Genomic DNA, 72,089 nt, shown 5'->3' on the forward strand with positions numbered 1-72,089 from the left:
CATGCCCCCAACCATGCAATTAAATCAATGGTAAGTGGGGAATTCCAGCAGACAATGCAATTATTGTATTAATTACAAAAAAAAAAACAGTTTGTAACTACTACAACAGAGAGTCACTAAACAAAGCTGGGGATTTGCCATTCAGCCCTTACTTCCTGTCTTTATATAGGTAGAAGAGCCTATTAGAGAGAGTTTAAAAGTGTGTTGCCAGCCTATTGTTAAACTGATTCATATTATGTATAATTTCTTTACATTAGTGCTCAGTATGGGCCAAATGCTTTCCATATACTCCACGATTATCTGTGTTTCAAGGAGTTCACTGTCTATGGACAGATGTTAGTGGAAAGAAAATAGATATTTTATTTGCAATTCAGTTTGAGTTGCTGTGAGTAGCAGGTTAGAAGTGGGTTGTTAGAGGACATTTAAAACTGCACAGGGTAAGGGTCATGTAGATAAGCTCAGCGAGGTCATACCATGAGGCAGTATGGTACAATGGATAGGACAGTGACATGCCGGTAAGATTCTATTCCTAGCTCTGCACAGGCTGACACTCAAATCCAGGCTCTGGCAAAACAAGCCAGGGAACAAATTACGGTGTTAATCTTTCAGTGTATGCCTTCCCATTTAAGCTGAGTGAAGGGGTGGGGGAAATCTGTTTGCAATGCCCCTCCTGATCCCAGCTAAATAGTATCTCAGGTCAGGGGCGGCTCTAGGTATTTTTCCGCCCCAAGCACAGCAGGCAGGCTGCCTTCGGCGGCTTGCCTGCGGTAGGTCCCCGGTCCCGCGGATTTGGCAGCAGCCTGCGGGAGGTCCGCCGAAGCCGCGGGACCAGTGGACCCTCTGCAGACATGCCGTTGAAGGAAACCTGCCTGCCGCCCTGGCGACGACCAACAGAGCGCCCCCCATGGCCTGCCGCCCCAGGCACGCACTTGGCATGCTGGTGCCTGGAGCCGCCCCTGTCTCAGGTAGCCAAGATCTCAAAACTAGTGAAAGTTTAAGGGTGAAAACCTGTTTTAGTGCCAAGGAGGACAAGATTTCACTTTTAGTATTACTAATTAGAAGAGATGGTACCGATAGTGGAAATATAGTGGATAGGTTTTGAATATCCCACAGTGAGGGGGTGTTCAGAGCAGCCCAATTATAAAGTTGAGGCTGCTGTGACCGTTGGATCACAACCATCTCAAAATCCAAGTTTTTCCCGCAGAGATCTTGGGCTCATTACTGGTTAGTACTATCATTGTGCAGCCATTAGATTTAGGTCAGGGTCCCATCTTGTAAGACAATGAGAAAATTCAATGAAGTGCCAAACACGTCCTCCCTTTGGGAGTTAAGGACTAACTAGTATCAGACTTTAGGACCATGCAAGAGAGGTGTCAGAACTATTCTTTCAACTTCCACCCCAGCATGCAGACCAGGTGGCTTTCTTTGACTCCATCTCAGGGCTACACAATTTGAGTGGCTCTGTGACAAAGGGACAAGTAAAGCTCTTTCTTATTTGTAAGAAAATAAAAGCAAAGCCCAAGATGGTGCAGAGTATGTGGAAAGTACCTTACTGGTGCCTGGGGAAAAGTATGCATCAGCTATCCTCTTAGTTAATGCACATGTGATTGAACTGGGGACCTACAAGTGGAAAGCATGAGCTTTTACAGTTTGAGCTAAAGAGCTCGGAAAGCCGTAACTGACCCATATTTTTCTATGGATTGGGCACACACATTGCTCAGTGGGATACACGGGCATGAGGTTCTTTATTTTCAAGGATGCTCAGGACATTTCAGCATCAATACAATACCTGAATTGGGGAAGCATGAAGACTTGGATAAATATGAACCTTTTGGGGCTGGTCACAACTACTGTGCCTCTTGTACATCTCTCATTCCTAATTAGCAATCACACTCCACATGCTTTTTAAACTAAAAGAACAAATGCTGGAACTCAGAACATTCAGAAGCCATCTTTTCATTAAGACAGATGAAATGAAAGCCATTTCATAAGACGACGACATGGAGTCTAGAAAAAGAACAGAACATTTTTTGATCCACGGTTTGCTAGTTGTATTAGCCTCTCAGGAGATAAGAAACATTAGCCAAGAAATTATTGCCAAGTTAATTCAAGCTCTGTGTTGTAATGCTGATTGAGGTGGAAGGTAACAGAAACAATTGCTAAATATCAATAATTTCATGTACACAACTAAAATGCAGCCAAGAATCCTTTAATATAAATAAAATGAGGTTGTGAGCAAGTAAAAGGATTCCCTGATATTGCTAGGTTAAACCTCCAACTCAATACAATATTTGAAGATTTTTTTTCTTACTCCCAATCCCTTTTAATATTCACAGCTGGTATCTTGGCAAGAAGTTTCAGAACTAGAAACATTTTTTGAGCTGAGTAGCTCAGGATTATCTCAGATAAAGCACTATAATATGGGACAAATCTTTACAGACATGTTTACTACGTGACACTGATACCTCACCAAAAAAAAGTTATTCATTAAAAATTTTTATTATATATATATTTTTTGATGGTAAAGTATCAGTCATGTCTATCATTAAAAGTTAGAGTGCAGTCATTCTCACCATAATTTGCTTGCTTTGATATTAAAATGCTTATGAAAAATTGTGGTAGATGCAGATGATCACAGATCTTTGAACAGTAAAGAGGTTGAATAAAGTAATGAGAAGACAGGCTAAAGAACCCTCTGCCACCTAAGCCAACTGATCTCTCAAGGAGAGAACTCAGGTGTTTACTGAAGGCCTGAGCACCAGGAGAAGATACTGGGGAGGATAAAATGTAACTTAAAAATAAACTGTCTGCTACATAAGGAAGGAAGCTAACAAGTAGAAGGTGTGGATTGATCAGAATAGCCCTGCCTAGCTGAAAGGACTACCGAAACATTTATCATCATTAATCGATAAGCAATCTGCAAGGATCACATGGAATTTTCAAACACTAAGTGAGGACATTGGGTTTCTTGTTTTAAGAAAGTAGATTGAACTAGGGTGAAATTCACCACTGCCTCCTCAAGGCTAAATGAGGTTTGTATAGAGTGCTTCACTGAGAGTGTAGGAAGTGAATTTCATATTCTCAGAATCCTGGGGTAGACACAGCGCTGTCCTGCAAGCCTTCCATGGCTTGCCTCCAGTCTGAGATGGTATAGGGGGACGGAGCATCTGCGCAGCCCATAAGGCCAAACTTGTACACAGCGACCTGCTGACCACACCCCCTCTTGTCCCTTGGGCCTCATGGTGCAGAACCCCAGCTTCACTGAACACAGGTAGTGTGGAACATTGCTTAACACCTGCTCCATGTATTTCCACCCTCATCCATCAGAACAGTAGGAGTTTTGCTACATCTGAGAGCTGCCTATCTGCTCCTTCTCTGCCCTTGAATCACCAAACAGGCTGAACATTTCCAAATTTATAAGCACCAGTGTGTTGTTTACTGGGGCCCATCCAACAGTACAGGAACATACAATTGAACATAAACTTCCCCCTTAGATCACTCTCCAGGGAGGGAGAGGACAAAGCTCTCCTTATCCTAAGATCCAATATCTCTTGGCCTCTGTCAGCCTCTCCCTTTGTGCATCCTTCCTCTCCTTTAGCTGTTCCCAGCTGATGAGTGGACTGCTCTCATTAGCCAGGGAAGGGAATGATCCAACCAGCAGACCACATTCCATGATGACTCCTGGTCATGTGCCACCTGATGCATGTTGCACATAGGCAGAAGGCTGAGCTTCTTAGTGTAATTAAGTCATTGAACGGCCATCCCCCAATTAAATCCACTCCAGTGGGGGGAAAAAAGCTAGTGCAAGTGCTGGGTCAGAGTGCTAGGAAGTGCTAGCTGTCAGTCCCTATAGGGTGATGAATGAATTTCACCATTAGGAGAAAATTCTGAACCTCTATTGACCTCAATGAGAGTGTGTGTCAAAGAGGACTGTGGCCCTCAATAGTCTTCCTCAGTTGCATGGCTGTATTTCATTAGTGGTCCTGCTTTGAAACTTAAGCAATGGGTCCAAGGACAACAATTAGGCTGGAAAGGATTAGATCTGACATCAATTTCACTGTACACAAAAATATTTCCATTGAAAATAGACATCAATAGACAAAGAAAAATGCTACTTGAGAACTTATACAAAGGAAACAGCCTTAAACCAAACTAATATTTTGACATGGGATGTTGACGATTGGCTTGAACAATTATAAAGCTTCAATATTTTGAATCTCAACATCTACTCATTAAATAACTGAGGTTCTCCTCCCCCGTTGTCTGTCTTCCCCATAATTTCCTGCAACTTTAAATATGGATAAAAATGAGAAAAAAATGCTTTAAAACAAACATGGATATTAGCTGTCAAAATCATAAAATAAAAAAACCCTGAACTTTGCCAAACCTAATAATGCAGTTCTGCAGAAGCTGGATTCATGGTCAGCACTGACTTAGTTATGCTACAGTTTGTGCATTCACTCCTAAAATATATCAGCAAAAATTAGGGAAACACAATGAGTTCTATAGTCTTCATATTTTGCTCCCAAAGGGGAGCCAAACAGGGCTCGATAGGCAGATGGTCACTATTAAGCCAGAACAGACATTTGCAGAGTGCAGTGCAACTGGGACTCATTATACTCCTCTCTAAACACTTGCACTGTCTCAGAATTCACCATAATTGGTTCCCATGTACAGCTCCTTCTACTTCTAGAACCAGCTGTGAGCTCCCTGTGGACCAAATTCTGCCTTAAGGGCCTGACTCAATTCCCACTTATGTGGATGCAAGAAATTTGATGAATATTGAATCAGTCCCTAAATCCTATTTGGGCATCTCACTGAAGTCAATGGATTGCACAGATCTAATGGAGGACAAGATTTGTCCTCTTGTGCATTTTCTTCAGTGTCTACTCTTCTCCGTGGATGCACATACACCTCCAGTTAATTCCTAATGACCCTGTGAATTGATAGTGAGTGTACAAGAGAAACCTTGGACTAGTTTCTCTGCGGACAGAACTACATTAAAGTCAACAGAATTATGCCAGAAGCAAATTTATCCCTAACAAGGGAGATAATGTGGTTTAATAGATTGGAGCTCTAGTCCAGTGTTCTGAGAATTGGATTTTTTCCAACTCTACCACTTGCCTGCTGCATAATCTTGGGCAAGTCATTGCCCCTCTGTGACTCAGTTTCCCATTTGTAAAGTGCTTTGAGATCTTTGGATGATAAGAGCTAGCTATTCTTATTAGTGTTTATTTCTCTTTCTTCTAGTGCATAGGAATAAGCCCAGGCAAAGCTGTGGTTAACAAGCTTGAGAAGTCCATCTTTTGCATACATTTCAGATAACTGCAGATTGAAATCATTAGGAACTACTATATGCTCAGCATGTTTGAAAATCAGGCCTCTTACTTTGATGCCTAAATAAGAATTTAGGAGCCTAAATTTGGGCTCCTGTTTTTTTAAAAGCTTTGGCCTAAATCAGCTATTGCAGTGAGATGGAGAAAAATCTCTGTTTTGCTTGGATTCTGCTGACATTTTCAACAGCAAAATAAATTTGATTTGCAGAAGCCATGAAGGAATGGAGAAGATTTTACTTGAGCTATTGAATATGATAAAAGACTGAATATGTCAGTAAACGTAGCAGTTCAGTAACCGTTAAAAAAAAATCAATAGTCATGCAGTAAGAGCTACAGTGCTGGAACAGAAAAATGTAGCAAGCAGCTTGCCTTGGAAAGTCAACCACTGCTACTGGTCAAAGAAATCACATTTATAGTCAATGTGATGCAGTAGGGAGCAGGGTGGATTGACCTGGGAATGTCGTTTAGTTTTACTGGGACTGTCTGCACGGGGGATGGGAGAGCAGGGGATGACTTTAGGTGAGGAATGGTTCCTGAGCCAGGAAGAGGGGTGGGGTGAGTTGGCAGGCTGGACAAAGGGAGAGGGGGAGAGAAGGTGGGATAGATCCTGCCGGAGGGGTTTTTGGTTTCAGTTTTGGGCTGGCTGGGAAGAGGCAGGGAACCCCAAGTCTGGGGTCTAAGATCCTTGCCCCCCAGAGTGACCTGGCTGGGGGATCCCGGTTGTACCTACAAGCCCTGCTTGGAACTGTGTTCCTGTTGTCTAATAAACCTTCTGTTTTACTGGCTGGCTGAGAGTCACGGTGAATCACAAGAAGTGGGGGGTACATGGCCCTCACTCCCCCACACTCTGTGACAAGGAGGCAATGATGGAATGTTTTTACCTGAAAAAGGTAGGATTAGAACACCTGATCCCTGGTTAGAAGAATGAATATGTAAGGAAATGTGCTACCTCTTTTTTTTGAACATAAGAATTGCTGTAATAGATCTGATCAGTTGTTGACCTGGTCCAATATCCTGTCCCCAACAGTGCCCAATAGTCAATGCTTCAGAGGAAGGTGCAGGAATCCCCAAAACAGACAACTAATGAAATATCCTTCTTTCAGGGGAAGTTTTATCCTAAATGTTCAGGGTTAGGATGTTTACACAGTTAACCCACATTCTTATCTGTTTTAGCCAAAAGCTCCCTACTGTCCACACCAAAAACCTCTAACCTGTGTTTGGATGTGTTTTAAGCCCATGCTAGCTGCGCAATTCTGGGTATGGGTTAGGACCCAGACTTTGCTTTAACTTGGGCTAGAAACGCATCCAGTTTGCAGTGAGAATGTAGGCTAATTCATTTAATTGCTGGTAATCCTCCAATAGCTTTCCCACAATTCCCTGCACAGGACAGCCAAGGTCTCCCACTATTAACACATCGGGGCTGGGAAAGAATCCTAAAGTGTCTCAGCACATAGAACCATGGAATACGATGCTAGATACAAATGGGTGAATGCAGAAACACTGAGAATACATTAACACCATTAGGGCTCTGCAGTGGGGATGCTCATACCCAGGCTTTGCATCCTGGTTAGCCTGTCACCCTATTTAATTGTGCACCATATAGACACGCATTAGTGACTGGCAAGAGGGTTTATACCCCTTGTCATTTTGTATCCAATTTTATGGAGCTGTGAAAGATTTCTTCATGCATGTTTGAATCGTATTAAGCTCTTGAATTCATTGATAGAGTGATGTGTAAAAAAAACCGAAACCCAACAATATTCCCCTTCATTCCCACCCCCCCAAAAAATTCTTATGATTAAGGGGTCTAAATTTCATTTTTGACCTGGGTTGTGTGCAGACAACACCCATTATTGAAAAGGGAATTGTATATGTTTTACCAATAGAAAAAAATGGACCATTGGCCTCTTCTTCTTATAGTTGCGTAATTCCCACTACATTTAGTAACACACCTGGGGAAAAATGACCAGCCTCATAATTTGTAGGATTCCCAGCTGCCAGAGGAATGTATAAGTAAGTTAGTTCTCTTCTCCAGAGAGAGAAATATAAAAGATTGCACCTGGTTAGAACTAGGAAATAGAAAGACCTTAAGCTTTACCTTAGATCCAGCTCAATAAAAAACACATTCTTAGGCATGGATACTGGAAAGACATGCATATACGACCACTCAACTGTGCAAAGTTAATTACATGTCTGAGTCTTTGCTGGTTTGGCACCTTAGATTACAAGATCCTCAGGGCAGGAACTGTCTCTTACTATGTGCCTAGCACAATTGGGCCAATGGGCACTATTCCCGCATAACAAATAGATTTATATTAGTCTGTTTGCAAACAAAAATTAAAGCTTATGAAAAATGAAGAGTATTTAACTGGCTATTTCGAGATCTGAGTTATTTGCTTCCACTCTAACTTTTGGCAAATCTTTGCTTCCTTTCATCTCTACTGTAATGTTGGCATTTATTACTATTATTATTTTCTCTTACCTGGACAAGAAATCACCATCTAAAAGATTCTATATGTCAGGAGGCATCCAACAGAATTTATCACGCTGCACTGCGATATGTTAAAACTTTTAACAGCTGATTTGATGACCAGGTAAGGAAAATACACACACACACACACCTTGTCAGATTGTGTCTGACCCCATATCACTGCCGATTTAAAATGACACTGTTGACCTCACTGAACGTGATTGGGCCTCATGAGATGACTTTGGAAGAGAATGAGAAAAGATTTTGTATTCTTTTCTGCAAAGTTGATAAGTGAGAAATAAACTAAAAAAGCAATGCTGTGTTCGCGTTACATGGGATCTTAGGGCTGCCTCACTGCTTTACCTGCCTGATTGCTGGAGAGCTGGTACTAATTCAGTCTGTTACTAGGTGAATAATTCATACTTAAAACTTCATTTGGGGAATGTGTCTTTTTCTGTTCATAAACTACCCATGAAGAGGGTTGTGATTTTTCCTTTTAATTTCTCTTTTAATTTTTCCTCAATTGTTATTCAAAATCATTCACCAAATAATTTGTGAATAATTCTTGGTTAGCAGCTCACATGAGTATTCAATATTCAGAATTCAAGCTTTCAATTAGGCACACCAGTTGCTTTGCTTTGCCTAACTGGATGAGGGTGACACTTACTCTCTGCTAGACTCCTGAGGGTCAGATTTTCAAATTTGATCTTTGCTCTCCTCAGAGACTGGGTAATATTCATTTAGGAGCGGGTTGCCGTATGCCCATGTGCAGCTCTATGACAGGATAAAGGGGCTGAACTATCAAGAAGCTGCTCACTCTTGTATGACCTACATGGAAGCTTTCATAATTGTCATCGGTGCCAGGGGGTGCTCAACCCCCACTCCGCCCCAGGCTCTGCCCCATCTCCACCCCCACCCAGCCCCCACTCCAACCCCCCCATTCCCATCTCTTCCTGCTCTGCCTCCCCTACTCCCACCCCCACTCTGCCTCCACCCCCCAGCACCTCCTGTGCGCCACCAAACAGCTGATTGTGGTGGATGGGAGTCACTGGGGGAAGGAGGAGGTGCTGATCCACAGGGTTGCTGAGCACCCGCTATTTTTCCCTGCGGGGTGTTCCAACCCCAGCGCACTCATGCAATCAGCGCTTAGGATCCTCCTGCTCAGGAGGACTCAAGTCTCTGGTCTCCACTTTTCACACTGCCCCTTCTCTGTGCCTATATTTTGCATTCCCTTTCCTAAGTGGGAAACAAACTCAACTCAGGAGGTGGGATTGAACTTTCAGACTCATAACATCTGCATGGTTTCAACATGAGGCAAATATCCCTTACGAGAGCTAAAATAATAGTAAGTTAGGAGATTAGTATTGTTTACCATTTACTTCATAATATTAAAGCAACTAGAAAGTCATTTGTTTATCTGACTATAGCCCTCTTTGGCATGCAGATTAGAGTGGAATTCCCATGAGGATAGGCTCTCAGAAATTTCTAATCCTAAATCAGGTCAGAAATGCTACTGCAAAAAAAGCTTCTCATTATTTTCAGCCCATCCAACATTTGGCCCTAGAAACAAGTAGCGCTGAGGCACATGGAAGGGGGAAAAAAATCATTGATCCTCAATGAGCCACAGAGGCTAGTGAAGTGTCAGGAGAAAAGAAAACACTGAAAGGAGGAAAAAAACAAATAAAGTAGGTGGAAGGAACGAGAGGTCACTTTCCTGTTTTTCTTCTGTTACGTTATGTTCTTCTGTTCTGTTCATGACTCATGTAAGCAAAAGAGTAACTGGTTTTGGTACAGCTGGTTTTGTTGTTGCTGTCCTTTTCTCTCATTCCCCTCCCTGTGATGAATATGTTCAGATTGTTTGCCAAAAATAAAAATCAGCTCTCAGGCTCCTGTAAGTAGGGATAACATCTGCTTTTCCTATTCTATTTTGCACTTACTAGTATAATAACCATGCAGAGATTTCAGCTGCTTTTGAAATAACTTAAGCAACTCAGAAGCCCAGCCCTGAATTAGTTCATTCTGCTGTAGCTTGTCATTATAGGATGTTGGGATTTTTTGGTGGGTGTTTTTTTTTTCTTTTTCTGCTGCAGCTAGGCAGAATATCCTTGGAATTTAACAGTGGGCTAGATTGTGGCTTGGTCTATGCAAAGCAAATGTCCCCACTACCCCTGCACAGGTTTCCTAGACCTGGGGGCTGGGAATGCAGGAATTAAATGAGTGAGATGTGCCTGCACTCTCGGAGTGGAGTAGAATGGACAGAGCCTTGTCTCTACCCCTCCCAGTGCGTTGGTACAGTTGAGCTGGTGGCAGGGATATTGTAACTTACTGTCCATCTAGGCCAGCATCAAATTATTAGACTCTCCACCCAGAGCAAGGGGATCGTGCCGCAAGAGAATCTGTCTGATGCACAACACCTCCCGGGGCTACTCTTGGGGAGGTGCTTCTTGCATGGTGCCTCTTGTTCAGGGCTGTGCCTAAAGCAGTGTGTCAGCGTGGGTTACGTGCTTACTCTGGCAAGAGAAGCTTGCTCTGAGCTTGAAGGTCCATCGCTGCTGAAATCCTAATACCTGCCACCACTGCTGATGACGTGATGTCTCTGTGTGAGTATCAAGACTCTGCTGCTTGAGCGGTGAGGCCAGGTCTATTAGCTCATAGCCAGTCGCCAACTCATTAACCGACATGCCATCCAGTCACTGGAGGAGAGCAGAGCGCCACACTGGAGGTTACACAAATCTTGCGCAACGTGTGGCACAAAAGCAACATGTGTTCAGCGTATGCTTTGTGGCAGGCACTACGGAAACTATTCTATACAAGTAACCTTGATGGGCAACGAATGAAACAGAGTGAGAATTGCAAACTGTGAGCTTTCTACACATGATTGTAACCTTGATGGGCATCAGTCTAGAAATAGGCGTGAGGAGGTGTGAATAAAATCAGAACTGGGTTGAGTTCAGGCCAGTTCATTGTATGCCTGTCGTCTCTCTGGGGTGCCATGCAGCTCAGGGCTTGTCTACATGACCACGCTCTGCTTAATGACCAAGAGCTGACCAAGTTCTACCTAACTTGTGATATCTGCTGCTAGTGCAGCGCCAGACAGTAATGAATGCAGCTCACCATTGTGAGTCACTGCAAACAGGAATAGCATCTATGTGCACTACAGACAGGTTTGTAAGCAGTGCCTTAGTGGAGACATAACAGGATGCCTCTCAACAGAGAGCGTGGTCATGTAGACAAGCCCTGAGCTGCATGGCACCCCAGAGAGACAGATGGGAGGGAAAACAAACTGCATTATACCAAAGCTGATGCTGAGATTTCTGGTCTTGAGAGCGTAAATGAGATCTAAATGAGGAAAAACGATAGGAGCCAGTACTATAGAGCAAGTAGTACAACCCTTACCGTCTGTTTGTGCCTACCAACTCTACCATACAAACTGCAGCTGGCCTGGAAATGAGTGGGGGGGGAACCACAAACCCAAACAAACAAACATTTTGAAAGAAAAAAACATCATTCCAAATGGGAACAGAGTAAAAACATGATCATATTTAATGGGAAGGGATTTCCAGAAAATGCCTGTTTCATTGTATGCCACAGGGTGCTCTACTCACCATTGGCTGGCACCTCCTCCTAGCTGTTCCAGGGATTAGCTTTGCAAGGTCAAATGCCCGTTTCCTGCAGTTGCATGCCATCTCTCCGCCTCACCCTCTCAGACTGCAGCCCCTCCCTCGCTCCATGAGCTGCTATGGTTTCTCTGCGACTCAGCCCTCCAGGCCAGTCACTATAAGTGTTTTCCCCCTTCTGGGATATCAGCAGTCTTAGGCAGTCTTTACATTCACTACCTCATTGCCATTCACTGCCCCATAGTGTCCTGTCCCCAGTGGGGAACCTGGGCCCACCCTCAACTCCCTGTTCTGGCTCAGGGACCTTCTAGTGCAGGGGTTCTCAAACTGGGGATTGGGACCCCACAGGGGGTCATGAGGTTATTATATGGTGGGTCACGAGCTGTCAGGCTCCACCCCAACTCCTGCTTTGCCTCCAGTATTTATAATGGTGTTAAATATATAAAAAAGTGTTTTTAATGTTTAAGGGGGCTTATCACACTCAGATGCTTGCTATGTGAAAGGGGTCACCAGTACAAAAGTCTGAGAACCCCTGTTCTAGTCAGCAGCTTAAGTCTCTTCTCTTCTAGATCATTCCACCTTTTTCTGAGTCCTTTCCTTACCATCTAGCACACTCCCCCCAGGTTTACCAGCCTCCCGGTTCCCTCCTCCCAGGGAGTAACTGTAGGTGACCTCTCTCTGTAACTACCAAACACTTCTTCCAGTAAATGACTGAAGACTTTCCCAGCAGCCCCTGTGTGTCCAATTCCCAATACATGCAGCCCCTCTCCTTCCTCCTCAGCTGGGCTCCCTCCATGAGTCAAGGGATTGCTTAGCCACCTTAGTCCTCTCAATTATGGGCTCTCAGGCTAATTATCCCCTTCTCTCTCCCCCAAGCAATCTACATTAACCCTCTCATAGCCAGTGTGGAATGAACACCCTATCCCTGGGTAACTGAAAGTGAATGTTTCAGTTTGCTGGCTGCCCGCCTGGTGGTCTTTTTCTCCTGGCAGGTGAAAGTGAAATTGTCAACAGGCTTGTAGACAGGCAGTTGAGGAGCCGTCATGTGATTTTTCCAACAGGAAACCAAACTTTTTTCAACAAAATGGAAATTTTACCTCAGAAAATGTTGGTTTTGCAAAACAGGATTATTCCCATCAGAAAATCATTGCAACAGAAAATTCCCAACTGTCTCTAGTGATAATACAGTTTAATATTAGTATATGGCTGCTCTGGCATTGCCCTCAGGTAGAACAACTCTGGTCCATCCCTTGCAGTGAAAGGGTAACAGTCAGTTCAATAATACACGTGCACTGTCCTTTTTGCTCTTGGAGGCTGAGGCTTTCTTTCTGTGCCTTTCACAATACCAGCACATGACCAGTAATAAACAAATAAGGGCTCAGTTCTACACTGCCTCACTTTGTGTACACAGCATGGGTACTCAAGCTGGACGGTTCACAATCACTTGTCGTTCCCATATTGCTACATGGTTTTCCAGTCACATGGATGTCCTGATAGCCTCAAAGAAGGGCATACGGGTATGAAAAGCTTAATAATCACTGAGGTATCTTGCCTACAGAGCCTGATAGGCGAGGCAAAGTCTAGTCTGAGAATCTTACCAGGACACAGGAGTGAGCTACCATGCTGAGCAGCTCAATGGTGCCAGGTCTTAAGTATCAATGGGCACGTGACAGGCAGAAATTTAGGCACTTAGGTGATTTTACTGGCAGAAATTTGGTCTTTAGAGGCCTACAAGGCGAAGTGGTAGCTGCGTGGGGGTTTTGAGGAGGTCAGTGGTGCTTAAATGTTGGACTTGGGTGCCTAAAGGGGCATTTAGGCATCTACGTGCTGTAGTGAATCTAGATCCTCATGCTTATGAAAATTGCATTAGGTGTCTGCCTCTTTAGATTCCCTTGAAAGTCTGTCCCAAAGCCCTTTGACACTCAGACTCCTCAGACGCTTGAGCATTTATTAACATTTTCCCCATCCTGATAGAAGGGCTTGTTTACACAAACGCTCAGTCTGCAGCAAGCTGGGATGTGAATCTACCCCATGGTTGCTTGCCACACAGTAAGGAACACTGACACAATGAGCTAGGGGTGTGATTCCCAGCTCAGGTAGACACACCCGCACTAGCTCTCATTGATCTAATGTGCTACCAATAGTAGCATAAGGTTAGCCATGCCAAATACATACCCTCCTGAACCCTGTGGGTACATATGCAGCATGGCTATAGCATGTGTCGCTTGCCCAGCTCATGCTACTGCAGCTAAGCTACTATTTTTCAGCACACTAGCTTAGTAAGAGCTAGTGTGAGTATTCCTGCATGAGCTGGGAGTCACCCTTAGCTAATGGTATTGATGTAGCCTAAGTATCCATGCAGACCCTGCTGACATGCACTAACAGTTCTTTGGTGCACTTTGATCTACTCCCATTTCAAAGTGGGGTAGAGAGAAGCACACTAAGGGACTTGCGGTGCATGGCAGCAGAGTTTACATGGCCATTTAATGCATGGCAGGCTGGCATGATTCACTCCCTGGCTTACAGCAAACTCAGTGTTCATGTAGACAAAGCCCTAGGTCCCAAATATCTCAAAATTACCACTTTATTCAACTCACTAAAAAAATAAGTACATGCTGCTATATGCTGTGATTGTATGGAGACCTCACCAGACCAGACCATCACACAGACGCAAACTAAATGGGTGTCAGGGGGCCATAAAATCTGTTCTAAGGGTATTTTTCTGTGTGGGTGAATTTAATAGACCAGTTTAAGAAGAAAACTGAAAAAACAGAAACCTCTATAGCCCTATCACAGGAGTCAAACAAATATCATTCACACCATGTTACAGATCAAGTAGCACAGTGGTTATCAAAGCTCACATCAGAGAGAAGTGGGACAAGAAAGAATGTTTCTAAGATGGTAGAACCGAATCTCTGCACTTAGCCACATGGGCTTTCAGAATGAATCAGGCCAAATCTATGTAGTTGGGTATCTTGTCTGTAACTGTTGCTCTAAATCCTTCCCTCCCAAATCCAAGAGTAGATTTCAGGAGCTCTGATTCCCAGATTCCCAGCATTTCCATCGCTTTCTAACACATAGTTGTGTACAACTATTGTGTTTCATCACTACAGAAGCCATATCATCAGCCTCTCATTTGAAAAAGGGCACAGACAACTACTCCATGAGACGAACAAAACTTCTGGGAACTCCCTCCAGAATAGTTACCTGGATTTATTTGGAAAGTTGTATTAAGGCAAAATTAGAACAACATGTTAACATACTATATCACGCATGATTTATTCCTTATTCAGGGTCAGGTTAATATTCACAGAACCTGGCTAAAGATTCTGGCTTGCTGGCTGGGGCACCCTCCTCCTCCCAGTACATTATAAAGGGAGATCAAGTTTCTAATGACCTACTCTCCTGGGCCTTGCTTCTCTTGTGTGCGTACCTGGTGTGTGGGGAGGACTGGGACAGTAAAAGAGAAGCAACCTGTATTTACAAATAACAGATTTAGATTGTGTAGTGCTGGGTAAGTGGAAGAAAAAACAGACGGGGATCCTTAATGATGGTGCCAAAAAACAGTAAGTAAGTGGGCTGTAAGTCTATGTACATGTCAATCTTCCTGCCAGTTCCAAACTTTAAAAACAAACAAACAAACAACACACCACAGACAAAGAAGGAATGAACCTTTGAATAACAGAGGAGGCATTTACTGATAATGACAAGCTTAATTGTGTGTAGCAATTTTCCAGCCAGTCTCATGCTGACACTTTGGAACTCCTAGCTTTCTTTACACAGTAAACACAGATGTACACTAGCAAGGGTAGCAAAATGGAGATCTTACAAATAAGGGAACCAGGTATCCTTTAAAACATATGTAATTCATGCATACAAGGTGGGGCAAAGGCAGCATTTTATCTGTATAAAGATGTGAGGCTATGTTTTAAAAGAAACCTCTGGCTCATAATATTTGTGTATTCAATTTAATGAGACTTTATTGACATGACAAACTATGCAAGTGTGTAAAAAAGACAGACTCCTGAGGTCTCTGTCAGCAGCAGACATAACCCATGCAGCAGAATTGCACATTGAGTGGGGGATTTGATCCCCTGCAACCATTTGCCATTTCTGTCCATCCCTAATCCAGTGGCAGGTTGCACCATCACACTGTGCCACCTCTTTGCATTCTCCCATGATCAGGCATAGTTCTGCCTTTTTGCTTTTCAATTAGACTTATTTTATGGTTCCTGATAATGTGAGGAAATATGGCTCACTCATCCTTGTATGTGGGACAGTAGTAGGGTGAACAGACAGCAAGTGTGAAAAATCGGGATGGGGTGGAGGGTAATAGGTGCCTATATAAGAAAAAGCTCCAAACATCGGGGCTGGACCTATAAAATTGGGATATCTGGTCACCCTAGACAGTGGAGTAGACAGAGGGTGTTTCTTTGTTTTAAACTCTCCTGTCACATCAGGGGCATAGTTTCCCCTCTTTGGCATTACACTGTGCCGTACCTCAGTGGTAGCTTAGGCAGGATTTAGACTATGCTATGTCAAGGGGAGGCAGTGTCGTCTAGCAGACAGAGCACTAGCTTGGGACTCAGGAGTCCTGGATTCTATTCCTGCTTCTGGCCTAGGAGATAACCTGGGACAGGGCATTTCACCTCTCTATGCCTCAGTTCTCCCTTCTGTAGAATGGGGATAATGTGATTGCCTTCCTCTGTAAATCACTGAGACCTACTGATGAAAAGCACTACATAAGGGATGGGTTTTATTATGCTGTGCCTCCTGATTTCCATCTCCAGTTTGTGATCACTGATTCTGTATTTGGTGAGAATCTGACTTACTTTTGCACATGTCACTGTAGTGAGATATCTGCTAGTGTAGCAGCCCATGGTGTTACTGTTTTGGATTTGCTCCTCCCAGTAGCTTGTCTATTAGTATTTAGGAACTGGTTTAGGATTCAGAACATACCATTCGCAGTTTGGATAGTCTGGCTATTTGATGGGAAGTAATAGGTAAAGAGGGGAATGCAGAATACCTGGGGTTGTGATAACAGCACAGCTATTTGAATTCTAAAACAATTTTTTTTTAATTCAACCATTTTAAAACTAGAGCTGGTAGAAATGCTCCAAAATTAGATAAAGTAGATGGATTTTTTGCATGTTTTCCAACCAACTATCAAACTGAGCAATGTTTCACATTTCAATAAACATTTTTGAAATATGGAATTTTGACAAAAAGAAAAAATGTCAGTGAAGTTTTTTCAATTGCTTTCCACATTCAAGTTGAAACCTTTGATCTTTATTAGCCAAATACTGACAAAAATAAAATTTTAACTCAAATATTTACCCCCCCAAAATTCCAGATTCTACACATGATTGTAAAGCTCACAGTTTGCAATTCTCACTCTGTTTCATTAGCTGCACATGTCACCCAAGCATGGAAAGGAGAGAACCCCATTACTTTTTAACCCACCCAGGACACAGGTGAATTCACACATAGTGAATATTTGCAATAAAAAGGGACAAAGAGTCCTGTGGGACTTTATAGACTAACAGAGTTAGTCTGTTGGTCGATAATGGGGGTCAGCAACCTTTCAGAAGTCATGTGCTGAGTCTTCATTTATTCACTCTAATTTAAAGTTTTGCATGCCAGTAATACATTTTAACATTTTTAGAAGGTCTCTTTCTATAAGCCTATAATATATAACTAAACTATTGTTGTATGTAAAGTAAATAAAGTTTTTAAAATGTGTAAGAAGCTTCATTTAAAATTAAATTAAAATGCAGAGCCCCCAGACCGGTGGCCAGGACCCAGGCAGTGTGAGTGCCACTGAAAATCAGCTCACATGCCGCTGTTGGCACACGTGCCATAGGTTGCCTACCCCTGGTCTATAAGATGCCACAGGACTCTTTGTCACTTTTTACAGATCCAGACTAACATGGCAACTCCTCTGATATTTGTAATAAACTATCCATGAATAATCTGCAGACCAAGTACTATTTTCAAGTGGGAATATATTGGAGAAATGTCCAATATGTTCTTGGACAAATCATAAGCAGTAATAAAACGTGAAATGACTCAGCCTGAATTAGTGGCTCAGCTCTACAAGTCACTCACCAACCTGGGAGCACTTTGATGGGTATTTTCTATTCCAACTCTGAGGCATTTAGAGACAAGTCACAATTACTATTGTAAGAATGAGAAGCACTTAGTAATACCGTCAATTAAAGATTTCAATTGTCTCAAATAAGCTCCCTGATATGCATTTAATAAGATTGCCTCTGTTAATTATATATCAATTTGTTGCTAAAAGAGCACTAAAGATTTAATAAGAGATAAATGTATCTGTCATTTAATTAACTCAAAGCTACATAAAGGAATAAGGCTGAGATTCACCTCTGTGTAGTGGGCAAGCATTAGCCCTATGCTCCACTTCATGTCCTCTCAATCCTTAAAGATTTAAACATGGAATCAGTCTTGTAGTGACCTTTCTGGACAATGGCAAATTTCACCCAAAATGCGTAATGATCTTCTTACCCATTCTAGATACTTGCAAAGAGAATTTTGAATGCATGTAATACTTTACATGAAACTCAGTACCATGATAATTAGATAAAAATGCACATTTAAATATTATGCACTTCAACTGTTGCTACTTTGTTACATGGCAATTAAACAGAAGAAAAACACATTCCTTTAGAATTTGAATGTGCTCATTAGGATCTAAGTGCTATTTGACTCTAAAGCAATAGCCGCCAAGGTTTAGAAGTATATTGCATGAAATACAATGTGTGTGTTTATTTATCAACTGGCATTTCACATGCCACCAGCTGCAAGGCTGGCTTCACCTGAATCCTGGGGCTTGGGGTGAGATTCCTAGCTTGTGTAGATACACTCATGCTAGCTCACAGCTAGCACGCTAAAAACAGTAGTGTAACCACAGGCAGCAGCAACTAGCTGCATGAGCTAACTACCCCAAGGATAAGCCCACCTGGATCCCATGGATGAGTACTCAAGGTGGCTAGCCCATGCCATCGCCCCATGCTGCTACTCACCACTGCCCGTGCTTCCACAGTTATAGTACTATTTATAACATACTAACTTGATGACAGCCAGCACAAGAACATCTACAGGAGCTGGGAATTACTGCCCGAGCTCCAAGTGTAGATGTCACCTTAGGGTAGGAGGAGCAGGGAATGGATGTCGTTTTGGCTCCACTGCTGGGTAGAATAGCTCGGCCAGTATGGGAGCAAGATAGCTATTTAGGCCCTGATTCAGGAATGCACTTAATCATGTCCATCCCTGTTCAGGAAATCACTTTCATGGAACTTAAGCTCAGGCTTAAAGTTCTGTTAAATTCAACCGAATATAAGCACGTGCTTTGCTGAATCAGGCTTGTACCTGTACATTAGTGACCTCTGGAGAAAAGGAGGAGAGCGGGGGGCATTGTCACTCAGAGGGGTGGCACAGTGCCGCCTAGGGCTTCTTCTAGAGTGGCGCAGCTTTCACCTCTCCCTGTGTTACGAGCTGTGTCTGAAGTGAAACTCTAGCCCTATATTTTCCCATTCGCATAGCATCCCACTGCGGAACGAAGAATCAATGCATAATTTTAATTCTCTCTTTCTCTCCTTATAATTAATTGCATCGCTCTGTAACTATCTCAGTGAAGACCGATATGAGTTAGATTATTATAATCACTGCAAACATCCCCCTCATAAATATTATTAATATGCTCAATTGTCCAAGGCAAGAGAATAGCTGTCACTTAACACATGCAGAAACATTTAAAAAAATCATTGATTTGGTGGATCAATTTTTGACAATAACTAATCTTGGTAATTAATCTTAATAAGATTGCTTCAAAAAAAGGAGGAGGAGGAAAGAAAGTGTTTAAGCAGCATTACATGATTATCACTGTCATTTCCATATTCAAGGGTTGCCTGATTGACAGTGACTTTGGGTGGGGGAGATCTGTGAGGAGATGGGCTAGTTGTCTGCCCTAACAGGCTGGCTGTCTAGGATCAGAAGAAAGGCAGAAAAGAGAAGCTTCTCCTAGTATAATTAATTATATGGAACTAGTTATAATAAGGAAGTGTCATGTATTACTTTTGTGATATAAGATGCTTGCCACAGTGATAACGATGGGACATCAATTATCCTTTTAAGTGTCTTTACATCAGATCAGTCCATTTTCTTTGCTCTCTTGCCTCTGTTTCAATTTATTTGCATGAATTTTGTGATCATTGGCAGAGATGAACCTGCTAATTGAGGGGAGGAGGGAGACAGAGTGAGGGTAGCGGCTTCAGCAGATATTACTGAGCATGCTCAGTACAAGACAACCAGTAACTCGGGGGGACAGGGCATGTGATCCCATGAGTCCCCCCCACACACACACACACACATTGCCTCTGCTCATGGGTGGGATTAATGGCCCTGTTGAGCAGGGCCGGCTCCAGCTTTTTTGCCGCCCCAAGCAGCAAAGAGAAAAAACAAACAAGCCGCAATCGGCTGCACTTCAGCGGCTGCTCTGCTGCGCTGCTTCATTCTTCAGCGGCAATTCAGCGGCCGGTCCTTCCCTCTGAGAGGGACTGAGGGACCCAATGCTGAATTGCCACCAAAGATCCGGACATGCCGCCCCTTTCCATTGGCTGCCCCAAGCACCTGCTTCCTGCGCTGGTGCCTGGAGCCGGCCCTGCTGCTGAGCTGTCTGAATCCTCTTGACTAACACACACACACAGTACATACAAGCTTCTCACACTGGCTTGCTCAATCCTCACCTGAAAGGTTAGAGGATGGTTCCATCTCCATGTTGTATTCAGTACTTGGCCTATCAACTGACTTCAATGAGTCTGAGCGTAGTCTAAGGCCACTAACTAGTATTGATCGTTTGAAGATGTTTTCTGCTATGTGGATAATGGCCTAGGTCACCAGCACATTTTATATAGGCCATCAAACAGTCATGTATTGTTGAACTCCTCTATCTATCATACTTATAATACCCCAGATACTATGGTAATAGGTATGCCTCAAGTCTTCACTGTATTTATCCTCAATTGATTCATCCTTCTGTGAGATCAGAAAGTACTATTATACCCATTTTATAGATGGGGAACTGAGGCAGAGAGAGAGTTAGGGCCAGATTTTAAAAGGGATTTAGGTGCCAACTAGACAACTACCTGCATTGTCAAAAGCACCTAGGTGCCCAACTCCCATGGAAATGGATGTTCAATGAGAATTTGACCTCTACATCCCCAAACCACTTTTCTAGATGCTACTTAGGAGTTTTAGTCACTTAGCCCACAAGGAGGGTTGTCCTTTGTCAGTTAAGATTCTGCACTGCCTAAACTTAAGTAGAAAAGGTGAGGCTAGCCCAAATCTAAAACCAGATCAATGCACTGACACCACAGGTGAATAAAGCTGCTTAAGAATTTTTCAACCAATTTTTTTTTCATTGAAAAATGCTGATTTGTCTAAACCAAAATTTTTCGTTGAAAAGAGTTGATTTTGGCAAGTTTCTCAACATCAAATTTTTTTTCTGGGGGAAAGCTTCAAAATTGTCAAAATGTTCTGTTCTGACATTTTTGAAATTTAAAATTATGTTTCAAAATGACTTTTCATTTCAAAAGTTAAGCTGAGGAAAACACTTTAAAATATTTTGTTCCCATTTTAATAATTTATTTTTAAATTATTAAAATGAAACATTTTGACTGACCCAAACCAAAAATATTTGGTGATTTTTTTGGTTTGGAAAAATTGGGGGGGATTTTAACTTTTTATTGCAATTCAAGAAGGAACATATTTTGAAATCTTGAAAATGTTCACCTGATTGGGAAACTGTTTCCTGCCCATCTCTATGTTTAAGTGAAACTCATTCAAGTAATTCCAACCAAGCATGGTCCAGAGAACAGAATTTAGAGTTACATGATTTGAATATCAGAATCATCAAGACACAACAGTACTCTTTAACTAAAATACTACTCAGAATAAAATTAGCCCACATTATTATAAAAGGAACCCACAGAAAAAAATGAAGAAAACCTGGTTAAATCAAACCCAAACATGCCACTGATCATCAGCTCTCTAAATCAAGAAACCTGGCAGATTCTCCAAGCAAGAATCAATCTTTCTGTCTCTGTAGTAAATCCTGCAATACTTCTTTCCAGCTGGGGTTAGAAAATGTAACTGCCATGCTGAAGATTTATTGGAAAATATTCTGCCACATTGTTTAAATGTGATGATTCACAGTGCTTTTAAACAGTAGGTCAAAGCAGCTGAAGCTGTTCTTGGTTTTAGTGGAAGTCCATAGGACTAGTTTGTTCTTCCTACTTATCAGCACAAGTCTCAAGTTAACTTTCTTATTTTTAAATGTTTATATTAAATGACAGCTAAAACCCTTAGTGCCATATAAGACTGTGAAGAAACATCAACCTTGCATTGCATCCATCAGTGATATGCTGTCAATCCAGTGCTATAGCGCCAGCGGCTTATTGGCCCTATGCTAATGTAACTCACCCCGAGATGTGGATCTTTGTCCTCTCTAGTGGCTGATCCACAGAAGAGTCTGATATGGCTTACAGCTAGGTGATTGTGATGGATTTCTCCCGGGGTACCACTTGGAACTGGGGTACCACTGAGCCTGCCTGACCCACCAGCCTGAGCTCCCTTTACATTGTACTGCTATGCAGCCTTTCAAGCCCTTCTGCAGACTGCGCTTTACCAGCACACATACAGGTAGGGATACACTCAGCTGCAGCTATACACACAGATGCTGAGATAAGCTCTGCATGGGAAGGCTCAGCTCAGGAACTGCCCAGTTACTCAAATGCACCCACCACCCCTTGGAGTGTAAACGCAAAATTATACTGTCTTGCACTGCACAGAGAACTGTACAGCATAAGCTCGTGAAATTGACCCCCTCCCTCAATGTGGAGAGGAATATACACAGCTTTCTGCCCCAAGTTATGATTTCCACACACACACTGGTTTTAGACAAAACAAAACCAAGTTTGTTAACTACAAAAGATAGATTTTAAATGATTATAAGGTATAGCAAACAGATCAAAGCTGATTACCTAGCAAATAAAACAAAACACAATCTAAGCTTAATATACTAAAGAAATTGGTTATAAGTAACAAATTCTCGCCCTAACAATTGTTTTAGGCAGTTTGCAGAGATTCTTGAGGGCAAGCTACACTTGCTTGCAGCTTAAAACTCCAGGTATTTCTTTCACAGGCTAGACTTCACTCTAGTCTGGGTTCAAGCCCTTTCTTCCCCTATTCAGTCTTAGGTGTTTATACAGTCATCTTGGGCAGTGAGACAGTGAAGAACGAACCCCGATGATGTCACTCCCCTGCATAGTTTTTGCATATGGAGGGAATCCTTTGTCTCCCAGTTTGATTCCCATGCCTGGTCAGTGGAAAAACACTAGTATTATCATGAAGTCCAGTACCAGGTGACTTGGACACATGTCTCTGTAGGACCATAGCAGCCATGACTCAGAGGCTATTTGTAGCATCCTCAGGAAAGCTCCCTGGTAGGAGATAAACATCTTCAAAGACCAATTGTTCTCTCTAATTGCCCATCCCATTAAGCCATCCAGACTGATTGCATTCTGTCTAGTGGGTGTTCCCCAGGTGCAAACACATTTGTAAGAGATGCATAGACAATATTCCTAACTTCAGATACAAAAATGGTACATGCAAACAAGTAGGATAATCATATTCAGTAAATCAATGTTTCCAATGATATCTTACATGACCGATCTTTTATAAAATACATTATAGTTATGCCATAGTCATATCATAATAATATTACTATGAAGAATATGGAGAGTAATGCCACAGTGATTTAAAACATGATCCAATACCCACACAAGTCACAGGAAAGATTTCATAGGATCGAATCCTGAGACAGCAAAGACTCATGCTTTTAGAGCTAAATATCCCAGGTTCAAAGCCCACTGTTGGCCTGAGCAGTGTTGGTTATACCAACATAACTTAACACAGACAGGTGTCCGGGGTCAGAAGCATCTGCCAGCACTGTATTCATTAAGCTGACTCTGCCCGCATGATTGTACAGAAGGTAGAATGAAAACTAAGAGAAGAGTTAAAGCCTCTGGAGACTTTGTTCTGCTTATTCATGAACCTCAGGAGACTCAGTGGAGTATCTGGGCCATGTTAGTGAGCCATGTTAGCCCACAGAGTGTCTCACCTTACTCCAGTGTGCACAATTCTCTTTCACAGCTCATTTTCTTGTTTCTATAATAGATTAAATTACTCAAAGTAGAATCCCAGAACTTGGTGGTGTTTCTTTCCCTTCTTTCTGACTTATAACTGGCTTACTTTACTAAGACACTAGTTATTCATAGTTCGGTTTCATCTTCACCCTCCAGGTATGTCTACACTGCACATTCCTCGCAGCGGCATGTACACTACGTGTCCCCCAGCATGAGTATAAATAGCAGTGTAGATGGTAGGGCAGTGCTTAGCTGAGTCAAGTAAGGACATGCCTGAACCCTGTGGATATGTATCTGGATATGGACCCTACTCGCCAAGCAAGAGTGTAGATGTGGGAGGCACTATTTTTAGCATTGTAGTGTCCCACTGCCTCCCCTCTGCCGGAGCCTTTCCCGACTGCAGGGAAATGCTTCAGAAGCAGGGAAAGGTTCTGGCAGCTCTCTGCTTCCAAGCCTTTCCCCGCTGCATCTCCCTGCCAGAGCCTTCCACTGACACGTATAGCTACAGTGTGGATGCAGACTGCTTTCCACTTCAATGTGTAGCCACACATATCCTATCCACCACTGCCAGTGGTGTGTAGTGTCAACGTAACCTAAGGCACACATATCTTTCTCCCTGCATTGTCTCAAGAGTTCTTGGTGATATTGTAACGTGTTGCCTACTCTCATAAAGAATCAGAGGGGTAGCCATGTTAGTCTGGATCTGTAAACGCAGCAAAGAGTCCTGTGGCACCTTATAGACTAACAGATGTGCACTGACATGCATCCGACGAAGTGGGTATTCACCCATGAAAGCTCATGCTCCAAAACATCTGTTAGTGTATAAGGTGCCGCAGGACTCTCATAAAGAACAACCTCTTCCAAAGACCAGCACACATGCTTTCATTTCCACATATTAGAGTTGATTAGAAAATGTACTATTTTTCTCAGAACACAGTCTATTTTATTTATTTCATTGACATTTTTCAGGTTCTACCTGAAAAAAAAATGCACTTTTTGGGACTGGGTGGTATTTAGTCTTTGAAAATTGAAAAAATTTGGATGTTAGTAAATTAAACATTTTCAGACTGGAGGGAGAGGGGGTGTCAATTTTTTTAAACAAATTTTCTCATTTTGATGAAAAAATTCTGGCACAGAACAGAAAAACAGTCCCTGCACTTTGTGCACTCAGTTGGACTATAGCAGATTCAAAATGGTTGGTCCCTGGTGCTGGGACTGTCCTTCTGTTCTGTGTTTGTACAGTGCCTGGCACAATGGGGTCCTGACCCATGAGTGGGCCTCATAGGTGCTCTGGTAAAACAAATAATAAGTAAATATTATAATAATGTAAAATGTATTAGTATTACTCATGTTTATTACTGCAGTGCCTAGGGACCAACCAAGAACAGGGCTCTATTCCCAGGCACTGTACAAATAAACCAGTAGAAAGTCCCTGGCCAGAAGAACTTACAGTCTAAATAGACAAGAGAGACAGAAAAGGGGAAAAGTGCACAAAACACAATGAAGACTTTCTGTGCTTTCTATTTCACCTTTCAGTTTGATCAGAGGGCAAATATATAAAGTGACTACGCATACTAATGTTGGCATAGTTGCCTGCTAACAGAACCATCTTGCCAAGTATTTTGGTGCTGATACCATGGGCAGAAGTATACAAGGGTCCCCACTGACAACCATATGCATTAAACAGAAAGCAAGGTGAGAGAGTGAAAGAGAGATTTCCTCAACTAAACAATAAAATAAAATAAAATAATAATAAATGTGCAGTATATTGCTTTAGCATTTACTAAGCTTGTCTCACCCTGGCACCTCCGGGATCTCTGTTCAGAGATAGATATTTTTCTTCTATCACTATAGTTTCCAAAGAGAAAGGAGTAAAACAACAAACAAGAAAAAGGACAGATTTTTCAGTATTCCAGTCCTTTCTCCCCAACCCATCAGAAATGTAATGAAAAAGATTAGACATTAAAGGATAACAAGACTATCCAGAGAATAGTAAACATTTTAAAATATACAACACTTTTGGAAGGGATATAAATCCTCATGTATCAGAGCTATTGAGGGTCAGAAGGAAACTTTCCTTAGGGGCAGTTTATCCCATTATTACCTTCTACCTTTACTACCTTCTACTGGCTTCCATGCACCTTCCTTTGAAGGTTCTTGTGCTGGCTATTAATAGAGACAGGATATTGGACTAGATGGACAACTGATCTGGTCCAATTATAGCTATTCTTATGTTCCTGTGCACACTGATCCACATGGACAGAACCCTGGGTACATGTGAAGTTCCGTTTTTGCAAAATTTGGGGCTTTAAACAGCATTAAAAAAAGGCTCATTCAACCCATTGGATTTATTATATTAGGTGAAATTCTGGCTCCACTGAAGTCAATAGGAGTTTGTCCACTGTTGTGTATGTAAACATAGTGGAAACAGAAATAAAAATATATCTCCCTTTTTATTCTCCTTTCCGATTTGTTTGTTTTTCCTCCATCTCTTCAAGTGCTAAGACTGTGAGCTCTTTTGATAAGAGTTCTTTTTATTACATGTGTGTCCACAGTGCTCAGCATACTGAGGCTCTCTTCAAGTGTGGATTGGGGGCTGGAAGGGTTATTTTATAGAAATATTTTGAAAAGTTGAAAGTTTGATAAAAAGAATTCAAAGCTTTTCATGAAGATTATTTGCCTCTTTTCAAAAAGCTTACAGAGTGGTTGAATTTTTCCAAAAATATGAGAAATTTCTATTAAAATTATTCTAGGTTTACTTATTTTTTAACCTTTAATGGGGTGGAACCCACCTCTCACAAGCACCCCCGGCTTGAGTGCATTTGCGTACACTCTCTAAGTCTACGGTGACCTCCATTCATCGTTGATCAGGCAGGTTTCACTGACTTAGACCTCTGGCCAAGTCTCGCATACAGTCTGTATGCTTGGGCTCAGTTTCAGCAGCCAGCCAGGAGTTCCCTCTTGCTTCTCCAGTGCCGGCCAACAACTGATCTGTCTGTGGTCCTGCTTCTTCTTTAGCCAGCCAGGAACACAGTCCTCACTCCTCCAGCTCCAGGTGACAACTGACAGTATCTAGTACTGCAGCTTCTTTTATATGGCCCTGCAGCCATTCTGGGAAGCTTGGAGGACTTCTCTATGACCCCAAGACCTCCAGCACGGGGCCTCTTGACCTAGCCCATCATATACTCACTGTAGTAGTTTTACACTGCCAAGCACAGTGGATCCCCAAACCTGAATAGGACCTTTTAGTGCCACAATAATAAATAGAGCATTATAAAGTATGTATATCTTTAGTTTTAAGCATTTTGCTCCCATTTCCAGATTTCAGCCCAGGCTGACAAAGCGCTTTACAAACACTAAGCCTCTTTAGACAAACACAACTACCCACTTTAGAGATGGGCAAACAGAGAGGATAAGTGGCTGCTGAATGCCACACAGTAAGTCAATAAAAATGAAGTACACTGAGCATGCTGATAAAACAGAGGAAGAAAAGTCTTGTCATTAAGCCACTGGACTAGGACTCCACCCATCAGGTTTCATTTCCCAGCTCTGTCAGACTCCCTGTGTGACCTTGGACAAGTCACTTAATTTCTCCCTGCCTAAGTCCCCCCATCAGTAACACTTCCCATTCTTTGTCATGTCTATTTCAATTGTAAACTCTTTGGGGCAGGGGCTGTCTCTTACTATATATTGGTATAATGCGTGTCTGAATGAAGCCGTGATCTGAGCTGGGGTATTAAGGTTCCTTCAGTAATACAAATAATTAACAGTAATAATAATTATAACACATTGTTCTCTCTGGTTGTAAGATCCAAAATCCTATTTCTCTTATGTTTTGAGTAGTGTGTTTATGCAAAGATAGGATGTATTTAGGACTGGCGATTTAGTGTGTATGGAAGGACAGGATCTAGTCAGTGTTTATAGAAGGATCAGTTTTATGTAGGATGCCTGCTTGCCTTCAATTCTTTTGCACAGCTCTCAAGCATAGAATATAGTAGACATCACCTTAGGCTCCAAGTGTCAAATGTTCCACATCTCAAACAAGGATAGAGAATTTACTTAAAGGAGCCTGAGAAATTCTGGTTAAGGCAGAGCTACCTGCAACAAAGTCAGAACTTGCAGGGTTTTTTTCCTTCTCATGACCCTTTGACAAATGGAACTTTAATGCTGAAGTAAACTTTGCAACAGCAGCAGTCGGCAGAGTCCTCAAGGAGATGTAAATGGTCATGCACATGTTCACAATAGCAGGTGATGTATGTTTCCAGCACCGGAGGAAATGCACCTGCCAGCTCGTCTGACATCCTGTCACCTCCTAGGGAACTGTAGAGATGCTGCTGAAAGCACAGACAAGGTCAGTTCAGGGAAAAATATTGGAAAGGCGTGTGCAATGAAACAAGCAAGAACCCCAGGCTAAATAACAACCCTTCTTCCCAACCTCTTCCATTAGTTTCAGAGCTGTAAATTGAAAGCCCAAAGCACTGCGAACTTGGATGGGATAAGGAAGTATAACAGCTATAGTAGAGATCATTGGAAGGTTTTCTCAGATTTCATGGGAACATTGTAGTAAATCCATAGCACCAATGTATTCCTACAAGGAACTTCAATGATTTTCCAGAAGTGATCCTGAAGCATTAAAAAGAAAGAGTAGGGATTGGATGGGAATGCACTGCTGTGATTAATAAACTATTGAAAATAAGTAGGGTAAATTGGAACAGTTCTGTCTTGCTGCATTTCTCATTCACTGTCAGATCTCATAAACCAGGCAAGGTCAAGTACTGTATTTTGATGCGGGACCCTCCTAGCTGTAGGAAGTGGCAGTGAATCAGTAACAAGTAATCTTCCCTTTGAAGCCCCAAGTCAGCAAATCCCTTTGCTCATATGCTTAAAATGAAGCATGTCCTTTAATCTCATTCCTAATCAGCAAAATATTTGCATGTTTAATGTCAACGGGAGGGATTTAGGCATGTGCTTAAGATTAAGCAGTGCCTAAGTGGCACCTGAGTCAGTACTGCACCGAGCCCCAGTATTATTCATGCCTTTTAATTAAGAAGTAAAAGTGAGGTTCTCTGTCCACTTGTGGTGATTAAAGAGCTGTTGGAACATTTGAGGTTGACGGTTTGTGTTAATCCTGGTGCCCTGGGCAAACTCCAGGTTGGTAAAATATATTCTAATTTTCTAAAATTGTCCCCTGCATTGTTAGTTCCTGTCTGAAACTGATCTGTCATCTTGCTCTGCACAGCTGAACAGGTGCAGCATGCAATCCCAGGGGCGGCTGCATTTCACTGGTGGGTGAAATGATTGCAATACATCATTTGTATACCCATGAAGATTTTTTTAAGTGCATCCTTCAGAATGAAAGGCAGTATAAATGCAAGATTTATATTGGTAGTCTGTTATACGGAGTAAGAAAGGGGAAGGTGCTAAACATTAATATGAGGAAGAGGCACTATTCAGGGCACGGAACTTAGCCTTGACAATTCTTTTATGCTGAATGAACAATTTAATTTTTGAGCTATTCTGAGCGTTGTGGAGTTCTCTCTCTCTTTCAAGTGAACTTTTTCTCTAGACCTCAGAAGGAGAGAATTGATTTCACTGGCACTTTGAAAAGGTACAGTATGTTTGCTGGGGTGGAGAAGAGGGACCAGGTTGTTTCCTTACTAGTGTAGTTTGAAACTCTATTCCCTATAATCACCTTTCATGAGATTTAGGGTTCAGTCTGGATTTTAATGAGAAATATTGGGTGCTGGCCAGGAAAGCTAAAAACTTGGTTTCTGTTTCAAAAACACACAAATATAGCGACAGTGTCTGCAAAGCTAGAGCACTTCAGCATAACATTATCCCACTGAATCTCGTTGTTTCATGAATGGGCATGGTAATTCTCCTGCCAAAGGGCTGTATCCATTAAAAATTACAGCCATAGCCCCAACAGCTGCTGGCTCAGTGCTTTATCCGTGATAATATGGTAGGGGAGTGAATTATAACTCCTTGCAGCTACTCTGGTTGCATGCATTTAAACCTGGTGAAAAAAAATTCTCTATGGAAAGTTAGGGAACAACAACAACAACAAAAACCCAACCTTTTTCAGATACATTTTTACAGACCTTTTGATTTTTTTTTAGCCAAAAACTAATACATTTCAATTTGGAAATGTTGCTGTGATTCCTCCTGGCAGGGGGGAGGGCTAGCTCGGCAGTTTGAGCATTAGCCTACTAAACCCAGGACTGTGAGTTCAATCCTTGAGGGGGCCCACTTAGGGATCTGGGGCAAAATCAGTACTTGGTCCTGCTAGTGAAGGCAGGGGGCTGGACTAAATGACCTTTTGGGGTCCCTTCCAGTTCTATGAGATAGGTATATCGCCATATATTATATTAAAGATGTAATTCAGGTGCCTCATGACCCCATTCTCCTCTAAAGGCTGGTCTTCCTGATCAGACTACATCTCCTGCGATGCACCAGTCTCCCTTCTTGGACGTGGAAAGAAGTGCATCATGGGAGGTCCTGACCAGGATATATCAAGATGAAGTCTGGAAAGGGAGTTACAGATGAGTGGGTACATAAGCAACCAAAGTACAACTCCCATGAGACACCATGGCAGCATTTCCAAATGAAAATATTTTGATTTTGTGTTGAAATATTTTGGGATTTTTTTATTTAAAAAATGTCAAAATTTTAAGCAGAAACCAGATGCTTTTCACACAAAAAAAATTATGGTAAGCTCAATTTTCTATCAAAAAACAGTTTCAACAGAAACTTTTCACCTAGCCTATCACACACACTATCAGTTAGGGCTAAATCCTCACAAGTACTTACTCAGCCATACAGGTTAAGGAGGGTCCCTTACTCTCCTGCTTGATCCTGCTCAGATTGTGACTCTGGTCAGAGAGAATCTGAGAGAAAGTGGAAGCTACTTGCTTATGATTGCCTGCTGTAAGGAAGCAGGTGCAAGGTGGGAGCACAAAAGGAGAGTGATTGGCTAGTTACACCAGTAAAGATCAACATGAGCTCAGAAATCCACCAATGTAGAGTAGGTTGCAGGACTGGTACCCTAGACTATTAAAACACCTACTGAATCTATTGCATGTGTCTCCTTGGATGAATGGAAAGTAAAGAAGGTGGGATCTGAACTGCTATTAAAAATCAGGGAAAACAATTTCCCTTAAAAATTAATCACTCCTGACAGCTAATATGGTTGTAGCATCCAGACAGCCTCCAACAATTAATGAATCAGCAGTTTTCAAAAAAGGTATCGATTTGTTGTTTCTCATAAGCCCAGCATACTAGATTGAAGATGAGATGGTTACAGAAAGCAAGGCAAGAAAATAGGCTATAATGTATCAGACAGAGAGGAGGCTAGGTTTCTAGCAAAACCCTGGTATGTTCGTGAAGGTCACTGGCACCGGAAAGACACATTTAAAATACACACTGTGAAATGTGTTGAACTAATTAATTCATCTAAAAGAAAAAAAGCAATGAAAAATGCTCCTAAAATTGTCATCTCTGCAATATGTCTCTCTCTGATGCTTACATCACCCCCATGACTGCAGTATCTGAGTGCTTCATAGTCTTTTAAGTATTTTCCTCCCAACACCCCTGTGAGTTAGGCAAGTGCTGTTATCACCATTTTAAAGATGGGAAACTGAGAGATTTGCCTAAGGTCAGGCAGGAAGTCTGTGTCAGAGCAGTGACGTGAGTCCTGGGGTCACAAATCCCCCGCTAAAACCCTAACACTTGGACTATCTTTCCGCTCACTCCTCAATGTACTGTGATTACATTGCTATGAAGTATCAAACTCATGGAAGTAAGGGCTAGGTTCTGCCACCCTGACCCACACTGATTAGTAACTTAGAATAAAGTACCTTGTATGTAGTAGTTACTCAGGCTATACGGTGCTAGTCAACATGAGTCACGGTGGCAGAATCTGTCTCTTAGAACCCAAATAGAGGATTTATGGTATGGTCATTGATGGGAGAAAGGAATTGGAGTGCATGCAGGCTACTGTAAAATAATAGCTTACAAATGTTCAATGCACCACCCATGGGCAAATACAAGTCAATACATTTGGGTTGGGATTTTTAAAGGTTCCCAAGTGGCTTATTAATTATTAGGAGCACAAGTGTTAAATGAAAGTAAATTTGATGCTTCTGAAAGTTTAAACCCATTGATATATTGGCACTGCTGAGTTACATTTTTATGTTGCAGTTTTTTTGGGAGGTAGGGGGCAGAGAAGAGGGCTGTTAATTTTTCAATAGGGGTATAGGTAGGATGAGGCCTGGCAGGAGTGGAGGAGTCAGAGTAAGGGCATAGGAAAAGGAAGATGAACAGTGACAGCTCAATATGTCTCTGGTCATTATCTGAAGATAGGGTTTTGTAAGCTTTTTGGCACAGGTGAGTCTTAAGGAGGCATCTGAAATTGGATAAGGAAGTGGGGCAGATTATATCTCTTGAATAAAAAACAGTATGGGAGAAAATACTAAGGCCAAAGATATTTTGGCTCCTACCTTCTGGGCCTAAGATGTTTAAAGAAAAGCTACCAGTGGGTGACAAAGGCTGGGGACATGGTCAGGGGACTGTATCAGCTCATCAGCAGAGAGGTAGATGGAGTGAGTGAGTCAGTCATCAGCAGCTAAATAGTAGTCAAAGCCTGTGGATTAAAGTTTAAAACTTGAAGTAGAGTCCAAAGTTACTCCCTACCAAATTATAATAAGGCTGGTCAGATATCAGGCCTAAGTCATTTAACAGAATCCCTTTAAAAGATGAGAAGTAGCCAAGCCATTCAACCCAACCAAAGCATCCCATTACCTGAGGATTCCTTTAGGTGAGGTGCTTTAAGCCAGCTCTAGTTCTTTTTATAGGTGCAGAAAGCCTTGCTCTTTTTTGTTCTTATCTTTATCAGAAGTCTTGTTCTGAGGACGAAAGAAGAATGGCTTTGGGGAGAGGGAGCTAAGAGGGGGTCATGTTGTTGACCTTTTCTTCTTCTAAGTGGAAATTCACCAGCTCTGGCTTTTATCATCTAAGCTGTTTCAGCAAAATACCTTGTGGTGACTCAAGTGGCGATAGATACAGCACAAGCTGAAGTAATGCACTACCCATGTCCATGAGAGCAGCATGGTTTTTGCCTTTAGCACGGATGGCCACAATGGCAGCTTTTGACAAAGGCGAGAGGCCCCAGTGGGAAGCAGCACTGCCAGCTTTCTTAATCTTTTTCATTCCTAGCTAATCCAGCATTGTGCAACAGAAGGGGGAGCAGGGTGGGGAGGAATTTAACCTAGACAGCAAACGAAGGTCAACATCACAGAGCTTGCGGAAAACAAATATGAAGTCTGAAAGGTTTTTCTAGGATGTCCTTTACCTTGCTGTGCAAATTACATTTTATCTTGCTTCATGGCTTGTGTTGGTACCAATTAAAAGAAAGACTGCTTGATTTAAATCTCGAGATAGATTTTTCTCTCTGCATTGTTCATTTTCTTTTCCAAATAACCTCATGTACCCAGCATCACCAATGCATGACCCTGTGAATGGAATTACTGAGATGTGGTGGGTCCAGAACATGCCATAGATGGAAAGACTTAATCAGAACAAAAGTTTATAGGTAAAGCAGCAGATCCTCAGCTGATGTAAATTGTCATGGCTCCATTGACTGAAATGGAGCGATGACAATTAACATGTGCTACAGCAGCCTGAAAATGTCTCCTGTGGAGTGAGTAGGAACTGGTGGCATATTAACTGTATGGGCTAGATTGAGCCTTTAGACTCAGTCCTGAGTAAGAGTTGACACATGGGGCAATCCTAGAATATGCAGCTGAGAAGGAAACATGGGTCTATGTCACATTTCCTCCTTAGCATCCCTCTTGCTTTGTGGGAGGAATAAGTCATCCTTGAGAGAGTGCAATTTACCTGCCTCTTCATCTCTGGCCAGTGATTAAGGAGGGTGGAACCAAGGCACGTGTGGCCCATGTGTTCATGAGAACAAGAGTCCATAGGCTGCACCAGTCTCAAACCCAAGATAGACTGAGTAAAGGGGGCGGGCTTACTCCCACACTCAGCTGAGTAAGACAACAGGTGTGGTGCAGGGCTATTTGGAAGCTGATATACTGTGGGTATTTTGCTGACCATGCTCTTTGCAAATAGAATCCTACACACACTAGGTACTTTACATCCCTCATATCCCCTTCAACCCAGTACTTCTTGTGATAATAGTGCAATCTTGGAAAGGCTGATTGGCTGATTCCAGGCTATCCTTTGTGAAATTCAGACTTACTCATGGCAATGCATCTAGAGATAACATCAGCATTATTTATGCATTACGGCAGATGTGCATCTCTCTTTACAGGTGCATAAAAGACCCAGTCCTCGCCTTGAGGAGTGAACAAAGATGCTATAAAAGCAGCGACAGACTATAATGGTGGGGGAAGGAAGGGGAGTGTGGGCAGACAGAAGGAAAAGGATAATGGTCCTGAGGAACATATTTTCCCAAGGGAAGCAGATAACATCTGTATTTAGCACACCACAAAGACTGATCGTTGTAAATATATTGTTAGGATTTTTTATAAAGCTTTATTTTAAAGTTGTAGATGAAATTTCTAGATAAAAAGAATCATCTTACATGGGGAAGGAGGGTCATTTTGCAAAATCTTCCACCAACTTTAAGGCCAGAAAGGGTCATTAGATCATCAAATCTGACCTCCTCTATGACACATGCTATAGAATTTCAACCAGTTACCCCTGTATTGAGCCCAATAACTTGTGCTTGTCTAAAGAACATATCCCAGAAAGGCATCTAGTCTTGAAAGCAGTGCATTTTAAAAGAGGGGTTGGAGCTTTGCAGGGGAGCTCTTTGTAATTTCCAAGGAATTCTTGAAGCTTAATACTATCCTAGATAGGTTCTTCTACCATGCTCATCACCACACTGAGGGCCTTCCAGCAATACATTATGCAGTATGGCTATACATTTGTCACACATTGTGTGTTTGCTCATCCTCACACCAGAGGGAGAAGTATGTGCAGTGGGGTTTCTTGTTCTATTAGAGTTTGAGGGAGCTTTTTTTAAATGTATTTGTTGCTATGTACTCACGTTACAGAAGGCAGGTTAAAGAAATGAGCTTTGCACTTGAAGTGGAGGGTGATGGTCCCTAGTTCCTGAGGGAGTTCGTTCCACAGCCTTGGACCAGCCCCAGAGAAAATTTTGTCTCCCCCATGGACATGCTTAACCCTTCCTGGAGAGAGTTCCATTGTGGCGGGTGATCCAAGGGGTACAACTATGAGGAATGAGAAGGACACTAGCAAAGAAAAATACATGCTGGATAATGGAAATAATTTGTTATGCTGAAGCTTGAATCTCTTTGATGGTGGAATTATCTCTCAAGGAAAGGCGTGAAGGTGGTACCAACTTTGGTTGGATGAATTCCTGGAGATATCACCACATGATAATCTTTAAAGAAGAATCTTTAATTCCTGGAGACTAATGGACAATCCTGGAGGGTTGGCAACCTTAACCATGCTGGATGGATTGAAAATGACACTGGAGGAAAATACAGGAACAAATCTAATACTGGCAGAGAATTAGAATAAGTGACCTGATAGTCTTTTGCATCTATGACTGTGACATATATGGGGTGTACCTGTCCTATAGCTACTGCCTTTTCAACATAGCTCGCTATCACTTTCCTCTGCAGTCACACAGACACTGTTAGAGTTCAGTTGTCAGCACCTCCTCTACGAATTTCTACTGAATCTCAGCTCACTATAAAACAATCAGTTTGGGGATATACGTAGAGAAAGATTCACAATATGTCAAGTGAGCTGCATCCTAAAGTAGGAATGGAGAAGGACAGAAATAAGTCCAGAGAGTGTGGAGAACAAAAACTGGGATTTTCAAAAGCACCTAAGATTTAGGAACCTGAGTTCATTGCCAATTGTGGAAATTTGTCCTTCTAAGTCACTTAGGTGCTTTGGAAAATCTCACCCAAAATTATTGTAAACCTGATCCAAAGCCTACAGAAGTCAGTGAAAAAACTCCCTCTGCTTTATTAGGCAATGGATCAGGCCCTACCTAAAAAGGTCTACTCCTAACTGGTTGTAACAGTTTAAAGTTATTCATAATTAAGTTCTCAATGAAGCCCAAGTGAGGTTTTGTGCAGCCAAAGGTAATGCTTCCTGTAGCTAAAGAAGCTCCCTGAAATAGAAATATCTACCCAAAAGGACAAGAGCATCACAGAGAAGGTGCTTTGTCATCTTGCCAGTAGACCCAGGAATAATTTACTCTCTAAGGGAAAAAAACACTCTAAACTCAACTATTATACAGCTCATCTAGTAAGCACCTTTTATAGCAGACTGAGAAATCAGGCAACTTCTTTCATCTGGCTTCCCTGGCAATCACTGCCTTGAAGATATGCAACTGTGGTGCTTTATCTGCTTAGCCTTCTTCTTGCCAAACAATGGGTGAGTGAAATTAGTATAATTTAAAGGGAAACAAAGGTCAGAAGCTTTTTGACCATTTAAAAAGCATTTGATTCCCAATAGGAACTTTGAAAATGTGATCAAATCCCCAAGTCAAATGCTGAGATCATGAGGGCTGTCAACATTTTGAAAAGGACCCAGGTATTCAAATTGTGCATATTCAGTGTGATATTATGCATGTGGTTTTGTGCAGCTTTTTTACTGGTAGGGGCAAACACAAGCAAATAACATGGTAGATTGGAATGACGTCTATTGTGTGCACCTGAAGTGCAAGACGTGCTTTAAATTTCCTAATTGTGTAGGTCTGGTCTATCATAATAATCTCTCTCTGTTTCTCTTGCATGTGCTTTCAAGCGGAATGGCTAATTATATGCAAGTATCTGATTATTACTTTTTGCCTTGTGGAGCAGAGGGGTCATAGACCAGGACTGTCCTGTGCTAGGCACAGTACAAACCCAGAACAAAAGGCTGCCTTGGTGGTTTTGCTCTCTCACAGAAATTATAAGCATTTGGCTAGGATTTTCAAATGAGCCAAAGGGATTTAGGTGCCATAACAGACAGTGGATTTTAAATAAAACGTGCTTGCGTCTGAATGATAAAAATATATAACTAAACATTATGAGCCAATTAAGGTGTAGTAGCTAGATTATAATATTTTAAAAGATTGTCCATTCAGTTGCCATAGAAATACCAGATGGGATTTTCAAAAGCATCTAAATGACTTAGGAGCAGAGGTCCCCATTGATTTTCAGTGGAGTTTGTGCTCAAAAGCCCAGAGCCTTAAAGGTATATAAGCTCCTAACTTCCACTGAAATCAATGACCATGGAATAAAAACTTATATAATGGAGAAGAACAGAAATATCTTTGAGGATTTGGGCCAGAATCACCAGGGGGCTTTTTACAAAGCTCATCCTGTTGCTGGGGGAAGCTGTGGGTTTTATTTCTGACTCTACCATATTTTCACTTGGGTGCCCTGAAGGCATGTAGGGTGACCAGATAGCAAGTGTGAAAAATCAGGACAAGGGGTGGGGGGGTAATAGGAGCCTATATAGGAAAAAGCCCAAAATATCAGGACTGTCCCTATAAAATCAGGACATCTGGTCACCCTAGAGGCATGTCACTTCACCAGTCTGTGCTTCGGTTTCCCATCTGTCAAGTGAAGATGATGATCCTTTTGTGAGCTTGGTAGAGACCTTGGGGGGGTTTCACCTTCCTCTGCAGCATGGGGCATGGGTCACTTGCTGGTTTTAAACTAGAATAAATGGTGGATTCTCTGTAACATGGAGACTTTAAAATCATGATTTAAGGATGTCAGTAACTCAGCCAGAGGTCATGTGTCTATTACAGGAGGGGATGAGTGAGGTTCTGTGGCATGTGATAGGCAGGAGGTCAGACTAGATGATCACGATGGTCCCTTTTGGATTTAAAAATCTGAATTTAAGTGCTCTGAGACTGATGGCTGAAAAATGTTATACAAAAGCTAAATATTAATATTACTTGATATTAAACAATAATGTGGTCTGGCACATTTGATTTCCAGGGAAAAATACTCATTGAAAGGATCTGATACAGGCTGTTGCCAGAGATGCAAGGATAGCATTGACTGCATGTGATAGCAGGTTAAAAATGATTTCTTTGGTCCAGAATTTTCCCCTCCCCCCACACATGATTTTCATGATTTCAACTAACATTTAAGCTCAGTTCTTAATTTACTGTTACTGATATAGACTCCATTCATAATGCAAGTGATGTCATTTACATGGCTTAGCCTCTCTTTGGAAACATGTCAGGTATATCCCTGCCATTCCCGCTGCTGCTAATGGAACTCAAAAGTGTACTTTTTAAATCCACTCCTGTTCGCAGTTTATTGCTGAGAGTGACGTTTGCTGCTTTCACATTCTGCAGCGAGAAGGCCTGTGCGGTCCGAGCGAAGTATTTGTTCCTGTTGGCTGGGACTTAGCCAGGTTTGTCATGCCCAGATGGAATGTAAGACGTGTGCACAGAAGTGACAACTGCAGGTTGGAGAAATGACTGAGTTGTTGAGGCTGAGAAGGCAGCTTCCTGAGCCTATCTGTGCAATAAAATAGCTCCAAATCTGGGGACACAAATGAAACTTGCTGGTAGTCCAACTTAGATGTCAAACTCACATTAATACTGACTTGAGTGCAGCAGAGTGTACTTGCTCCAAGGGGAAGGCAAATACCTAGAGTTCTACAGGTACATCTGTCACCATTAAAATGTCTCAGCCAGATCCTCAGCTGTCGAAAGGCAGAGATCCTCAGCTGTTTGAAGTCAATAGGACTATTCCAATTTACATCAGCTAAGGATCTGGCCCTCACACCTAGTTCCCAGACTAGACACAGGGGAAATATCTGGTATCTTACTTCTCAGTGACGCAGTGTAAAATTTACCAAGGCACCTAAGTGAATTTGGAGTGCTATTTTCAAGTATGAATTAGGGTCAGATTTTCACAGGTATATGCACCTAAGGATGCAGCTAAAGGGTTTTTCCAAAGCATAAAAGGAGGATAGGTGCCTAACTCCTATTGATTTCAATAGAATTAAGGCATCAAACTAGCTTAGGTGCTTTTGAAAATCTCTCTGAGCAACTATTTTCACCTTTAGGTATCTAAATACCTTTGAAAATCTGGCCCCTAAGAGCCTTAGTCCCATTGACTTTCATTGAGAGTTTCCCACTTACTTAAGTTAGTTTTGCAAAGTGTCATTTAGGTTCCTAAATCACATAGGCACCTAAATCACATAGTCCCATCACCTCAAAGGCATTTTAAAGAATTTCTACACAAAAGTTAGCTGCCTAATACCTTTGAGGATCTGGGCATTAGGCACTTTTGAAAATGCTACTCTTCATGTCACCATCAAGTGTGTTAAGGGGAAGATTTTCAAAAATACCTAAAGGAGTTAGGAGCACAAATCCCGTTGAAAGTCAATAGCACTATATGCTGGAGGAGTATTATCTCTGACTTTTGATACAAGTCAGGGGTAGGAATCTAGATCTTCCTTTGTATTTTGCCCAGTGTTCACTATGCTGATTTAATATTAAAAGAATAAAACTTGGCTAAGAAAAATGATGTATTGCTGACAGAAGCTGTGTAGTTTACACCATGATACTAGTGGCAGTGCCCTCCTGTTAAATATGATGGGATTTTGTCAAGAGCAAGTTAAGGGCAAGGTCCTCCGCTGGTATAAAACAGCATAGCTCCACTAAGCATTTGGTTTGATTGCCAGGAGAAGAACTTGCACATCATGAGCAACTACGGTAACTATATTGAAGACGTTCTTTAATTTTTCAGTTCAATAGCACCGATTTCTGCCTGGAAGACTGTGACCTTGTTTCAGGTGAAATACACACTGAGATCAGAATCTGGACCTCTCACACCTCTGCAAACCAGGATTAGCTCCATCGTGCTCAATGTATAAAGCTGGAGTAAGTGATATGAGAATCAGTCCCTGGGCATTTGGCAGGTGCTGATGCATACGTAAGGCATAATACGTGAAGGAGTAGAATTTCTCTGCCGTGAAAATTTACTGCAGCTTGTCAAGCCAAAACCACAGCACTGAAGTGTTGCTCCTGTGACAAGCTATTCCCTCTGAATTAAAAAAAAAAATGGGAGGGACACAATATATTAGACAGACTTATCTTTGTCATTGGAGTCATATGGGGATGCTCGGTATGGTGTATGGGGAGTTCTCAGCAGACTTCCCATTATTGGGATGTGTGCTAGTTCTTGAAAACCATTACAAAGATGCACCCCGCCGACTGAACAGTTTGATTGCATCAGTAACCGACTACCATTTATATTACCAAAATACCCCTGCTAAGAAGCACAGAACCAGAGCAGCCTAATTAGAGAGCTCTTCAGCCCTCTGGATCTCAGCCTGGCTGATCTCCTAATTTTCTCTGGAAGTTACATCTCCAGAGACCCAGGAATGTATCTGAACAGGAACCCATGCCACAAATGACATTAGAACAATAGTTTCCTCTTAGTTTAAGCCTGTTGAGAAGAGGTATTTCTGTAATGATGCAAAGTTTCCAGTGCAGTTACTGAGTTGTGTTTCCAGACTAAGGGGAAGGGTGGGGCAGCATGAAGTGTGTGTGTGGGGGGGGGGGACGACAGTGACGGAATTGGTTCCCATTCTGTGCATGTTTTAAGAACAGAAGCTAGTTTCATTTTCTGAGCATTTCTCCCTGTAGCAACAAACAGCCATGCAATACAAGAAAAGTAGTGCCTACACACACACACACACACACACACACACACACACACACACACACACACACACACACACACAGAGTGACTGCATCTACACAGCTCAAGTCAAGTTTGTTAATTTAAGTGTCGTAAGCATTTTATAGCTCAGGGAAGGGCATTGGGCAAGTCCATGAGGAAGCAGGCAGACCTTGTCAATGAGTGCAACCTGCAGATATGTGGCCTGCATCTTCTAACTGGCCACAGCAGCAAATAGGGGGGTGAGTGGGACCTCAGGACCTCACTTATACTTACTAGCAGCATGTCTGATAGTTCCACATCTGAAGCAATTGAGCTTTACCCAAAGGTGTCCGGAAGGTGAAAACCCAGATCCTGGGATAACGCAGTTTAATTCCCATTGTATAACCCATAAGTACCCTGCTTTGGCAAGAGAAACTGAAAGTTGCAACTAGCAGGCCAAATCCTTTAGATCCTATTTTCAAAAGTGACATAAGCATGTGGGAGGGGGTTGTCAGACACCTATTCCCAACAAGTGGGAGTTAGGCACTTAATTCACAAAAAACTTTAATTGCTTTTTAAAATGCCACCTTTTAGGAGCCTAGGTCCCATGCACTTTCAATGAAATTTAGGCGCTTAAGGGCTGGAGTTGCAAAAGTATTTGGGTGCCTAAAGATGGGAGTTGAGATTTTCAAAAGTGCCAAATCAAGTTAAATACCTCTCTTATCTTTAAGCACCTAAATACCTTTGAAAATCTGCCTCACATCACTTTTGAAAATGGGACTTAGGGTCCTAAGTTCTGTGGTGCATTTCAAAATTTTACCCAACAATAGACTGTTTTAGGTAAAGTTGAATGTCTAGAAAGGTTGCATGATGCAGTGAATAGGGCATTGTCCTGGGATTCAGAAAGCTGGATTCTATTCTTAGCTCTATCACTGGCCAACTGTATGACCTTAAGCAAGGCTCTCTGCCTATTTCCTTTCCCACCACTTACCTGTTTTGTCAATTTAGACTATAAAAAGGTACAGGACAGGGACTCTCTCACTTTATCTATGTACAGTGCCAAACACAAGAGATCTCATTTGGGATCTCTGAGCATCATAATTATAATAGTCAACTTTGTCTTTCCAATAGTCCTTTGCAGCCCATAGTCTAAAACACAAACAAGCTTCTTCCACACCCAGAGTGGCCACTGTCTTTGGCTACTGAAGTTTCATCGCTCCCTGTACCCTATTCTCCTTTGAGTCATCTATTCCTCTTGATATTAGCCCAGTGCACTCTTCACGCTCTGCACAGATTCTAAGCTGCACTGAAATATACCCCCAGTTGTCATTTCAATAAATGCAGCGTTGACATCTTTTCATATGCAAAATACTGAAGCTATTTGCTCATTTGGGATTATGGAATCCCTGCTACCTTGAAACATTAATGCATGAAAAATATGGTCATTAACTAAGAATGATTTGCATGTTTCCAGTCCTCCTTTGATCGATGGCTTTAAAAAAAATGCTAACAACTGCAAACAGCATAATATTGGCTCCGATTTATTTTGGCTGAGAGACACCTTGGCATTACTGAATCCATCATGTGACCATCCCATATGGCTAGGATAAGAGCAGACAAATAAAGAACTACCAAAGACACATCTGAATGATTGGAATCCCCATATCTGGGCCTGTGTGCCATTGTTTGCAGTGACTTGAATAAAGCAAAAACACCATGAAAGGATTATTGGGCAATTGTGTTCCCATCAAACAGCCTTTCAGTTTTCTGTGTACAAAGCAGCCTGTCACTTCTTTTTGGTGGCGTTGTGAATGATAATGAAGACGGCTGCCTTTGCCACTTCTCTGAGGATGGAGAGTTGGTGGGGACAAGAAAGAAATAGAAAAGGGATTGTTGGAGTCACGAATTTTTGGAGGATAAGCACCTCAGAGTTTGTGCGCCTCTTGACATGCACCCAGTCCAAATCTCAATGAAGAGATAGTAAGTCTAATGAATGTATTAGGCTATAAAAAGCAATCCAAGCTAGTGAAATGCTCATAGAATGAAGCACTGCTTGCTCGTCCTAAAGAAGACATGCTCAGAACTGCAGGCTATATCCAATCCTTCGCTGATTGAAAAGGAAATAGAACCCCCTCCCCCATTGTTTAAAATGGGAGCAGGATCAGACCTACTGTGGCTGTTTTGCTATTTTTCTTGAGGGAAAACTGACTCCCTGTGGAGAACAGAGGTAGATATGCTGGAGGGTAGAGATAGGGTCCAGACTGGCCTAGACAAATTGGAGGATTGGGCCAAAAGGAATCTGATGAGGGTCAACAAGGACCAGTGCAGAGTCCTGCACTTAGGAAGGAAGAATCCCATGCACTGCTACAGGCTGGGGACTGACTGGCTAAGCAGCAGTTCTGCAAAAAAGGACTTGGGGATTACAGTGGATGAGAAGCCAGATATGAGTCAGCAGTGTGCCCTTGTTGCCAAGAAGGCCAATGGCATATTCGGCTGTATTAATAGGAGCATTGCCAGCAGATCAAAGGAAGTGATTATTCCCCTCTATTCAGCACTGGTGAGGCCACACCTGGAGTATTGCATCCAGTTTTGGGCACCCCACTATAAAAGGGATGTGGACAAACTGGAGAAAATGATTAGGGGACTGGGGCACATGACTTATGAGGAAAGGCTGAGGGAACTGGGCTTGTTTAGTTTGCAGAAGAGAAGAGTTAGGGGGGATTTGATAGCAGCCTTCAACTACCTGAAGGAGGGTTCCAAAGAGGATGGAGCTCGGCTGTTCTCAGTGGTGGCAGATGACAGAACAAGAAGTGATGGTTTCAAGTTGCACTGGGGGAGGTCTAGGTTGGATATTAGGAAACACTATTTCATTAGGAGGGTGGTGAAGCACTGGAATGGGTTACCTAGGGAGGTAGTGGAATCTCCATCCTTAGAGGTTTTTAAGGCCTGACTTGACAAAGCCCTGGCTGGGATGATTTAGTTGGGACTGGTCTTGCTTTGAACAGGGGTTGGACTAGATGACCTTCTGAGGTCTCTTCCAACCCTAATCCTCTATGATCATCTGCTCCTTTTGTCCTGACATTTCCTGTTACGTTCTAGTGCAAAAAAGGAGCAGTTTTGCTTGCAGTTTCCACATTCTTCCTTGGTGTATGTGACATAATCCACAGCAAAACAGTTATCTGCAACCTTTACATACCTAGTTAATTCAGCAATAACAGAAGAGCATTCTAAATGGATAACTTATAACACATGGCAGCAGCCAGTTAGAAGAGATCGTCTTTAGGTCTAAACTGCTCAGTGTCCTGTTAGCAATGTGACTTTCCTTTCTACTGACTCCTGTTGTAATCTCCCATTTGCAGAATAATGTTTCAGGTCAAACTTTCAGAAGAGCCCAACCCATTGAGGCCCCATAATAAAATGGCTTCCCAGCGGGGGCTGTTGAGTGGAGCTAGCCAAAGTCTGCTGTTGTAATTGTTTTTGATGGAAATGGACTTTCAGCAAAATGTCAGTTTGTCAAAAAAGAAAAACAAAACGAACTGTATTTTGCTGAAAACTGAAAGTTTGGGGTTTGTTGTTTTTTTAATGAAAACTAACCAAAAATAATGAACATTTTTAACCAACAGGAAAAAAATAATGTACATGTTCCTCAAAACTGTTCATGAGAAGATAAATATTTTCACAAGTAGCTTTAGTTGCTGAGTATGTTTCAAAGTCTCATCACTTAATTTGCATGCCTAAAGTGGAGCTTAGGACCAGATTTAGGCCAAAATGTAGACTGAATCTACGTTCAGAAAGGAAAAATATCCATTTATGCTTTAAAATCCACTTATGTCCACTTATGCATAAAATCTGTATGGCCCATATTTTAAAGGTGTTTAGGCGTTACAATGCAATGCCTAAATATCTTTGAAAGTCTGGGACTTTGACTGCATTTAAAAATCACTGTCAAATACATATCTGACAAAAATTCTGCAAACACACCAGTACATGCCCAACGGTTCTGCTGACTGCAGGGAACAATATCATATATGGTACAGGACCATCAAGCCACACAAAAGGAAAATCCATACCACAAAAGAAAATGAAAGAATGTAAATAAAATACAATGTCATGTTAGGTACTGTTGAATTACTATTTATTTATTTTACAAAGCTGAGAAAAAAATCGAAGCATCTGAGAATTGCTTATGTAGCAGATTTTAAAAAAGCATTATTTGTACAAGCTCCTGGCAACATTTCCCACTTAATGGCCAGTAACTTCTGCAACTTAATTAAAATATGAGCAAATGCTGCAAACTGCAAGCGTTAGGGCTGGACTGGATTTACCTTCGCTTCTAACAAAATTTTCAGTAATCCCTTTGCCATCATGCTCTCCAGACCCCAGTTGGATCCAAGGTTTACTGATTGCCCCCTCTTCTTTCTCAGCAGGTCTTTACAATGGCCTGATAAGCATGTACACTCCACGCAGGAGTGTGCCCTGTTTGAGGGAACTGGCCGCAGCTTGAGAGCCGATGGGATTGGTTCCAATGATTATGCAGCAAAGAAATTTCAGTAGGGGGTGAGACAGCTTTCATCATGGCAGGTGCTCCATTGACTGGGCTCACTGCAATCTCAAGATCATTGTCAGCATTGCCTTGAGTCAGCAATACAGGGGCCCAATAAAAAAAGAAACAAAATCAAACATTAATAGTGCTTCCAGCAGTTTTCATAGGTGCTAAAAAATACAGGGTCAGATCCTCAGCTGCTGTAAGTGAGAATAACCTAGCTGAAGTCAATGGAGCTACAGTGATTTACCCCAGCTGGAGAGTTGGCCTCCATATTTTAAAATTCTCAAGCGCTGCTTAGGAGCCACACATCTCATCTCTTCTCACACGGCACCAATGTGGCCTAAACATGCAAGTCTGGTTGCTTAAAGTTTGACAGCTAAATCCATATTTGGGCATTTAATTAAGTCCCTCTGATTTACAGATCACTGAGCCCCTGCTGCTTTCAGTGAGAGCAGCAGAACTTAGACTGTATGTTCTTTGGGACAGGAATCACCCTTTTGTTCTGTGTTTGTACCGTGCCTAGCACAGCGGGGTCTGGTTCATTACTGCAATAGTAATGAAACATAATAAAGATTTTGGTACTTCTGAAAGTCAAGACTTTTAGATTGGCACTTTAATATGGATTTAACTGTCTGATTTAAGCCGCTCAGATTTGAAAATGCTGGTCTGTTCCTTTACATCCACAATAACTTCAGCATCATTGAACCTGAAATGCCCACCTAGCCTTATGGTGCTTTGGTTGACAATAGTATTGTCCAAATTTACTGCTGGACTTTCACACACTCGTCAAAGACCGAGAAAGAGTCTTGTCTGCTTAGATTGTAAGCTCTTTGGAGCAGGAATTGTCCATTACTTTGTGTACGCATATGTTTAAGAGAAGGGCCTAGCAGAATGGGACCACAGTCTTGGTTTGTGCTGATACACCCCACTGAAATAAACAAACCACAAGCCATTTGAGAAATAGTGGGAGGGGATTTTAGTTAACATTAGTTTAGCACAGGGGTCCCCAACGCCATGGCACGCGTGGGAGCATCTAAATGTGCCCACATCCTGGTCAGTGGTCAAGCATTCACTGAAATGCTGCCAAAATTTGGCAAATTCGGCAGCATTTTGGCGGCGATGCCTCTGGGTGACGCCGCTTGCCGCCAACAAGCGACATCATCAAGAAGTGTTGCCACTAAAATGCAGATGCTCGACTGCCGCCACGGTCCTTCGTCTGGTGCCCACCAGACAAAAAGGTTGGGGACCACTGGTTTAGCACCTGTGTACATTATTTCCCTATCTCTCTTTAACATCTAATTAAGATACTTGAATCACACTTTTTCCTGCCATCCACATCTGCATAACAGTAACTGTAAGTAATCTGACACTCCAAACAGGCGATTGTTTTATTGCCCATGGGGTACACACACATTTGTTCAGGATATTACTACTCATTTGTCAAACAACAGTGTGGCTTGTTTACTAGCACTTTGGCTGCTAGGGACAGAAGGTTGTATGATTTTACATTGCATATCAGATTTGCTCTCACTGCTCTTCAGGTTTGCTATCATGTTAGATGGAACCAGTGTCTCTTCAGCCCGCTTCTGGTAAGCTCAGATCCCAGAACACATCTCCTATTTTAAAAACCAGCTAACTAGAAGACCAGATTCTTGCCACTTTTGGCCACACTGAGTAATATCTTACTGCAAATAGTCCAATGACATTCTGTGGGACTGCTTGCTGAGTAAAGTGAATGTGAATAAGTGAGGCTATGATTATGTCATGGAGGTCATGGAATCCGTGACTTCCATTGACCTTCGTGACATTTTCTGCCCTGGGACTGGAGCTACCAGCCAGGCCCACCCTCGCCGCTCCCAGCCCCCAGTCTGGTGGGGGTACCCCACACAGCTGCCCAGTTGCAGCAGGCAGTGGGGATTCCCCTGCAGCTGGACTGCTGCCATGGCCGGGGGACCCTGCAGCTCTCAGCTGCCAGGGGTGAGGATACCCCGCAGCAGCCCAGCCCCAGGGCACGGGGATCCTGGAGCTGTCAGGCATCTCATCGGTAGGGGACCTGGGAGCCCCAGCAGCAGTGGGTGCTGAACCCATCTACCCCTTTTGTCAGAGATATTTTTAGTGAAAGTCAGGGACAGGTCACGAGCTGCCGTGAATTTTTGTTTATTTCCCATGACCTGTCCATGATTTTTACTAAAAATATCCCTGACAAAAACTTCGCCTTACGAAGAAGGGCAGGAGAATCTATCTCCCAAACTGTGCAAAACCAATGGACATTTTTTCGGTACATAGTTTTACTGCTTAACTTCAAGTGATATTTAAATAAGAAGATGGCAAAACCCATCATCATTCAGCTAGACTGTCAAGTCTACTTCTTTACAAATCCAGAATACAGTTCCTTGAAATAAGATGCATCACATATTCAATGATATTGCACTTGCTCTTACCTGGACAATGTAGGAAAAGTGATCGCTATTTAGGTTGTCTATCTTCAGCCTGGTTTTTTTTGGTTTGTTTTTTTAAAACAGGTTCTGATCACCCACCATTCCAGTTAAAGAGAACAGGAGCTGTGGGTGCCCAGCAACTCCAAAAATCAGGCCTTTCAATGTCTCAGGTTAGGCGCACAAAATTCATTGACACTTTTGAAAACATTGTCCCAGCTGCAGCTTAGATAGAAACCAAGCTGAATACATGAAGCTGACACACCCTGCTGAGCCTGGCGTACAAATCTGAGAGTGCTGCTGCTGGGATTAGTGTTCAGAAATAAGGATTTGTTTGAAACATCGCCTCATTTCCTACACTGTTGGAAGAGGAGAGAGTTGCTTATCTCTCAGTGAGTTGACTCATTAATGACATTTTCTGACCTATTAAAAGTTTAGCTAGTTCCCATTGATGCTAAATTCTATGATCTCAATACACAGCTCATCTTCAGGTCTGGGAAAGATCAACCCACTGTCACAGCAAAATGCACAACAGAACAGATTTTTTAGTATAAGTAGTTAGCACATGTAAGGGACCGGCCATGGTAGAGTGAACTGTTAACAGCTCTGCAGTCATAGCTCAAAAAGAGGTTTCGTGGGTTACAAATTGTTGTAAGAAGCCATAAAGATAGAATATCTTTGCTAACAGTGACTTTCCCAGACCTGGAGAAGAGCTCTGTCTCTTACACCAGCAGAAGTTGGTCCAATTAAAGCTATTACCTCACCGTTGTCTCTTAAATATCCTGGGACTGACCTGGCCACAGCTACAAATGGTCCAGCAAGGTATTTAAGCATGTGCTTCACATTAGTATTCCCAATGAAGCCAAGGACCTACTCAAGCATACACCTAGGTTCAAGCACATAAGTACCTTGCTGAAGCCGGGGCTCTGCTCATACATTATAGGGTGGGAGGGTTTTTTTCAGAATTAATAAGTTCAGAAAAAAAATCCCAACCAGAAACAATTTTTTTCCCCTTCCTTTCCAATAACAGCAGAGATAATGCCTGCTCCCTCCAAATCCTTACACACTGTCACAAGGCAATTTCCTCCAGGGTGCTTATTCACTATTCAGCACATGTCTTAACTGACTATATAAATCTAATGTGAAAATAATTCCTTAAGATAAGCAATATGATGAGAAAATAGCACACCCTGTCCAAGAGCTAGTCTCAGTAAAAGTTTAAAGTGATTTTTTTAGTCTGTGTGTTTCTCTTTTCAGGGGATGTGGTATGTTAATTCTAAACCAGAATCAATGCAGCCATGCACAACACTACTAGTCTCTACTTAACTTCTGTGGAAAAGACACAGCCAGGAAATGGGACTTCTGTTCTGGATCCCTAAATGTTTCTTCCAGATAGTCTCTATGGGCCCAACTCAGCAATCCATTTGTATTCAGGAAAGCACTTGAGCATCTGCTTTAGCAGGCACTTGTAGTTAAGCAACAGCTAAAGTGCTTTTGTGATGGCCACCATCCTGGACAACACCAGGGACTGATCTAAAAGTATCAGTCTCTACAGCTTCAGCTAAAGACCCAGGCTCTCTAGTTGAAAGCTGCAACTGACCCATATTCTCTATGGATTGGGCAGACTGCGGGACACAATGTACACTGACCAATGGGTTGCAATTTGCTGAGTAAGGATGGACTTAAACATAGATTCATAGATTCTAGGACTGGAAGGGACCTCCAGAGGTCATCGAGTCCAGTCCCCTGCCCTCATAGCAGGACCAAATACTGTCTAGACCAGACCATCCCTGATAGACATTTATCTAACCTACTCTTAAATATCTCCAGAGATGGAGACTCCACAACCTCCCTAGGCAATTTATTCCAGTGTTTAAGCATGTGCCCAAATGTTTTGTTGAATTAGGGCCTATAAGAAACCCAGATAGAAAGACAAAATCATATCCTGCAGTCCCTCTTAATGCAAAAATCTCTTATAGCCAATGAAAGTTCTGCTAGGTAGACTACATAATTTAGCCCACTGTTTGCTCAAAATCAATGGCATTTATAGAGCAAAAAAAGTTGGATTCTTTTTTAAACAGTACTGTTTCAACACTATACTAATGCAGACTGGGGAACTATTCATGTCAGGAAGGTCTGTACTGGCCAGTTAATGCACAACACGTTGGTGCACTTTAGAAATCGTACCCCTTTAGCACATGTTGTGCTAGACAAGCCCTGAAAGTCATGTCGACAAGCCCTGAAAGTATCTCTTTGCTCTTTGTGTCTAGAAAAAAGTAGACCTACCTTTTCAAAAGAAACTAATAAATCTTGTCTGCAGATAAAAGTATTCCTGCTTTAATTATACTAGTATACTTCAGGCAGTACACTCTACCCATAATGGATGCAGTTATACTAATATAAAGGTGCTTATACTGGTATAGCTTATCCCCATATGGGAAGAGGAATAAGCTATACTGGTATAAGGCATCTTTATACTGGTGTGATTATGTCCACACATGGGATTGTAGTATTATAACTATATTGGGGTGGTGGCGGGTGGAAATCACAGCCCTGACAGTTATATTGCTACAACATCTGTGTGTAGACCAGAGACACATTAACACCTGAGATCATGAGTCATTTTTGAAAATATAGCCCAAATAAGACCATTTTAAGGATTCTGATTCTTTGAGTTCTAGATATTTGGTAACAAATAGCCCAAGACAGTAGTGTATGTGAAAGAATTCCTTTAATCTAAAGTCTGTGACCCAGAAACTTCCTTCTCCTTGTGGTGATAATAATGGGCCAGATTAATCATCACATGACTCCAGTTTTGCCCTACTGTAACTCCACTGAAATTAATTGTGTTAGGCCAGGTTTAAACACTAGAATAATGTTGCCTCTTTTTGACCCTAGGGCCTAGTCAAAGTTCAGGATCCTGGGGCTGTCCCAATTGGAAGCAGAAATCAACAGAGTCTGGTATTTTCTATGATGTGATCCTGTTTGTTTAAAAGGAATGTACAAAGTTCCATGTCTCGGAATGAAGAAGGAAGCAAGAAAGAAAAGGAGCAGTTTCTTAGCGTACAGCTTCCAAGCCTCGTTAGCCAACAGAAGACCTCTCTTTAGCTTTTTTCCAGGGTCACACTGTGTTTACAGGGTCTTGCTTGGCTTTCTTGCCTCTCCCTCCCTGTTCCCAATTTGTGTGTTCTCTTCTGCTCCCCTCCCCCCCCCCCCCCCGCTATACACAGGAACCCAAAACAATACTGGGTCATAAATTCGTGAGAAGGTTCACACACTTTTTTTCTTAGGTGGAGGGTTATGCTTAAAGTTAGGTTAACTAAAGGATGAGTTCACACCTACCAATTCTCAACAGGGTTTTAACTTACCCCATAGCAAGGTTTCACCCAGCTCATAACACTGACATACTCTGGTGAATCAAGCCTAGGAAGGAAGCTTCTAGCTTTCAAGTTACACTAAAATCCAGTTCCAACCCTCCCTTTGTAGAGACACTGTGAGAAATGGCTCAGATGATGTTATAAGTCACAACATCGATGACGAGGGCATGAAGAAAAGCAATAATAACTCAAGAATGGGTAAGTGGCAATTTGAAATATGCTCTGGTCTTTTCATTTATGGTGAGCACTCTTGCTATTATTAAATAAGCCACAACACATCCAGTTCAGATTGAGACAGATGCCTTAGCAAAATAGCACTCTCCGCTATACTTTAAGAGTTTGCCACATAATTTTCTTTTGGCTGATGTTTTATGGAGTGACTGTGGCACTGACTGAATAGTTTGTAAGCATTCATTATGGAGATCCAGGGGCAGGGGGATAAACAGAGCTATGTGAGTGCTAAGCTTGCTTCACACTCAAGAATGATTGTTTTAAAGCTTTAGATCATCATTGACTATACTGCATCACTACAGCATTGTACATAGGAAACTTTAGCTTGTAAACTTTAGCATAGTCTCAATGGCTATTAGAAGTAATTAAATACCAATCCAAATGAGGATATGGTTTTCAGTAAATAAATAAATAAATAATTTAAATAAATAAAAATAAATCAGGCTTGACTGGAGTTTCATTTAGGTGTGGTCTACATGCAAAAGGTTCAATATAATCGAAGGTATGAATTTAAACAAATATAGCTATTATTCAGATTGTAAAATATTCTGGACAGGAACCATCTACCACGTTTTGTACAGTGCCTAGCCAAAAGGGGCCCCATTTTTGGTTAGCCCTTAGGCTAAGCACACCAAACTTGATAACAAGAACGGCCATAAGGGGTGAGATGAAAGGTCCATCTAGCCCAGTATCTTGTCTTTCAACAGTGATGAATGCCTGGTGCCTGACAGGGAATGAACATAATAGGTAATCATCCAGTGATCCATCCCCTGTTGCCCATTCCCAGCTTGTGGGAAACAGAGGCTAGGGACACCATCCCTGCCCATCCTGGCAAATAGCCATTGATGGACCTATCCTCTATGAATTTATCTAGTTCTTTTTTGAACTGGCCTTCACAACATCCTCTGGCAAGAAGTTCCACAGGTTGGTTGCATTGTATGAAAAAATATGTTTTTGTTTGTTTTAAAACTTGCTGCCTATTAACTTCATTTGGTGATCCTTGTTCTTGTGTTATGAGAAGGAGTAAATAACACTTCCTTATTTACTTTCTCCACACCGGTCCGGATTTTATAGATCTGTATCACATCTCCCTCTTAGTTTTTTTTCCCCCAAGCTGAAAAGTCCCAGTCTTATTAATCTCTCCTCATATGGCAGCCAATCCATACCCCTAATCATTTTTGGTGCCCTTTGCCGAACCTTTTCCAATTGCAATATATCTTTTTTTAGATGGGACGACCACATTTGCATGCAGTATTCAAGATGTGGGTGTACCACGGATTTATATAGAGGCAATATAATATTTTCTGTCTTACTATCTATCCCTTTCTTAATGATTCACAGCATTGTTAGCTTTTTTGACTGCTGCTGCACATTGAATGGCTGTTTTCAGAGAACTATCCACAATGACTCCAAGATCTTAATAATAATTATTACGGTTTGCACCAACATCTAGGAGCTTGAGACATGGACCAGAACCACACTGTATGGGGGTGTTGTACAAACAAAGAAAAAAAGACAGACCCTGCCCCAAGGGTTATTGTTATAACCCTTGTGGGACACACATATTCCAGTATATGAATAGTTTTTTTCCACGTTAGCTTATGATGCTAGCTAAGGGGTAGAAACTAAATAGAAAAAGCCACTCTTAGCTCAGAATAAAAGTGGCCACATGTGAGATTTTTCCAGTATCTCTCTACTGGCATACTGTTAAAACTTTCCTGTGTAGACAAGGCCTTAGATCTGCTATATATTTCCACAGTAATGCTCACTGAAACTGTAGGCACTATGCAGCAATGCGTTATAAAGAATATGCTTTGTGGAAGACTTCTTCTCTCAGAAACACATGGTAGTTCTCAAATGTGATATGGAGCCCTTGCTACATGGAGAGACCTTCCACTGACATCAGTGGGAGTTCTGTCTCTGTAGCAAGAACATAATCCTTCTCCTTTATAGGAACAAGGGGAACGTTTGATTTGTTACCATGAAAACCATCAAGAAATTGTAGATATACTAAATCTTCTCAAGGAAAAGAAGAAACTTACCACTGACATGAGGAAGCATCTTTTCAAAAAGGAAACATGCTAAACCCCAATAATAAGCACAACCACCAGTGGGCCATCCCACCCCACTTCTTAACAAAAGAAACACATGGGCTGTGGGAAGAACATGATTATACTGCCTTTAGCACTAAAGATGCACTATGGGATCAGATTGGATGATTCCTAGCATCCTCTGCAGTCCTAGATAATTGCATAAAGTTTACATTTTTGCTTACTAATTAATAGATATATTGTTTCTATCTGCTACAGCCTGTTGATGGTGTGTGTTAGCTTTTCTAAGTATATTTTGATTTTTAAAAAGAAATAAAACATTAGGAAAAAAATCAATTTATATGGTAGCTCTTATACAGAGACACGTTTACCTCCCTTCAAAGTTGTTTGTTATTATTTATTTTGCAAGTGCCTTTTTTCCCTGGAGATTTACAATTTAGAGTTACAATTGTTAAAATATGTATTATGTATAAACAAGCACGATTAGATTGTAATGTTACAGAACTGTAATAATAGTAATAGTGCAGTATTAACAGTGGAGCATATGCAGTAAAATGATAAATAAGAGGGAAGTACGACGCATGAAGTGCAAAACCAAAATGCAGTCCTGATGTGTCGAACTAAAGTGGTCTTGTATCCTGGTTATGTCACAGTTGTACTCTGCGAGATATTGAAGTAGTATTTTGATTCCCCCGCCTCTTTGGCATTGGCCTCCCCACTTCTACAAAGGTATAGTGGCCTTGAACACAATGTTGTGTATCTGCAGGAAAAGTCACCAGAAGAGACTTTTCCAGAGTTGTAGGCACACAAATTATTTTGAAGAGATCCATTCCCTCCTCATCCATCCTCTTGAATGAAAACAAGGGACAATGGTGAATTCAATCTGCAGGCCCACCACTGACACTGCCAAAAAGGGGACCAATGACAGTGCTGGGTTTTGACTGATAGTTGTTACAATCTGTTAGATAAATGTGAGGGTCCCATTACACTTCCAAATGGTGGCCATTCTGTAAGGGGGAAATTCACCACTGTACCGAGGACCAGCACAAAGTGTGTGCACCACTTAAGCCCAATTTAAGACCAGGGCTGTTAGTTTTCCTCCAACTGCTTCTAGGACTGAAATGAAAATTATGTGGTACTCTCCCACAAGGCAAATTCCACCCTAAATCATCACTGCAGTGCCATATAGAATTGGCAGATATTTGTTTACTTAGACTTGTAGCATTGTAGCAAGACAAACACTTTCCAACACAGTCAGTACCCGTTTGTTTCCCCCTTTGCATTCTGCACAAAGGGTAATGTTTGATTATTTTTTTAAACAAACTCTAAAGTGGTTGCCTCCTTGCTGGCACCCACACAGTCAGATCTAATCAGCACAGTAAATGATGAATATGTCATTTCCATGCAGACACTTTTACATTCCAGCAATATTATGAGTACACTTTTATAGCTATAATTTGCATAAATAAAACAAATATGATTGTTATTACTGAAGGACAGTATATCAAGGGGCCATCTATTTAAGGGAACGAGACAAGAGGCAGAATGGGGCTCATTTATTCAGAGATATGGGTAATCTAACAAATGATCTTAAAGCCCTGGTTTTGTGGCCAGGAAGCTTGTAAAGAAATATTGCACTAGAAGAAGTTAGCTGATCTCAGATTTTAGGATATTGTGGACTAACAGGCTAATTTAAGAGCAGTTTCATATTATGGGTCAGATCCACACTGGTGTAAATCAGCATAGCTCTACTGACCCCTTGGAACTTACACCACTGTGGATCTGGCACTATATTTCTCTTGTCAATCTTTTATTACATACAGTATTTCCCAAGCCAAATTTTCTCTTCCTTGTAAGACTTACCCCATCCATTTTGTGTCAGTAACATTATCAATGGACATCTTTATCCTTCCTCCTGCTGAAAAAAACACTTCTCACTTCCTTCTCCCAAACACATTTCACATTATTGGCTGTATATTCAGATGCCAAAGTGGATGCATTTCATTCTTCCAGGGACATGCACATTGGCTTTGACATAAGTGGCTGCACAACTATTTGCAGTCATTTCCTTACATAAGCTGGCAGATATTGTCACTATTTTTTTTAAAAAAGTCTCCCTTCACTTTAATTTAAAAAGCTTGTTGTGCAAATTCAGTACTGAAGGAATTACACAGTTGATATGTCCAGTGAAAAGCAAACCTCCATAATAACCAATATAGTAGACAAATATTGTATAAGTATGACTGTACTTGTCATTCCATTCATATACTATTGTACACTAGAAATGTTACAAGCATAGCTACGAAGACCAAAGAACCTATGAACTAGAGGGCATACACTGACTTTCAGGTTAAAGCATCTATTTTGATGCCAGCTTCTTTGATTAGACGAATGGCTGCATAGTTCTTGTCATTAACTTATGGGCCACATTCAGATGACAGTAGTTCCAGATATGAGGCTAAAAAACCAAAAAGACATTGATCAGCTGGCCTAGTGACACAACCACCCCAAGAAATAAGCCATGTAGATAGCAGGAAATACTCAGGATAACCTTGACACAACCATGGGATTTATCAGGACCAATTAATGTGTCACAACCTCATGTGAATGTAGATTCTTCAGTTTATATCATGCTGACACAGGGTGGTCCCCTGTGAGTCTCTGATTCTGCAGGTACAACCACACTTCACTCCAGGCCACCTCCACCACCACCGGGCTTCATTACAGTACTCTAGCAAGTCATTGCCTGTAGTACTATGGACAAGCCCCACTTAGCTTCTCCCTCTTACTTCTGGGGAGAAAGGGAGCAGTGCTAGCAGCAGCCAGCTCTGTCATCCTTCAGACTTTCTATCCTCCCCACTTCCAGGACTTCCTCTCCATTTATCTGCTCCCAGCAGCAGGGGTTGCTTCTCCTTCTAATTGTCTCTACAGCAGTGGCCCTTGTTAACTGATCCTCTGTTTAGATCCCTATTAACCCATGTTGGTGGGGATTTGAGTGAAAAGATACTGAGTCAACTCAGTACCATGTCACACATGCCTATGGGCCATGCACAGATAGTCAGGTTTCCAAAGAAGCTACGTGGATTTTGGATACCTATCTCCCATACTGCCTCACACGCCTGCAGATGCTGCCCATCAACATCCTCAAAGCTACCTCATTATCCACCTTCAAGTCTCTCTTCAAAAAACTCTCCTTTTCTGTGATGCCTAGAAAAAACGTTGACAATGGTTAGGCTGCTGGCAAGCCACGACCATGGCCTATCACGTCAGCCAGTATTGGCTCATTGTTTTCTTGTGCTTCCCCATCTGCTTGTATCCATCTATTAGCCTATATTTAGAATGTAAGTTCCTTAGGGCAGGGACTGACTTTTTGTTCTGTAGACATATGTGTGTAGCAAGCCGGGGTCCTGACCCATGACTGGGGCTCCTGGGTGCCATGGAAACACAAATAGCAATGATTGTTCCTATTCACTTTAATGGGGATTGGAAATCTAGCATCTTTACACAGCTTTGAGGATCTCTGAAATTGTAACCATTAGTGAATAGGTTTGGAAGAAACAAGAACACTGCCTGCCTGGATGCATCCCTACCCCTATCAAACATTTTCCTAATTAAATTCACAGCAAACTTGAGAGTCTTTATGAAGTAAAATGTTTTTCTGTTAACTTACTTGCTTCTGCAATACTAGACTGGATAGAATTTGGAATGAGAAGCAGCACAATATAGTGAAAAAGGTTGTTCTCACTGTATTTCTAGCTGGGATGAGAAAAAAGTGCCAGAAATCCCCATAAAATAGCAGGTCTTGTTACAACTGCAGCCCAATTTTGTAGACTTGCTTGCGGTGCTGGCTACTCAGTCTGGCTGTGCTGATTCAGTGTGGAAGAAATAACGCTCAAATATTCTACAGCCAGATATTTTGGCTGGAGTTTTCAAAGGAGCCTAAGGAAGTGACATGCCAATTTCTCATTGACTTCTAATAGCATCTGAGTGCCTAACTCCCAGAGGTCCCTTTGAAAGTCCAAGCCTTTCCATATCATTGCATCTGTAAATTCCAGACTCTAGAAAATGACCCAGTGCAAGAAAATCACAGCTCTCTGTATTAGCCTTCAGTATTTCAGATGAAGGAAGGCTCTGAACATGCCATGACATGCTTTGCTCAATGCTCACATTTCCATGACAGCAATTTTCTGCATAGTAACTGCAACACTAAAACTACATCAGGGATGACGCATAAGAACCCTGCCTGCTTTAGCATCTCTGACAATACACCAGAAATTCCTGACTGCGTTCCAACAGTCAACCAAAATGGGGAGGGAAAAAAAGTCAGTTGACAAATAAGAAACTATTGCATATTATATGCTCAAATGAGTCTTCAAATAGCAGCACTAAGCCAGGCAAGAAAACATGTTGAGACACAAGTCTGGTGGGGCAGGAGTTGTACCTGGAAATGGATGACCAAACTGCTCCACTAATGTGTTAATCTTGGTCATCAAAATGGTTAAGGCCCAATCTTGCAACTGCATCTGCATGGGTTGAACCATATGCCCTAATGACATCCATGGAATTTAGGATCAGAGACCAATACTGATTTTTCTTTTCTTTAGTCTATTGTAATGTAAGAAGATCCCAGACCTCCAAGCTTTACAGATAGAGATTTTGCAGATTTGAGTTACGCTCCATGGCTCTAAACACTCAATATCTTACACAGCTAAACTACATATTTACAGATAATAAGTGCTACAGGTTAAGCTTTGGAGATTTTCTTTAGCAAGACCAGGTTATGAAGCACTTGGGTGTTAGACTCAGAACCAAAATAATAATTGCACTTAAGTCTTTGAGATGACGACTCTCTCCAGGGCTGCCTGGCTTACTGAGTTCCTCTGGAGTTAGAGGTTTTCCTCCTGTAGTGCCCATTTTAAGCCCCCAGTACATAAAAAAATATGACAAAAGTTAGGCTTCTGCCGACATGGGGGAATCTTCATCTGGTACTGCTGGTTTTACACCAACTGGGGGACAGGGAGGAGTGGGGAAGTGGGTGTACCAGAGGCAGGGCACAGAGTGCTCCAACCAATCTTAAGCAGGCTGACGTGACCCGACTCAGATCCTAGTGAACTCAATGGGAACCATTCTTTCCAGTGTCAATTAGAGCGAACCTGGGGCTGATCCCAGCAATGCAGGCAGTAAAAAGGAGGCACTGCACTCCCTCACGCACACCCCTCAGGGATCAATCAAGCTTAGTTCAATTGCACCTAAAGAGTCCTACATCTTTAATTTGTACACCCGTCCAGAAATAATCAGACATCATGCCTGTCAGATAGACCCCATTAAAAATCCCAGACAATATTTCCTACTGTCAGTCAGTTTGAGCTCTCACTGTACATGGATGCAAAAGCTGGAGTATCTCCTGTAATGTCAGTAGAAGCAGAATCTGGCCCTACTTATGTTTCTCTGAAAATGATTTTTATTGAGACGTGGAAAAAAATTATTGGATTTAGAACATGGAGATCAGGAAACAGTGTTTCAGACCTTCACCATAACAGCTGTGTGAGCAATTTACAACATATTATGGTGTTTAGTGTTGTTTAATCACTATATTAATGAAGGACAATTTTCTGCCCGTGTCTATGAAAATTACGGTAACCCCAACAAGGTGATGGTGCATGAATCCGTGCAGGTTTTGCTTCATGTTCCTGTACAAGGTCCAATACCGCTGCTTTCTTTATTTGGGTCAGTCGCATCCCTGGTACCATAAACCTGGTAATACCCACACCCAGCAGAAAAGTCCATATGCATAGTTACTCCATCTCAGAAGTGGAAGTAATCCAGGACGTCCTTACACTGATTTCTTCACAGACCATAACCATTTCGGGGCAAACCATATTGCTTCCTCCTATGCCACAACTACACTTGCTGACCATCCTTAGAGGTGTCTTTCTGATAGCTTTTAGGCCAGCACAAGCCCTATGCACTACTTACATCTCACCTAAAGCCTCATGTAAGGGCTGAACTGAGATACAAGTGGTCATAAGAATGGTGCTGATCCTCTGCAGATGGATGCACTTTGTCCTCTATTCTTGATTTTATTTCAGTCAAAGGTAATTGTGATAATGACTTTCATAGGAGTAGACTTAGGCTAACAATTATACATTGTACGTATTTGATGGGAGCAGACTCACAGCCGTTAACAGGGAATTACACTTCAGTCACACTTGTTTTAATGCATCTTCCTAATCTACTTTTTTCTATTTAGCACTGTAGATACAAAACTAATTAGAAACGTCTCACGGGAGGCTTGGAATTGGGGAGAAATAGGAGAAGGTGATATTAAAATCCTTTTGAATATTCATTCAACAATGAAATCTTCATTCTGTTTAGTATTGTGGATGTATATTTCAAAACGAAATTGAGCATCAATGCAAACATTAATTATGGTGGTGATGTTTTATCTATAACAGAGCTAATTTCTAAGTCATATGATTTACAAATCCTTGTACATCATTGTAAAGTTATTTCTTATGCAGCCAAGGCAATAATTTAGGTGAGCTTTGTATTGGTATGGCTTGTAGCATCTGCTAAAGATTTGTCAAGTGCCGGTACATGTACAGTTTATTAACAGCAAGCAAATCCTTAGAAGTTGGAGTTGCCAACTCTCCAGGATTGTCCTGGAGTTGCCAGGAATTAAAGATTCATCTTTAATTAAAGATATGTCATGTGATGAAACCTCCAGGAATTCATCCAACCAAAGTTGTCACCCTATTAGAAGTACTACTGTGCATCTGAGCATCCGTTGGTTTCAAGGGGACTTAGCACATCTCAGGATTTGGCCCAGTAATAACATAGGGTAAGGTGGTGTAAAGATACATTCTCAGCTTGGCTGCTACAAATTCCTTCTCCTTTATTCCTGACCCCTTGAAGAATTCCTGCCACCAAGACATTAGTTTTCCTTCCCCCTTCTCTCAAAACTTTGTTTCCCCCGCTTTTCCCCCCCATCTTAAAATTTCCTCACTAGCTTTCCCTCTACCTTTCCATACAGCTCAGGCTTCTCCTCACTTTTAAAGTACCACACCACACCTCTCCTGCAAAAATCTTTGACCTTCTTTCCCAACTCCCCCCGCACCCCCAGGACATCTACACTGCAGCTGGGAGGTGTGAGTCCCAGCACAGGTAGACACACTCGCACTTGCTCAGCCAAACCAGCATGCTGAAAAGAGTGTGGTTGCTGTGGCACCGGTGGCAGCTCAGGGTAGCTGCCTGAGCCCAACTCCCTAGCTAATCCAAGCCTCCACCAGTGTCGCTGTGGCCACACTGCTATTTTTAGCAAGCACAAGTCTAAATCACAGCTCTCAGCTGCAGTGCAGATATACCCTCACAGTTGCTATGTCTTGCCTCCGCTACTCTCTTGACTGGTCCTTTCTCCCCATTATGGATTCCTGTTTCTGTGCTTTTTTCAGACTAGCTGCCCCTTATGCTTTCAACAACCCCCTGATAGACATGCATGCAGTGCTTCCCTGCTGCTCCTTCAGATCATTCCTAAAATTGCCACCTGATTTATGGAACCTACTTTGGATAGAATGGTCAGGGTTGCTATAGTGCAGTACACTGGTGTGAATATCAGCATGGCACAAAATGTTGGTGGCCTGTTATTTGCACTATATTTTATTTAAGCCTTTGGATTGGAAATTCTGAGGCCAGAAATTCATGTACTGTACCTATGGTGTGATGTGCTACAGAGCAAAATTTTCAAACTTGGGCAACTAATTCCATATGCAGGTATGTAAGAAAGCAGTCTGCTTTACAGAGGTGCTGAGCACCACAGCTCCCATAGAAACAGGAGCTGTGAATGCGCAGGACATCTTTTTAAAAAAGTCAGACAAACTTAGCATTTAATATTAGGCACCTAAGCTTGAAAATATTTGCAGTATACATTGACATCACTGTAGGCCAAGTCCAAAGCCCACCAAAGTCAATGGAAAGACTCCTGTGAACTCCATAGGCTTTGGCTCAGGTAGTAAATTAGTATGTCTTGGTCACAATTTACCTTTCATCTCCGGATACCTGAGTTCAAAGTCTGTTTAGGTTTAGTGTCTCAGGAGACATTTGATTTGTCCTTAACACAGAAGAACTTCAGTCTAACTCTGCACAATCAGACAGACAGTCTACTCTGTAGCGGCTTAAAATTGGAATAGCAACAGTACTGCAAGTCAAGATTGACTTGTGGGGGTTGGGGAAATTTCCTCAATCCCTTCCAACACTGTCTCTGGCTCATGCCAATGCAATCAGAACCTCAAGCTCAGGGGCATTCGTTACAAAATGTTTAGAAAATATAAAGGGGAACACACACTGGAAGTGATTAATCCTAATCAATGACTGTAATTTAAAATTAGAGTTGCAGACAGCTGTTTGCCTGCTATTCAAAATCCACCATACAAGCTCCTGGGGGATCATGAGGAAATCAGTCTTATTCCTCCAATTGTCCATTAGGCATGTGTTTGGCTTGCATTGCAGTATTATAACGTTAGAGGTGACTAGAGATGAAACATTTGGATCCAGACCAAGACTTTAAATTTCCATTGACGTTCAGCTGTCGGGGCTTTGTTTTGGGCCATGATAAAGTTAACAACCAGAAACCATATTATGATTTGGATTCATGTTCTGCCACGCCCACCAATACCAACAAAGTTTAGAAATGTTCTGGGTTTGTTTCAGATCCAGCTCTTCTCCCAGTGTGACATTACAGTATACTGCTGGTATAAATTAGTGCAGTTCACAGCAACTGAGGAGCTAGAGCCAGATAGTCCAAGATGGAGATGGGTTTCTAGTTGGATTTACAAAAGTGCCAAAAAACAGATTAAGCACCTAAATCCCATTGAAAAAAATCACTAATTCACTTAGGTATTCATGTAAAACCCATTAGGTGCTTATCTGCATCTTTAGATGCCCAAGTGCCTTTGTAAATCTGACTGCTGATGTCAAACTGCCTCCAGGGTCTTCAGAAAGAGATCTGGGAGAATGCATCACAGCAGCACCAATCCAAAGATTCGGAAAACTTAATTAATGCAGAAATTAGGGATTCTTAGAGCCATCTCAAGCCCTTCCAGGGCATGGAGGGTGGCTAAATTTACACCAAGGACCTTTGTTTTCTGAAGAGGGATGGAGGATATACACAGCAGGTATCGGGTTTTGGTGCATCCAGACTAGTCAGATAAACACAGCAAAATATCACTGCTAACAACCTGTGTCTCTTTCACCTTTCATCAACAACTCCTTGGTGATATTGAGGAGGAATGAGCCAGAGAGAGAGGAGACTGCTTAACAGCGTCATAGCCATGAGGTATTTAAAAAAAAAAAACCACACCAATCACTATGCCTTGAATTAAATCCACAATGGCAGACAGTTATTCTTTTTTAAAAGAAGAGGTTTCTCAAGCTCTTTACTTAAAACTATTTCTCTGTTTTCCATACCAGGAAAGGAGCAGTAGACCCAGATCACTGTTATCAGGCATGAATTGTAATGTACATGAACAGAAAAATTCCATTTTTATGGATTGGCTGCCTTAGGGATTTCACTCAAAATGATCATCTTCAATTTTATTAAAATCAATAGGAGATTTTATTACAGTATAAATTAAATGAGAGGCTATTTTCTCCTGGGACACCAAAAGCAATAGTATGAAAACTGCTTGGAGCTATGGCATTCATCCAGATGTCTTAGCACTGTTATCTATGTGTAAGCATAGAGCTTCATTTCTTTCTAATACAAGACATAGCTCATGAAACACTGACACATACCAAAGGCTATACAAATAGTTCTAAAGGCACAGGCTCTCGAAATGTTGAAAAATGCTGAAAGGGCAAAAAAGAGCTACAAAAATGGATTTGTGGGCTGTACAAAACCCCTTACGGTCAGAGACTTAAAGAGCTCAATCTTTTTAACTTTTTAAAAAGACAGAGGTGACTTGATTACAGCATAGAAGTACTTCGTGAGAAAAAAATACAGGTAGTAAATGGTATTTTAATATAATGGTGAAAGACATAACTCAATTAATTCAAATTAGAAATCTAGGGGCACATGTTTTAGCAGAGTACTTAACCATTGGAACAGATGGATTCTTCATCTCTTGGTCTCTTCTTATCAAGCCTGGAAGCCTTTCTGGAAGGTATGTTTTGGTCAAACACAAGTTAATGGGCTCAATACATGGGCTGGCCTGTGCTAAAAGGAGGTCAGACTAGATGGTATAATAATTCCTTCCGGCCTTAAAAATCTATGAATATATGTAGGGAGCTAACAGAAAAGCAGAGGCTGAACAAGGAAAAGAAACACGTGAAGTAATATTGATGCCTGTTAGTATTGTCAATAAAGATGAATTTTTAAGGATCACTTTAGCCCTGGCACTGATATCAAATGCTAAAATTCGAGAATAAATTTCATAGACTTAGATTTTGCCACCCTCCTGAGTATTCCCTCATTTCTCAAATAATCAGTCCCATTGAAACTGGGATTACTTAAGGACTAGTGCGTGCTAGCAAGTATTATGTAGCATCAGTAAAGATGGCAAAATATGGTCCACAGTAAGGACAAAAGTTGTCAGAGGTGTGGCTGGGACAGTATTGGAGACTAAAAACCTTGTTTGTTCACAGGACAGAAGAGGTAGAGCAGTCTTCACTGCCAGGTGAATGCTCAGCCTCTTCCAAAAGGCACCAAGAGTTCCAGTAGCTTCCAATGTAGACACCGAACCTTGTTCAATAGAAACTGAACTAAGACCAGTTCAGCTTACATGGGCCACAAAACCACCATCAGAGCCACACATTAACTGGCAACAAAGCAGCTGCTACAAAGCTCACTGAAATGAATAGAAAGCCCTTGGGTTATTAATGGGGAGAGCCTATAAAATAAATGCACACATCAGAGTACACAGATTTCCTACAAAACAAGTAAGCTTTCCTGAAAGAATGCAGTTGTTTTAAATCAACTGGATTAAATGAATACAGATGCTCTTACGTGCAGCTAATTATACAGCTATATTAACAAGGCACATACAGCTCCCCAGAGAGCAGCAGGCAGTTAAAGACCTGAGGGTGGCCTATCCGGCCCTCCTAGATGGATAGATAAACTCAACATAATCACTGTCTTCCGATCTATGCAGTATCCCACTTCTACAGGTTATTTGCTTCAATGTGCACAAGGTGGATGGAAAGATGACTTTTTATAAGACTATCCAAGTAGAGCAGCAGAATAGATTCATTTTTTAATTGAATGCACTGCTAGCAATGTGGCAACAATTCACCAAAGTAGCTTCGACTGCCCAGAATTTCCAGAGAAAAATCAGCACAACAGCTGTATGAGCTATCATTGTCAAGAGCACTAATGATTCTATCCTGTGCACACTTCTAGTAGAAAGGCAACTTATTAGCAAGGCTTTCTGTCCACTCTGTAATTTGAAGCTAAAAACCTGTCAATGAAAATAACTATGAGCACCGAATGATACTCATATGGCTAGCATGCTGGTTTTCTGGCTGGTATACACATTCCAATGGGATGTCAGTTTCCTAAATCTGCATAGCACATTAAGCCCAAAATGAGAGGATGGTTTAAGGGTGTTTGGTTTTGCTTGGGGGGAGGGTGCAAGGAAGAAGTCTGAAAGTCGAGTGGGATTGAGGAGCCCAGAAGGGGCAGAAGACACTATATTGATCTGAGTGTTGTGGAAAGGAACTCAGAGCAATGAAGCCGAGAAAGGCATGAGGAAGGCTACCGTGAGTTTAGTCCTTGGTATCTTCTCCTGAAAGGGGCGCTCTGTCATGGAGGCCAAGGACAGGAAAGACCAAAAACCTGCAGAAGTGGAGTGAGCTGCTGTGGTGGGGCTTGTCAAAGGGGCAAGACCCAGGGGAGGTAGCCTGGAGGTTGGTGTTCCTAAAAAAAAGCAGGGAGCTGGGGAAAAGCTAGACTTTTCTGCAAAGACTTGAGCAAATGAGCTCCATAACTGGGATGTCTGTTGGATAAAATGAACTAGGGCTTTTTTAGCAATATTTATTCAATTCCCAATAGGAAAAAAAGAGACAAAAAACCTCACTGTATGTCAGTGGGGCTCTAGATTTTCAGGTCTAATATCATGCAGTGGTAACCATCAATAGTTTGTGCATGGCTTGAACAAAAATAATTTCTCAGGGATTTTGAAGAATGAAAACCAAGCCTTCTCATCTATTGTGTTTTTCATGTTCATCTGGCTAATGATCTCTTAATGTATGTATTTATCTCACAAACGTAATGATAAACAGGTGCAGAGTTCCCATTACATAAACCAGACAGTAGAAGCAGCCCTACTGTACTTGGTAAGCATGCAGGGATGATTGGAGAGATTTGCTGCATACACCTGTCGTGCTTTAATTAATGAACAACTGATTCAATTACTGATCTGTTTGCTAACCTGAAAATATAGCAGTGCAGAGAGAATTAGCAACTAGAACCAGGCTTTAAATACAATAGGGCATTTTTGCTGCTCTCACCAATATATAGTAAAATGTTCCTCTTGTCTGTAATTTGCCTAGTAGCACTAAATTGTAATTAAAAAAAGAGGAAATGTGAGCACATTTCATATAACACATTTACGAAAGTTTTGTGCCTCATGAGGAGAGATGGACTTCTGATTAAAGTACTAAACAAGGTCTCTAGGATCAATCTCTTGTTCTGCCACAGACGTCCTATGTGACCTTGATAGGGTGACCAGCTGTCCCAATTTTATAGGTCATTTGTTGCCTGGTCATCCTAGATCTTGAGTGGGTCACAATCTCTTTGAGCCTCAGTACCCCCCTGTAAAATGGGAGCAATACTACTTCCTTGCCCTCCTCATCTGCCTTGTCTACTTACAGACTTTAAGGCCAGAAGGGACCATCATGATCATCTAGTGTGACCTCATGCACATCACAGGCCACAGAACCTCACCCAGCCGCATAGGTGGTGGGTGCTCAATCCTCCACCACCCCTGGCCCCACCCCTGCAATGCCTTCACCCTGCCCCCTTCCCATCCTCTTCCCCAAAGTCCCTGCCCCTGCCCCACCTCTTCTCTGCCTCCTCCCCACTCCTTCCCCTCCCTCCTGGAAAGTTTTAAGTGCTGGGAGGGAGGGTGAGGTGCAGGGATGCGGTGCACTCGGGGGAGGGGGGAAGAAGGAGGTGGGAGCTTGGCTGCCAGAAGGTGCAGAGTACCCATTAATTTTTCCCCGTGGGTGCTCCAGCCCCAGAGCACTCACGGAGTTGGGGCCTATGCCCACCTGCTCCTGCACTAGTCCCATAACCTCTGGCTGAGTCAATGAAGTCCTTACACTTTGATGGAAAGACTTGAAGTTGCAGACAATTCGTCATTCACTCTAGTTTAAACTAGCAAGAGACCAGGTCCCATACTGTAGAGGAAAGAATGGGAAAGTTAAGGGACTCATGAAAATTAGGGGGCATGAAGGGGAACTCAGCAGCACGGCTCAGAAGTGCTCAACCCTTATCAAGATCAAGCCCTGATACCCACACAACCCCAAGTTTTGAAGGTGCATTTTGAAGGTGCAAGGTAGCCAGAATTCAGGGTTAAGTGGCGTGCCCAGGCAACTGCATGTATACACTTTATGGGTTCATTGGCCAGTGTGCCACATTGCGGCAAATGATCTGAGAAGGGCTCACAACCCCAAGGTTTGTCAGCCGATGCTCATACCACAGATGTAATATAGTCAACAGGATGGAGGAAACCAGGAGGGACTTTTCTGAGCTAACCTACCCACCTAGAGAACAGAAAAGTTTCTTGGAGACATCGCTTTTGAGAACTGAAATTAAAGAAATGTGGAGTTTAGATGAATAAAGCTTTCTTAAACTAGAGAAATGCAGCTATTAAGATACAGTACAGTTACCTGTCTCCATGCTCAACAACCCCCAAATGACTGAGTGTCATTATCTCAAATCTTTAACTCCCAGCAAAGATTTGGGTAGACTGAGAAGAGTTTTTGATATTGGATTATGCATGTCACACTTCACCCATGACCTGAAGTTTCAGGAGCCTAATTAGGGAGTGATAAATAAAGAGGATGGGTAGGCAAATTCCACTCACAGCCAAGCAAAGTTGCAATGTACTAGATGCAGAGTTACATGAATTATGTAAATCTCTGTTCAACCAGACCTTTGTATAGAAATAATTTGTTTAGGGCAGTGGTTTTCAAACCGTGGGAATGGAAGGGACTGGGTCATGGCGGTGCTGACCAGAGCTGCCGACCGGGCCTTTAAAAGTCCCATTGGCGGTGCTGTCCAGTTAAGGCAGGCTAGTCCCTACTGTTCCAATACCGCACTGTGCCCCGGAAGCAGCCAGCAGGTCCAGCTCCTTGGGGAGAGGGAAAGCCATGGGGCTACGTGCGCTGCCCCTGCCCCAAGCACTGGAAACTTGCTTCTGCATCCCTGCTGCGCCGCTGACCAAGAGCTGCCCGAGGTAAGCTGGCGCTCTAACCCCACACCCCAAACCGCTGCCCCAGCTCTGACCCCCCGCAACCTGGAGCCCCCTCCTGCACCTCAAACCCCTCATCCCCCCAGCCCCACTCCAAAGCCTGAACCCTCAGCCCAGAGCCCTGACTCCCCCCTGCACCACAACTCCCTGCCACAGCCCTTATTCCCCCCCCAAGCCCCTCATCCCTGGCCCCACCCCAGAGCCTGCACACCCACCCCAGATCCCTGAACCCCTCCCGAACCCCAACCCCTGACCCAGGACAAATGCCCCTCCCACAACCTGAATCCCTGATTCCTGGCCCCACCCACAGCCCTCATCCCCATGCCCCAACTCTCTGCCCCAGCCCTGAGTCCCTCCCACACCCTAAATTCCTAATCCCCAGCTCAGCTGGGTCATGGACATCAATTTTCTTCAACTGGGTCGCCAGAAAAAAAAAGTTTGAAAACCACTGATTTAGGGTATTTGTTGCTCATGGTGTTAATGGACAAACATAAGATGAATGGTTTGTTAACATCTGCCTGGCAGCTGTAGTGGGAAGCAGATACCTTTGATCCATCACCAGCCAGTATAAGACCAGAGCCCTCAGGTAGTCTGGATTGATCAGATGCCTGCATCAGATTTGCAGCATCCTCAAAGGAGCAAAAGGCAGAAAGAGAGGAAAATAAAGTGAATTAAAAAATAAGACGGTGTAGAAAAGCAAATAAAAGCCAAACAACATTTTCTCACTACTGAGATCCAGATTGGTATGAAAGGGTCAATGGATGCGGATAAAGTAAGAATGTTCTCAATATTTTGTCTAAGTCTTGAACTAAGTCATAGTATTATTTATATACAAGTTTCAGAAAGTTGAATAAAACCTTTAGGTCTTCTAATTTTCATGCATCCCAAAATTCTACAGACCCATATTTAGTTGTGACACATATGAAGTCCTCACACTGATGAGATCAGTGCAAAAAACCTTGTGAACAGGCCTCTGAACACGGTGCACCTTTGAATGTGGGCATCTGTAGCTTATAGGGTTAGCTTGCCTATATTATTACATCCACTGCTGTGCATGTTGGGAACTCCAAGGTGCACCGTTGCAACACTCACACTATAGGAACTCTTCTATATTTACAAATAGTTTATTAATACCTTTAGCACAGTCACAAACACCCCCAACTCAATAAGGTAGACAGAGATACTACATACAGAATGTACATCTACACATCTATATACTCACACAAACCCTTGCAAGAACTTCTAAGAGCTCACACTTCCATAGGCAATCACTGTTCTTGTATCCCTTGTTGTTCAACCTTAGTATGAATATGTAAACCCCAATACTTGCTGAAGGAAATTGTAGCTGGTCAAGCTCCCCTTGCTGGACACTCACCAGACTGCTGTATTAATACCCACACACCTAGCCTGGGTACTTTTTTAAGCTTCTCTGGGTCTCAGTAGATGCCAGCCATCATCTCTGGCCTCTCTGGCCCACTCTTCCTGGGCACATACTCTGTTTGGTATCCCTTTTCAGCAGTAGGATCCAGTGGCCAAGGTACTCATCACTCTTGAAAGTTTTTTTGAGATCGGGACTAGTGTCCTTTCAGAGTTCTAGGTTTCCTCTCCAGAACCTCACTCTTCCAGGTCAGCCTTGTCTTCCAAATCACGGAGTCTCCTGACAGCCCCTGCAGCCAGCTTCTTGGCTAGTCCCACAGTCATTAACAGGTCTCCTCTCACTCAGGACATCTGCCTCTTTGAGTCCCCCCCATCAACTTCTCAGGATATATCTACATTACAAGTGCTGCAGCTATGCCACTGCAGAGCTGTAGTGTAGACGCAGAGGTGAAAGTAAGCTGGTACGGCATTCCGGCAAGAGCCCATGCGCCATGCTGGGGTGGCCCCACTTCCCCAGGCGGGAATGTAAAGTGCCTAGGGCTCCTAGCACTGGCTGGAACCCCAAGCCCTTTAAATTGCCACCAGAGCCCCGCTGCTGGAGCCTTGGGGTAGTGGTGGGGCTCTAGGGGCTATTTAAAGGGCCAGGGCTCCCGCCACCTCTACTGCCCTGGGCCATTTAAATAGCCACCGGAGCCCCACCGCTGCTTCGCCAGGCTCCGGTGGCTATTTAAACGGCCCGGGGCGGTAAGACAGGAGAGTCCCAGGCCCTTTAAATAGCCCCCAGAGCCTTGCTGCCAGAGCTCTTGGGTAGCAGTGGCAGCTGGGGGGTTCGGCAGTGGTTTAAAGGGCCCAAGGCAGTAGTGGAGGCTGACCCCTTGGCCCTTTAAACTGCTGCTGAAGCCCCTGGCTGCCGCTGCTACCCCAGCAGGGGCGGGCATTTACCAGTACAGGGCGGGCCGGGACTGGCTCTGACACCCCCATCCCTGCCCCTTCTGCCCGAGGCCCTGCCCCTTCTGGGGGCCAAAGCCGGCCCCAATCCAGCTCCGTACTAGCAAATTCCTATTTCTACTTTCACCCCTGTGTACACACATCCTGAGAAGTTAAGGAAGGACTCAAATAAAAGGTGTTTCTCTGTTGCTGTAGTAAATCCACCTCTCAGAGAAGCAGCAGCCAGGTCAACAGAACCTGTAGCTAAGTTGACCTAAGTTTTAGGTGTAAACGAGACCTTTGAAAGCCTTTGAGCTTTTAAACCCCAGCTCTGACACCTCTTTCTCGTTGTTCCCTGCTGCAGATTTTCCATTCCTTAAAACCCTTGCTCTCTGCGGACATGCTGGATAAAACTGGTTTCACCTAATGTGCAGCCATCCTATCGTTCTGCTCAGGCAAGACTTATTTAGGTGATGATGGTCTTCCATGACCATCCTATTCACAGACACACTCAGGACCTCCTCCTTGTAATCTTAGTGCAAGGAGTATGAGGCAAGAATACAGTAAAGAAAATGATAAGGGTTTAAACAGAGTTCATAATCTCAAACAGAATTCATATGTTGTACATAGATTCCACAAATCATCACAGATGTCCTTTGCAAGCCTTGCCCAGCTTCTCACTACTCCCTGAAATCATTAGTAGATAAAGACTGAGAGTCCTTTCTCCATGCCAGCATCTATAGACTTTCAATTATTTATTACTTATTATTGGCTTGTAGTCCTCAGCTTCAGCTGTGGCAATGAAATGCAAAAACTAAACAGAGCTTTTGCAATCTGGAGGTGTCACTGCATCCCCAAGTCACAGATGCTGATTGCAAATATTCCATGATCATCTCATCTCAAGTTTCTTTAGAAATGTTTCATGAGATGCCAACTAGCCCAAAGCTATGGGCAGATGCTGCTCTCACTCACACAGGTATAAATCTGGGTTAAATCATACGCATTACTCTTTGGAGTTACTCCAGATTTATACTGATGTCAGAGTAGAATTTAGCCTCAAATGCATTGCACCTTTCTGGGTCTGAGAAGATACTCGTAATGAATTGCGCTAGGAGTCAGAGGGAACATAAGAATTGTGCCAAACAGCCATTAGTGCTTTCACAAAGCATTGCTAAAGAACAAACTGGCATATAGGGAACCTTAATACTATACTAACTGTACTGTGTTAGGCAGTTTGGGTCCATGCCCTCTCAAGCAGCAACCTCATTCTATTTAGACTGCCAGACAGGTAGATAAGAGCTATAGATCCTCATAGACACTCATTAAACTGGTAGTCTAGAAAATGCCTGCATTTTAAAGGTTAATACAGATTTCTAAGAACAGATTGAGAAAGCTGAGTTTCCAATTAATATGCCAAAATTTTGGAAACACTCCAGGAAAGATGTAAATTGTTTTATGCATACAGTAGCTGAAAGACTATCCATGATAGCAGCCAATATTCTGTCAAAGTTGATCTTGTAATCACTCAAATAGGATTTCAATGCTTGAAAAACTATTGTGTGATTGTGGTTGACTCATTCTACTAGGGTGACCAGGTAGCAAGTGTGAAAAATCGGGATAGAGGGTGAGGGGGTAGTAAGAGCCTACATAAGAAGATGACCCAAAAATCAGGACTGTCTCTGTAAAATGGGGACATCTGGTCACCCTACATTCAATCAAGTCTTCATATATCAGAGGATGGTTCACCACACACACATGCACACTCAAAACTGACATGACGTTATAAATAAATAAAAGGCCAGGTCCTCAGTGAGGATCTGGCCCAGCAATACCAGACGAGGTGCAGAAGTGAAAACAAGATTTTTTCAGTCATACAGAAAACACAGCTAGCTGCAAGTTTATATGGAGATGATATGGACTAATAGATCTGTGACTACCTCCATTAGATGCAATGGCGCATTGTGGGGGAGAGAGACATTCTGAGGATTACCCATCCCGTTTTTAAATCGAGCTACTAAACTAGAAATAGTATGACCCAGGGAACTGGAGCACTGAGCAGGGAGTTGAGAACTTGGTTCTGTTCTAGGTTCTGCAACTACCTGGTAGGGATGGCATTGGGAAAGTCATTTAAACTCTCAGTTTCCTCACGCTGTCATGGTTTTTATAGCAATCACAAATATTTCACCGCTCCCTTTTGCTCTCCCACTTGTTTCTCACATACTTAAGCCCTGATCTCAAAGAATTATACACATAGATAACTTTACACATTGTCAGTAGGCCCACTGAAAGGCCATGGGGCTACTCACAATGTGTAAAGGTAAACGTGTGTGTACGTCTTTGCG

This window comes from Gopherus evgoodei, chromosome 17 (genome assembly GCF_007399415.2).
Source record: "Gopherus evgoodei ecotype Sinaloan lineage chromosome 17, rGopEvg1_v1.p, whole genome shotgun sequence".
NCBI lineage: Eukaryota > Metazoa > Chordata > Testudines > Testudinidae > Gopherus > Gopherus evgoodei.